This window comes from Schistocerca piceifrons, chromosome 9 (genome assembly GCF_021461385.2).
Source record: "Schistocerca piceifrons isolate TAMUIC-IGC-003096 chromosome 9, iqSchPice1.1, whole genome shotgun sequence".
Classification (NCBI taxonomy): Eukaryota; Metazoa; Arthropoda; class Insecta; order Orthoptera; family Acrididae; genus Schistocerca; species Schistocerca piceifrons.
Genome location: NC_060146.1, coordinates 42,594,122 through 42,666,210, shown reverse-complemented (window position 1 = coordinate 42,666,210; position 72,089 = coordinate 42,594,122). Strand labels below are relative to the sequence as shown.

The 72,089-nt window shown below is 41.2% G+C and overlaps 1 protein-coding gene across 1 annotated transcript; it reads left to right on the top strand.

Moving 5' to 3' along the window:
* The first annotated feature begins 21,076 nt into the window (after nt 1-21,076).
* Nucleotides 21,077-21,907, top strand: LOC124716679 (speckle-type POZ protein-like). The gene has a single exon (XM_047243217.1). It carries the CDS (start codon nt 21,077-21,079, stop codon nt 21,905-21,907), a length of 831 nt encoding a protein of 276 aa, XP_047099173.1.
* Nucleotides 21,908-72,089: the final 50,182 nt, after the last annotated feature.

Sequence of the window (72,089 nt, the reverse complement as noted above, 5' to 3'; positions counted from 1 at the left end):
CTGGTCCTACCACGTTTCCTATCTTTCGGCTCGCTGTCTGCGATCCCTTAACACCCTCCGTGTCCTGAATGGTACCTCCTGGGGAGCGGACCGAGTGGTCCTTCTCCGCCTCTATCGCGCCTTAGTGCGCTCGAAATTGGACTATGGAAGCATAGTCTACTCCTCTGCTCGGCCGTCTATTCTTCGGCGTCTCGACTCTATCCACCACCGTGGATTACGTTTAGTGTCTGGAGCTTTTTACACCAGCGCTGTGGAAAGCCTTTATGCTGAGACTGCTGAACCTCCGCTGTCCAATCGGCGAGCAGTCCTTCTGAGTCGTTATGCTAGCCATCTGTCTTCCATGCCTGCTAATCCAGCCCATGATCTTTTTTTCGACGCCTCCTTTGATGTAGGGTATGCAGGCCGCTCCTCCTCCCTACTACCCCCGGGAGTCCGCTTCCGTCAGCTGCTCCATTCTCTTTCCTTCCTCTTTCCTAAAACCTTCTTGACAACTTGGGGTACAGCACCGCCTTGGCTCCGTCCCCGGATCTGCTTGCTCCGTGACCTTTGTCAATTTCTTAAGGATGGTACCCCTACACTTGTTTATCGTCGGGCATTTGCTGCTCTATGTGCACAAATGACGGACGCCACATTTATTTACACAGCCGGCTCGAAAACATCGTTAGGTGTAGGGAGTGCCTATATTGTTGGCGACACCCCAAATCACTTTCGGCTTCCCGACCAGTGTTCGGTTTATACTGCGGAGCTTTACGCTGTTCTCCAGGCTGTCCACTACATCCGCCGCCATCAGCGGATACAGTACGTAATCTGCTCAGATTCTCTCAGCTCTCTCCTCAGTCTCCAAGCTCTTTACCCTGTGCACCCTCTGGTCCACCGGATTCAGGACTGTCTGGGCTTGCTCCACCTGGGGGGCGTCTCGGTGGCGTTCCTCTGGCTCCCGGGACACGCTGGTATCTGTGGGAATGAGGCGGCCGATATAGCGGCCAAGGCTGCAGTCTCTCTTCCTCGGCCAGCTATTCAGTCGCTTCCCTTCACCGATCTACGGAGCGGTTTATGTCGCAAAGTTGCTCATTTATGGCATGCGCATTGGTCAACACTTCCCCATAATAAATTGCGGGAAGTGAAAGCCCTTCCTTGCGCTTGGACCTCTTCCTCCCGAACGCGTCGTCGGGAGGAGGTAATTTTAGCTAGACTCCGGATAGGGCACTGTCTTTTTAGCCATCGACATCTTTTAAGCGGCGATCCTCCCCCACTCTGTCCCCACTGCTCTCAGCTGTGGACGGTGAGACACCTTTTAATTGAATGCCCCTATTTTAATCCGTTACGCTCCCGTCTACAGCTATCGCCTGATCTATCGTTGATTTTAGCAGATAACACGCGCTCAGCCGACCGCGTTCTCCAGTTTATTCGTGACAGTGAAATGACGTCAGTCATTTGAAGCTTTTTTGGGGACAACCAACCCCTTTCTGTAGTAGATTTTTAAGCATTCCTTCTGTTTTTAGTTTCTCCCATTTTATGACTTTGTTCCCATTGCTGCTGGTTTTCAATTTCGGTTTTTTACTGTTTCCTAAGTCACGGGCTGGGCGCTAATGACCATAGAAGTTTTGCGCCCTAAAACCACAAAAAAAAAAACAAAAAAAAAGTTGTGAAATAATAAGTTTACAACCATCACGAAATAAAATGTTACATATGAAGCACCAAATGTAGTCATATTACAATAGCTGAACATATAGTAAATGACATAACACTCATTTTGGTAAGCCTAGATTTGAAATAAAATGAAAGCTAATAGTACAATTTGTATTTGTTTCTTTCTCTTTATTTTTCTTCGTTTATGTTAAAAAGTGTTACGGTATAGTACTGAACTGTATAGCAGCTCAGCTAGAAGTAGATGCCTGAGGACGTCCAAGAAACATCATATTGTGGTTGAGAATGTTATGCTTTAACATTTAGTTTGCGATGACTGTAAACTGATAACTGCTGGACTGTTATTACTGTCTAATACAATACCATTAAGTTTTTTAAATTAAAAATATCCTCTTAATTAGCTTCCCTCTTTTGCGAAGATGTTAACGCTAAACTAGGCTTAACTAATGACTCTGTTGTATGCCATTTATTACATATTCGACTGTTTTTCTGACTACATTTGGTAATACTTAAGCAGCCAAAGAAACTGGTACACCTGCCTAATATCGTAAAGGGCCCCTGCGAACACGCAGAAGTGCTGCAACACGACATGGCATGGTCAAGAGTAATGTCTGAAGTAATTCTGGAGGGAATTGACACCATGAATCCTGCAGGGCTGTCCATAAATCCGTAAGAGTGCGGGTTCTCTCCTGAACAGCACTTTGCAAGCCATCCCAGATATGCTCACTAATGTTCATGTCTGCAGAGTATGGTGGCCAGAGGAAATGTTCCTCGAGACACTCTGTAGCAGTTCTGGACATGTGGGGTGCCGCATTGCCCTGCTGGAGTTGTCCAAGTCCGTTGGAATGCACAATGGACATGAATGGATGCAGGTAATCAGATAGGATGCTTATGTACGTGTCACCTGTCAATCGTATCTAGACGTATCAGGGGTCCCATATCACTCCAACTGCACACTCCCCACACCACTACACAGCCTCCACAATCTCGAACAGTCACCTGCTGACATGCGGGGTCCATGGAGCCATGAGGTTGTCTCATTACCTGTTCAGGTCCCCCACTCGACAAAATTTGAAACGCGACTCCTCCAACCATGCAACATGCTTCCGGTCATGAACAACCAGTTGTCGGTATTGACGGGCCCAGACAAGGTGTAAAGCTTTGTGTCGTGCAGTCATCAAGGGTACATGAGTGGGTCTTCGGCTCCGATAGCCCATATGGATGATGTTTCTTTGAATGGTTCGCATGCTGACACTTGTTGATGGCCCAGCAATTTGCGGAAGGGTTGCACTTCTGTCACATTCAATGATCCTCTTCAGTCGTCGTTGGACCCTTTCTTGCAGGATCTTTTTCCGGCAGCAGCGATGTCGGAGATTTGATGTTTTACCGGATTACGGATATTCACGGTACAGTCGTGAAGTGGTCGCACGGGAAAATCCCCACTTCATCGCTACCTCGGAGATGCTGTGTCCCATCGCTCGTGCGCCCACTATAACACCACATTCAAACTCGCTTAAATCTTGATAACCTACCATTGTAGCAGCAGTAACCGATCAAATAACTGCGCCAGACACTTGTTGTCTTAAGGCGTTGTCGACCTTAGCGCAGTATTCTACGTGTTTACATATCTCTTTATTTGAATACGCGTGCCTATACCAGTTTCTTTGACACTTGAGTGTATTTTATTTGTGATTTGTATGTTTTTCATTTTTACATCGAACTTCATCAGTTAATGGCTGAAAACATGCCTTCTGCTTAGATTATTGACTAATTACTAAATCAGTTACGTCGTTCACGATAGTACCTTATGACGCCCATTTCATGATATCTAAATTTTACCTATTGTCAATATATGAATTTATCTTCTATATAAGTAGTGTAAATGTACCTTTGCCTGTTTGTTCAGGATCATCTGTCGGGGACTGATGACCATAGATGTTAAGTCCCATAGTGCTCAGAGCCATTTGATGATCTGTCAAGTAGTTCATCGCAGTGTATAGTTGTTTGTAAAGTTTCTCTTTGACTTCATTTCTATGATCAATATTAGAGCCACCTACCGATCTTCGTTTCGTTCCTAGGTAGTGTAACGCGGAGTGCTTGGTAAAGAACTGTGCGGTCGAGACCCTTCTGTTAGGCTGATGCATAAATTAATAATTGCATCAACTGAAAACACTTGCTTATCGGCGGCTGAACTCCTGTAAGTGGGAACTCCTAGCCACCATGCTACACGATCATCTTTTTTTTTTTTTTTTTTTTAGCGCAGTTACTAAATCGAATGGTTTACTACTGTACTAATATAATGAAAGTTGGTGAGAATATGTGAGAAAAGAAGTCAGTTGTTTACACATGTATTAATTCTATAGTCTCAGAATGTGAACGCAGCTGCTAGTGTGGAACTTCACTTTACAGGTAATTATTTAAAAAACAGTCGTTGGTTGCAGGATGTTCTTTATTAACTTAAGAATGACGCATTTTGTTCTAATAGGGCATCATCAGGTCATCTGAAAGTATAAGGGACGACGAGATTGCAATATATCCAGAGTTGTTCTGTCCTGGACGAGTATAAAAGCAAAACAAGTTTGAAAAACGGACCGAATAAAACTACATAGAGAAACGCAATGAAGCTCGCTTTAAAAAATCAGAAATTTTCTGCCAAAAAGCATTCCTAAATAAAGCATGATATGGCATAAAACGTACTAAAAGGCAACCTATATGGAAAAAAAATACCAAAAATCAGTGAAATTAAATCACTAGGATCAGGCATGGATAGCGAGTGAAGGAGAAACCGAACAGAACCTCGCGTACAGACTGTACATCCACACACTACAACGGCCCCAGAGGTCCATCCGTATTCGCACATTGCATACGTATGAATGGTAGATCGTGCATAATATTGGGTTAGTAGTAATAACAGTTGCCATGCGGAGCTGCCGTCGGGTGTACAGTGTGACAACAGCGCAAAATTCGTACAGTAATTGTCAAATTAAGAAATAAATAAAACATAATAGAGCCTATGGGAATATACACAATGCAGGATACGCCAGCTCGAAAGCTATGCCTTCATACAAAATCCTCATGCTCAAAACCAGTGTAAAATCGAAATAATGAAATAAAATGCATAGTGCAACAGAATAAAGATTAGACTACAAATATAATGCTTAAAGGTAATAACGCCGAAGAGGTAAAATACCACTGCATACACACAAGTGAACAAGGCCCTGGCAATAAAAAGCTAAAAGCTAATAAACTGTTTAAAATTAGGAAACATGCACTCGTAGAAAACCTCGTTCTTGCTTGATAACTTATCATTGAGTAACATATTCTTCTTAGCATGTGAATGTTAACAATTTCGATCTCTTCACGCAGATTTGGTCTCTTACCGTTGGGAGATCATGTAAAAGTTTTCGAGCGTAGGTGGCTGGAGGTCACTGGATTTAAGGTGCTCAGCGAAGGCGGAATTATGCTTAGCCTGCACATTCTTAGTGACTAAATGTTCCGGAAACGTAATTTTGGCAGAAATATTTCTGATTTAACGTGAATTACAATAAGTTTCTCTACATAATTTTATTCGGTCGGTTTTTAAGCTTATTTTGCTTTCACAACAGTCCAGAATAGGACCACGCCGGATTTATTGTATTATCGTCATCCCCTTATATTTTCAGATAATGTTATGATGCCCTGTCAGGGCGGGACACGTCGTTCTTAAGTTAATAAAGAACATTCTGCAACAGGATTTTTCATATAATAGCAATAGAAGGTTCCTGTATTACCACGCCAAGATGGAATGGAACAACTTTTAGAGCCGGTTTGCATTTCAGATGAATTTTCATCATTACTTCACAGTGGCAATTATGAAGATGTGACTGAAAACTGGAATCACACAATGTCTTTTCACCTTCCTGCACGTCAGCCAAATCTTCATAATTACCATAATTCAAACAGTAATTCTGTCAGCAAAGAAGATGTAATTAACAAGGAAAATTAATATAATCATTAATAGTGTCTATAAAGGAGTGGTCAATGATGGAGAAAATTAATTGCAATTGACGTTAAATAACTTTTTAATTAAAGCACTGAACACAAATTATTAACATGAACACAACCATGCTGCTACAATTCATATATATCTTTCACTTTATGCTTTAAACCAGTCATATTTCTCTGAGCCCTGGACAGAAGAAAGAAACTCTCTCCGATGCTGAAACAATCTATAAAAATCTGTGTAATTTGTGTTTTTCATGTGATATTGGATTTGGAGCATTGCACTGACTGATGTTAAAGCTAGCCTGTTTCTTTCTTCTGTCCATTGTGCATTCACCAGGGAAAAGACACTCTCCACATTCGCATTATGCCCTGGAATGGAGAAATAGTACTGCACAATAGCAAGCAGTTCTGAAAACTGCTCTTTAGAAACACAATCCACAAAAAATTTAACCCACTCTTTATGAGGCATCATATCCAAATTCTGGTTATCTTCTTCGCCGGCCGGGGTGGCCGAGCGGTTCTAGGCGCTACAGTCTGGAACCGCGCGACCGCTACGGTCGCAGGTTCGAATCCTGCCTCGGGCATGGATGTGTGTGATTTCCTTAGGTTAGTTAGGTTTAATTAGTTCTAAGTTCTTGGGGACTGATGGCCTCAGATGTTAAGTCCCATAGTGCTCAGAGCCAGCCATCTGGTTATCTTCCTGTGTATCGTCAAGTTTGCAGGAGTTATGAAATACTTGATCGGTGACCAGTGGAAAAACTTGCGTAAAAAGTTTTTTTACTTACTAGCCACTTTTTTGGCCGAAATTTCCTCTTCGTCCAGGACACCTGTCTTCGAGCATAAAATCGCGGACTGTCCGCGAAATCCGCGACGTATGGCAACCCTACGTTGGAGGAAGGCCATAGAAGTGTAGATGAAACACCATTCTTTCATGTGTGTAATTCTCATTGTATTCAATAACCAACTGTTGAAGAAAAAAATGTGGTGCATTACTTTCTGGGCAACCCTCGTACTTTTCAGTATAATTTAGCTTTTGAAATAACTGATTACACAAATATGCCAAAAGAGAAATAGACGCACCACGAAGGAACTGACGGAATGGAACGAAGATCCGTAGATGTGGTGCACAGGTACAGACAGATATGTGATAAGTTTCAGAGAAATTGTGATTTATTCAAGAGAGAGAGTTTCACAATTTGAGCAAGTCGATAATTGTCGGTCCACTTCTGGGTCTTATGCAAGTAGTTATTTGGGTTAGCATTGATAGAGTTGTTGGCTGCAGTACCTGTGTTATTCTGAATTACAGAGCAAAATTCATATGAAGGTGAATGCATCTCCAAAGGAACTCTGCATCGTAACTCAGAATAACAAAGGCACTGCAATATCGTATGTGTCCACCATTACCAGGCAAGCGACTTTCAAGTAAAATGTCTCACCTGTACAGGAATATACATAATGGATGTACAAGTACAGACTGTAGATGCATGGTTGACGACGTATGGAATTTTTGGTCTGGCCATGGATAGTGCATGGATAGCCAAATGGTAAGGCGGTTGCTTGCGATACACTAATCCGGGTTCAAGTCCAAGTCCGGTATGGATTTTCAGTGCCGTCATTCCATTCTACAACCGATGGTTGTCCATGTTTGTAATTGAAATTACATTGAATGTAATTTTGGATGTCCTCCTTAGGGATACTGAGTCTAATTCTGTCCAACTGGCGCTGACTGTGGTGCCTTGCCCATAATGCTCTATTTGGGAGAGATCCGCCGACCTTCTACATCCACATCTACGTGCTATTCACAATAAAGTGCCTGGCAGAGGGTTCAAGGCCCAGGTAGGATTTTGCAAGCACGAAGAGAAGCAGTAGAAACTCTCACTGTGCGCAGGCGTTCATTATCTTGCTGAATTCTTCTACCAGGATGGCTAGCCATGAAGGGCAATAAAACGGGTTACAGAATATCGTCGACGTACCGCTGTGCTGCGAGGGTACTGCAGATGACAAGCAATGGCGTCCTGCTGTGAAATGAAGTGGTACCCCGGTATCCCACCGCTGTCCAGGGAATGTCCAGACAAGTCTTTGTTCGTCATCAGGGCCCTGTCATTGTTGTGTTTCTGTTAACACTCACTCCCCTTTCGACCAGCTGTTCCAGCCCCTGGCGGCTGGAAATAGTGTGTGGTGGTTCGTTACTTGGCATGAAGCAGAATTCCAAAACAAATAATAAAATGATTGGATTCCCCCACCCCACCTCACACATACGCGCACGCACTCTTGCTGCCCTATTGCCATCAATTACCAAATTTCTTTACTGATCGATCTACCATTACAACTTTAAAAGGGAAAGCACACACACACACACACACACACACACACACACACACACACACACACACAATGTGCGGCCAATACAGTCCAACTCCGTTTGAATCACTGCTTACTACTCTTTGATACAATATCATTTTTACTGTGTTATGAACCCAACTGGTCAGCGTAAATCACTGTTTAAATTTGACCATCATAATCAAGGGAACCCTAGAGTACCACTTTTACGTATATCTCACAGAAGGTAGTGGGGCCCTTGAAACAATTGTCAGCAGCTCTTGCACTATGGTCTTCAATTCCTGTAGACACTTTTACTGTGGAGATAATCCAGAGCTAGGCGTCAATAATTGTAGGTGCTTTTTATTGATCTTAGAACCTGGGACAAAACTCCATGTTTTGAAATTAGAAGGAAGGTCAGCATTGGCCGGAATTTTAATGATACATTAACAGCAAAATCGATTTTCGATCACATAATGATCATCTTCATCAAAATTACGGCCAATGCTGACCTTCCTTCTCATTTTACTTATCATATGGTCGTTGTGCACACAGCACTCAGTGGAGTTGCCAATCAACTCCATGTTTTGTCATCCCCATAATCATCCTTTCAGGGATTAGGCGTCCATTTTACTGTGTACTGCAAATAATCGTAACTGATTCCGTATATCCCGAATTTTTATTTCATTAAGGCGTGTTTTTCCCTTTAGTGCCATAAGGAATTTCATTTCTGTGGCTTGTATTTGTCTTCTGCCTTAATTTCCACTTTTCACTGAAATACAGAATGACCGACTCCGTCATCGTCTTGTACAACTTCAGCTGTGTTTCAGACCACACACTTTTTGGGATTCTTCGAATGGTTCCTCAAATTGCCAGGTATCTTCTTAATTTGTCATTTATATTTCTGTCATAATCATACGAAATATCATAGCCTAAATTATTAAAGTGTTGAACCTAAAATTCTGTCAACCAAAACAATCTTTAGCCATATTGGTCGTTTACCCTGAAATGCCACAGTTGCTATTTTTGAGGTAGAAATTTTAAAATTATAATCTGAATAAATCTTATGCAGCAGATAAGTAGCTCTTTGAAGATTGTCTTCAGTGTAATTGCTTAGGCTTCCACGGCCAGAGGCAGGTGACATAAGTTTTCAGAATATCTTACATCGCCATAACGTAAAAAACTATACTAGGGAAACCAACGTTTCAGTCACGGTTACAGTGGCCTACGTCTGACTCTGCTCATGTGGGGAAGCCAAAATTTCAGCTACTGTAACAATGGCCAAAACGTTTGTTTCCCCAGTATAGTTTTTTACATGATGTGGTATGATTCTCAAAAAAGTTTTATCTCAATTGTGTTCAAGTCATCAGCATAGACAACACATTTAAAGTAGTCCTCCGTAACTTAATTCCGTGTAGTGCCTATTCCTTCCATCTGTGTAGGATATCGCCCGTATATATTTTAAGATTGGATTGGATTGTTTGGGGGAAGATGCCAAACAGCGAGGTCATCGGTCTCATCGGATTAGCAAATGACGGGAAAGGAAGTCGGCCGTGCCCTTTCAAAGGAAACATCTTGGCATTTTCCTGAAGTGATTTAAGGAAAACCTAAATTAGGATGTCCGGACGCTACATTTTAAGAAGCGAGGATGATGATACGCACCCTTATTTTACTCCGATTGTATTTCCCCCACTATAATTACGATTAGATTAATTGAATCCGAGAAATGTGCGATTACATAAGCTTTTTATACACATTATTACGTATTCACCAGGGAGCGAATGGCTATTTAGAATTTGTACAGGAACCAGAAGCCAATTATAAGAGTCGAGGGGCGCGAAAGGGAAGCAGTGGTTGGGAAGGGAGTGAGACACGGTTGTAGCCTCTTCCCGATGTTATAGAATCTGTATATTCAGCAACCAGTACAGGAAACAAAACAAAAATTCGGAGTAGGTATTAAAATCCATGGAGAAGAAATAAAAACTTTGAGGTTCGCCGATAACATTGTAATTCTGTCAGAGATAGCAAAGGACTTGAAAGAGCATATACATAGTCATTACTATTATTGTTATTACTACTATTATTATTATTATTGATTGTTATAATTATTTCTTTGATTGTTATAATTATCATTGTACTGCTGTTGTAATCTCTATTTCTTTTTTCTTTAACATTAATACTGTATAACACGTTATATGTCCTTAATGTTCCGTAGAAACTGTAACTCATTCAATCTGAATATGCCTGGTTAGGTGTAAGAGAGGGCCTGAAGGCCCTAATCTTGCCAGGTAAAATAAATGCATAAATAAAATAAATAAAGCAGTTGAACAGAATGGACAGTGTCTTGAAAGGAGGATATAAGATGAACATCAACAAAAGCAAAACGAGGATAATGGAATGTAGTCGGATGAAGTCTGTGATGCTGAGGGAATTAGATTAGAAAATGAGACGCTTAAAGTAGTAAAGGAGTTTTGCTATTTGGGGAGCAAAATAACTGATGATGGTCGAAGTAGAGAGGATATAAAATGTAGACTGGCAATGGCAAGGAAAGCGTTTCTGAAGAAGAGAAATTTGTTAACATCGAGTGTAGATTAAAGTGTCAGGAAGTCGTTTCTGAAAGTATTTGTATGGAGCGTGGCCATGTATGGAAGTGAAACATGGACAATAAATAGTTTGGACAAGAAGAGAATAGAAACTTTCGAAATGTGGTGCTACAGACGAATGCTGAAGTTTATATGGGCAGATCACATATCTAATGAGGAGGTAGTGAATAGGATTGGGGAGAGGAGAAGTTTGCGGCACACTTGACTAGAAGAAGAGATCGGTTGGTAGGACATGTTCTGAGGCACCAAGGGATCACCAGCTTAGTATTGGAGGGCAGCGTGGAGGATAAAAATCGTAGAGGGAGACCAGTCAGTAGCGAGCCAGTGGGTGTGTTGGACCTTCCATTGAGCTACGGACCCCCTTGAAGATGTCTCCCGCAGTCGGAGACGAAACGTTGGGAATCGACACAGAATTCATCAACCGACCACGGCATAACAGCCCGGATAATTATAATGGACATATTTCCGGCCGTGAAAGTCTACATTTTAGTAACAAAAGATGAAGACACTAAGCAGATTCAGAAGGATGTAGGTTGCAGTAAGTACTGGGAGATGAAAAAGCTTGCACAGGATAGGGTAGCATGGAGAGCTGCATCAAACCAGTCTCAGAAGTGAAGACCACAACAACAACAATAATACGTATTGACGGTAGTCCCTTTTAACCATTAGATTCCATTGCTCATTCTTTCAAAGGTTTATCTACAATGGTGTCAAAATTAAGGCAACAATCCGCTATTTCTCCATCCTGTGACTAATTCACATTATATTTGTACAAATTATCAACAGATGTGCGTACGACAGTGTTCTGCACGGAAGGCGGCTTCCAGTCACTGAACAACCACGCCGACGATGACGTCAGGCACCTGTCAAACGGGGTAGTGTTTGCCGGATGGTCCCACATCCACACTCGCCATGTACACTGTCACCGACAGCGTAGTATGGGACAGAGAAGACGCCTGACAGTCTATCTGCGGTGGAGGACCGCAGGAAGAATGGAAGCAAGACAGTCGCAAACTGACTTGGCCCAATGGCCTAATGTAACTCATTCTCTTCTTTCCGGATGTGGCGACATTTTATATAGACCGAAACTATACCCCAGAGACCAGGCCAGAGCCGCCCATATGTGGAATCATAAAGGGAGGACCATTATTTGGCTGTAAGGGCACGACGGTATCGCGTTAGTACTGCATGGAAACCCGACCGCTCAGCATCCACTGGACGTGTTGCATCGAGGCAAAAGGTGCACAGAAGACTTCAGCAGAGTAGCCTTTATTGTCGGAAACCTGTTGTGTGTTTACCTCTGACGTGTCTTCACAGAAGGGAATGTCTAGAGGAGTCGTTATCATGCCACCTGGACGGTCGAACAGTGGGCCAATGTCGTTTTCACAGATAAGTCCATATTTGGTCTGGAGAGTGACTTTCGACGGACTCGCATCTGGAGGAAATGCGGGGCACGTTTTCGGACCCAAACATTGTGCAGAGTGACCGATATCGAGGAGGATTCCTAATGGTGTGGGCAGGGATTAAGTTGACCACTCGGACACCTCTTTATGAAGTTGTATGGATGAATCGGCAAGGTTTAAGTGCTGTCAGTTAACGTGATGAGATGTTGGATCCTCATATGCGGTTGTTGGGTCGAGCTGTGGGCGCAGACTTTGTATTGATGGATGATAATTCTCGACCTCATAGGTCAAAGGTGGTTGATGTTTTCTTGAAAATGGAAGATATTGCACGCATAACATAGCCTGCTCGCTCTACCGATTTGAATCCAATGGAGCACATCTGGGATGCGCTAAGAAGACGGGTTGCATCACATCAGCATCCACCAACCACTTTCCAAGACTTGGGAGCAGCTCTGCAGTGCGTTAGTGCCTCAACAAGAGACTGATGGCTTCATTTACAGCATACTCGCTCGTTTTCAGGCCTGTGTTGCTGCCAGGGGTGGTCACACCCCATATTGACCACATTAACCAGTTGTTGGAATGCATGTGCAAATCCGTTAACTCTGAAGAACATTTTTGTCTACAGTTATGCATGTTGCAATCGTTTACATTCTGAATTCTTTACATCGTTTCTACTTTTCTATTGCCTGTTTGTACAGTTTTGTGGCAAAGTAAATCCTACCTTGCAAGATTTCAGTTTGTTTCTTTAATTTTGGACACCAGTGTAAATCTACAAATAACATATAAGTGCGAAAATTGTATTCCTTTCTTTCCTCCATTAAATATTTCATGGTAAATACATTGTCAGTACAAGCTGCCCCGTTTCGAAAATCATTCTGTTATTCCTTCAAGGGTGACTCTACTATTGGCATTAATTTGTCATTTAATACATCAGCGTTCAATTTCTATGTTGCCTTAAAAGCACATATACCTCTGTAGTTTGTCGGTTTATTTTTACTATGATGTGAGTAGGTAATCGTTATATTCCGAGAAGCCGAATGTTATGTCCTCACTGCTGATGATATGTGGGTGGAAGGTGGTCAAAGCCAACTGTCGCGGTAGGAATTTGTACTGGCAACCAAGAGATTGGTTGACACAAGTGCACTTTAAATAAATATATTTTACTCAACTTGTGGATGAAGAAATACAGGGTGTTTCAAAAAAGACTTTGCAACTTTGAAAATTCATATGAATCAATTCATTGTATCTACAGAGGTGATTTTAGTGTCAATTTGTAGGGATATACATCAAGTTTTGTCTCGCGTAGTTCGCTATTGCCGAATTGCACCGTAAGGAGCGCTAGCAGCAGTTGCCTTAAATATGGCTGCTTTCACTGGACCTGAGCGTGCTAACTGTGTGTTTTGGTTTGAAGAATCGAAGACAGTGAAAACAGTTCAGCGTAATTTCCGTAACAAATAAGCTAAAGATCCTCTTAGCAGTCATACAATTTGAGTGGCATAAATGTTTTGTAGAAACAGGGTGCTTGGTAAGGCATGGGAAATCAAGTAGTCCAAGCACATCTGACGACGTCGTTGAGCGAATGGTACAACATTTTGTCAACAGCCCAAGAACAACCAAGAACAAAATGTTTACTTCATGCGAGATGGTGCAGCACCCCACTATCTGGCTGATGTCTAAGATATTCTCAGTGACTGCTTTCCAGATCAATGGATTGGCCGTGATGCGCCAATTGCATTCCCTGACATTCCCCAGAACTGACATCTATCGAATTTTTTTTTTTATGGGGATTCATCAAGGATATTGAGTTTCTACGTGCTATGCCGGCTTCTCTACCTGAACTCAGAGCAAGAATTTGCGCCGACACTGAGCAAGTTACACCTGCAATGCTACAGAGAGTTCGGGAAGAAACTGACTTCTCATGGGATGTGTGCAGGATGACCAAGGGAAGCCACATACAATATATTTAGTTTAACATAAAAACCTGACGTGTTTTCCTACAAAAGAAAACTAAACCCAGCTCTATATCTTCCTTCAATAAATTTATAAATTTGTATAGTCCTATTTGAAACACCCTGTACTACAATGTTGAGAACTTGTGGCAGACATGGTTAGCTGTAAACAGAGTAGCGATAGGGGCGTGCACCTAAGTTCCCTGAATGTTAGCTGGTAGAGCTAACTCTCTACAACTTGCTGTGAACTGTCCATCAGGCCCGCCCGGTTGGCCGTGCGGGAAGGAGCGCCTGGTCCCCAGCACGAATCCGCCCAGCGGATTAGTGTCGAGGTCCGGCGTGCCGGCCAGCCTGTGGATGGTTTTTAAGGCGGTTTTCCACCTGCCTCACCGAATGTGGGCTGGTCCCCCTTATTCCGCCTCAATTACACTATGTCGGTGACTGCTGTGCAAACAAGTTCTCCACGCACGCGTACATCACCATTACTCCACCACGCAAACATAGGGGTTAAATTCGTCTGGTGTGAGGCGTTCCCTGGGGGGGTCCATCGGGGGCGAACCGCACAGTAACCCTGGGTCTAGTGTGGGGCGGCGAAGGGGTGAAGTGGACTGCGGTAGTCGTTGTGGGTTTGTGGACCACTGTGGCTGCGGCGGGGACAGAGCCTCTCCGTCGTTTCTAGGTCCCCGGTTAACATACAATACAATAAATGCAATACAATACAATATGTAGTGGGACGAAATTAAGCGTCACCCATCCACCAAAGTCAGCCCAGTTTGCAGGTGACTATAAGTTTAATTTAGTTTTTGTTTATGTGTTTTCTTATTATTTGTAATAAATGTGAATTATCTAAAAGTTTGTATTTTTTTATGTGTTTCATGTACGGAGAGGTCGGCGCAACGAACGGGGACAGCATCTTCGTTGCCGCGACCAGAGAGGAAATTGCTGGCCGCTATACGTCGCGGGTCGACAGCCAAGGAGCAACAGAAGATCCTGGAACCGAGTTGTTGCGTCGTGCTTCTAAAAATTAAAAATGAAGTTTTATACTCTTTTTGTACAACAATGACATCATGTAGATCTTAATCTTATTGAAATGTTAGTCACTGTCTGTCAACGCTCAAGTTCACATCTGTATGTGTAGGAAGCTAATAAAATAGTGTATGCTATTAAAGTTGAAACACGTGTCTTGAAGATTTATTTATGAAGAGTTATGTGAACGGATTAATAATATATTTGACAAGATTATTGATTCAGACAGCGTTGGCCGAAACTTTGAATCTAAAAAGTTTATTTAATGTGTGATTCTGATATCGATTAGATCAAGATAACGTGTGTCGATATAATTTTCTGAGGAGAAACAAACGAAATTTAAATTCGAAAAAGTTACGAAAACCAATTGGCCCAAGTGATGTAATTCTCTGCACACGACTCAACTGATGTTTTACAGTTTCGTTCAAGAACCATTCTATGACAATTTAAAAGAATATAAATAATTTTTTGGAAGTGAGTGTAACTGACGTGGGTGACGAAGTCTGCACATGGTCATATATCAAACGAAAACTAAATACGTCGTTACACTACACCGTGGCGACCTTAGAAACAGGACTTGTGTGCAACTAAGGCACACAGGTACGAAACAAAACATCAAGAGTCCTTCGGGAGTCAACGCGAGTTTTCGTGGAGCCTTCACCAGCCAGCGGCGACTTCGTGGGTGTGGGCATCTGACGGAGCCGCAGCCAAGCAGTACGGTCACGCAGTTGTTCCACGAGAAGGCGCATCTGTTGGGCAGCAGCTGAACGCTGCAAACCCCGACAACCTTTTTTCTCCCTAAACTAATAGGCCCAGTACGTCAGCTGCGGGGCGTTCCTCCGGCTGGTATTAGAGGTGTTGCTGAGGGCTTCGCCTGTCTACGGCGGTGCCGGGCGTGGTTGCAGCTAGCGAAGTTTCCGGTGTTCGACTCAGCGTCCTGCCGGTTGCGGAAGCGGGGTCGCAGCATCTCAGCGGCTGCATCGACGGCTGTTACATCTGCAGCCCATAGCAGCACACTAATCATCGAGAACTACAAATTACAATATTAGTGTCCGGTGAGTTTGTTTCAAGTTGGAAGTGGAGTGTTGTACATAGGAAGTGTGCTTTTACAGGATTGTTGATTACAAGTCTGCGTGTGTAAATAGTTAATCTTACAATAATGTCGGGAAGTGAAATGTCAGACGAAGAGCAATCTATGTCCGATAGGAGCATGAGATCCCTTTTTAGGGCGATCGCTAAATTGAAACAATCTAACGAAGAATCTACTGCTAGATTAAAAGAGGAATTAAAACAGGCTAACGAGGAATCTACTGCTAGATTGAAACAGGAACTAAAACAGGAATTAAGACAATCTAACGAGGAATCTACTGCTAGATTAAAAGAGGAATTAAAACAGTCTAACGAAGAATCTATGGCTAGATTAAAACAGTCTAACGAGGAATCTACTGCTAGACTTAAAGGGGAGCTAACAAAATCAACAGACAGGTTGCAGGAATATCTTAATGAAACCAGTCGAGAATTAAGTGATAAAATAGAGTCTTCTAAAGTTGAAATGCAGGAAAAATTAGTAGGACTTAGTAATAAGATTGCTGATAATTGTAAAAGGTTAGAAGAATATATCCAGGAATCGCGCGAGGAAAAAGCTCGCATGCGACACGATATTACTGACTTAACCGACAGACTAGATAGTGTCAATATCTTAGTTGTAAGTGAAATACAGAAAAATAACGATATGTTACGAGATGAATTTTCTATGCAAACAGAAACTGTTCGCAGAGATTTATTGGAATCTATTAAAGAGGTCTCTACCAAACCTGTAGAGATTTCTTCAATAGATAATGTAGAATTAGAGACATTAACTCATCAAGTAGAAAAGGACCATACTGAAATCGAAAACATGAAATCTTTAATTACTGAAATATGCAGTAACCTTGAGACTGCCAAAGTTAATAATATTGACGAAGGTACAGAGCGTTCACATCGTGAACACAGTGAAGAATCGATATTAGCTAATCGCGTATCCAATACAGAAATGCGGATACAGGAAATTACTAAACGGTTATCGGAATTAGATAATAACGAGAACATTTCAGGTAGCAGAGGTAATAACATAATCAGAGACAACAGTCGCATCGAATTTGCTAGCACGGAAGACAACAATATGAATAAAGCAATCACGGCAAGCCAATCCGATGCAACTCCGTCTCTGCAATCTAAACAAAATCCGACTATTTCTCTCGCAGAATGTCTGGATGACATAACGACAAATTCAAATGTAGCAAGTCGATTTCCTGTATTCAAACCAGGAGGCGAACTTCATCCTATAATCTTTATAAAAGCTTTTGAAACATCATTATCTTCTAAATGGAGTAATGAAAAACGCATTCAATTTGTAATAGGACATTTAGAAGCAGAAGCTGCGGAATGGGCAGTACTGCATAGAAATGAATTCAGGGATTGGGATGATTTTGTTAAGCAGTTTAAACAAAATTATTGGTCAAGACGAAAACAACAACACTTAACTTTAAAGTTGTTAGCCCCTCCTCCATATTCTAAACGGTGGGGAGGTTATAGGAATTATTTTGAATGGAATTTAAATCGTGCTAAATTAATTGAAAGTCATCTAATATGAGTCCTAAGTAGTAGGTTACCGTATTACATAAAGGAAAGAAAAATGTTATTCTACGAATTATACAAAACCTTAATAATGGGGACGAAACAGTTAACACCCGGGGTGTGTGGTTATATTTTAACGACTTGTTGTATTGGAAAGCACAGAGGGAACACCAGAGATGGAAAATCTGCATTCCGAAAACTGTTGTGGACGAGTTAATTACTTATATTCATGAAGGTTACGGGCATTTTGGAATTCATAAATGTATTAAACATCTAATGAAGTATTATTATTTCAAAAATATGTCCCGTATTGTGAGAAGTATTATTAGGGCTTGTGAAACCTGTCAAAAGGTTAAAGTTAATAACAAATCCAAGCGTTATAAATTATATGCTGTAATTCCTCGAGGTTTGTGGGATCTACTATCATTAGATTTTTTCGGCCCTCTGCCTCGGAGTTCAGGAGGATTAACATATGTGTTTGTTGTAATGGAATGTTGGTCCAAACATGTGAAACTGTATACTTTGAAACGAGCGAATACAGCAAGCGTTATACGCTGCCTCACCCGAAATTACTTTGTTAACTGGGGCATTCCTAAACGACTTATGTCTGACAACGGTAGTGCCTTTATTAGTCAAAGATTTCAAGATATGATAAGACAATATGGAATCAAACATATCTTAATTTCGAAATATCACCCTCAAAGTAATTTAGTAGAAAGAGTCATGAAAGAATTAGGACGATTATGTAGAACTTATTGTGCACATAAACATACTCGGTGGGCCAAACTAATGCCTGAATTCGAAAAGATATTAAATGAATTGCCTCACCTAACGACGGGATTATCACCTATAGAAATTTTAGGCAAACGAATTATAGGTGAGCCTTTACTAGCTGCTTTACCTTGGCCACCAGTAAATGAGATACAACAAGATATTCCAGACGAAAAAGTTTGCGAACAGATTGTAAAAAAATGCCGAACGGAGAATTAAAAGTTATAATCAACAGGCTGTAGAACCCTCATTTCAGGTAGGAGATCTTGTGCTAGTACGATCTCATCCTAAAAGTTCTAAGATCGATAAGGAATGTAGAAAATTCTTCTTTATCTTTGAAGGTCCATATGTTGTACATAAGATTGTACATCCCAAAGCATTACTTCTTATGGAACCTTCATCAGGTGTAATTAAAGGATTATATAGTGTTGATCAAATGAAACCCTTCATTCCTAAATAAGTTAATATTTAGTATATGTTACACACGGAAGAGCGTTCATAGTTTATTCATGTGAAGTTTTTCGTGATAGTTACGTGTTATTTTAAATAAATGACAGAAAGCTTAAACATGTGTTCTACAATAATCTACTGGTACTTCAAAAAGAGAAAGATAACCAAAAGGGGGATTTATATGGAGGAAATTTTGCTCTTAGGTCTAAAGGAATTTTGCTTATTTTAAATTTACTCGGATAGTAGGAGCCAAAGGGGATGGTTAATAGTTTTAGGGACCATGGGCGTCCAGAGCTATATGGCTCACGAGAACATAGCAGAGTGCCTTTAATAGAGGTTTGCAATAGTGTTAATATAGAACACACCAAACGGGGCTCTCTTGCTTGTTTCTCCTAAATAAATGGCCATTACCCAACAAGGTGTCCGAAGGTAAAGAAAGCCGTGCCGAGATTCTAAAGAAAGTTTGCTTGATTTCTTCTTGACCTCAGGCATAAATAAGGCATTAGGGAAGAGAATGACGTAAAGTAAATAGTACTATTAGTTATTGTGAGAAACTTATTAGTAATGTACATTCTTGGAAAGAATAACTAGTAAATAAATGAAACTGAAACTAATCTATCACCGTTTGAACGCTCTGTCCTAATGTACAACGTTAAAGAACGTACTAAATTAGTATTTATTAGCAACTATTAACTGAAGAGGAGCAATCTCCCTATATTCGGTTACGAATTACCATAAGAGCACAATTAAGAGTAAATGACAAATAGTCACAACGATATCGTATTAAAAGGATTAAATCTATCTAATAGCAAGGACTCTAGGTTACGTAAAATGTGAGGAAAATGTATTAACAGTTAAATATTGTATATTGAACAGTTTTAATTCCGGTTAAAACCTGACAAACTGAGCTTGTGGGTGGGGTATGTAGTGGGACGAAATTAAGCGTCACCCATCCACCAAAGTCAGCCCAGTTTGCAGGTGACTATAAGTTTAATTTAGTTTTTGTTTATGTGTTTTCTTATTATTTGTAATAAATGTGAATTATCTAAAAGTTTGTATTTTTTTATGTGTTTCATGTACGGAGAGGTCGGCGCAACGAACGGGGACAGCATCTTCGTTGCCGCGACCAGAGAGGAAATTGCTGGCCGCTATACGTCGCGGGTCGACAGCCAAGGAGCAACAGAAGATCCTGGAACCGAGTTGTTGCGTCGTGCTTCTAAAAATTAAAAATGAAGTTTTATACTCTTTTTGTACAACAATGACATCATGTAGATCTTAATCTTATTGAAATGTTAGTCACTGTCTGTCAACGCTCAAGTTCACATCTGTATGTGTAGGAAGCTAATAAAATAGTGTATGCTATTAAAGTTGAAACACGTGTCTTGAAGATTTATTTATGAAGAGTTATGTGAACGGATTAATAATATATTTGACAAGATTATTGATTCAGACAGCGTTGGCCGAAACTTTGAATCTAAAAAGTTTATTTAATGTGTGATTCTGATATCGATTAGATCAAGATAACGTGTGTCGATATAATTTTCTGAGGAGAAACAAACGAAATTTAAATTCGAAAAAGTTACGAAAACCAATTGGCCCAAGTGATGTAATTCTCTGCACACGACTCAACTGATGTTTTACAGTTTCGTTCAAGAACCATTCTATGACAATTTAAAAGAATATAAATAATTTTTTGGAAGTGAGTGTAACTGACGTGGGTGACGAAGTCTGCACATGGTCATACATATATCAAACGAAAACTTAATACGTCGTTACACCGCAAATACCGTCCATCAGGTATGCTCATTGTAAGCTAGCAGGTGTTTAATAGATGAAGTCAGAATTTGAGTAAAACTCCTCCATTCTTTATGAGGTCTACGTTCACGTCCTCTGCTCCCGATGACTTTATTCTTTGCTTTTTATTTCTGCTTGTATGATATAATGAGTAAGTCAATATTTTTACCGATTCTCCTATCGTCTCTTCAAGGTTATTTGAAATATCTGGAAACCAAATACTTTTGTAGCGAACAATCCATGTTTTGTATATGTAATACCTCCCCCTTTGATAATAGGTACTCAGCATAATTTGCTGGATTTTTTGTTTGTTGCAGAACAAACCACGTGGTCAACTGCTATTGCGGGAGTAGGAGCAGGTACACCAACCGTTACGAAGCACTCACGTGGTACGAGGTTCGAGAACTACTCGACTTTCAGCACATGGACTGTGAAAGGACTGAAAGCATTGGGTAAAGGAACAACCAGTGTTGAATCCACTCCGTTCCCACACCAGAATTCCAGCGAGTGGTGCATGGTCCTTCAAAACAACTCGGATGGACTTCACCTGACTTTCTTGCTGACAAAGAGCGGCTCGGAAAAGCCTCTGAGAGCGCAGCTGAAAGCCGACGAGATTCTCCCATCAGGCGAGATACGAGAAGTATTCCCACGCTCATGGTACAATTTGAAGCAAGGAGAAAAAACAAAAATGCTCCTCATCAGGAAACCAGACGCAACCAAAGACGACAACAGCGCGGACGAGATAACACTGCAGTGCAAAATCGGCATGCAGTGCATTGTCCAGGACGAGTTGGCTGTAGTAGACGCTGCAGAACCACACGCCAGTATAGTGAGGGGCCTGGGCGAGATGCTGCAAAAAGAAGTCCTCACGGACTTCGAGCTACACGCAGGAGGCACGGTTCTGAAGGCACACAGGGCCTTACTGTCTGTGCGGAGTCCTTACTTTGCTGCCATGTTGCAGCCGCACACGAAGGAGGCACAGGAAGGCTTCGTGAAATTCTCGGACGTGAAGTCGGAAGCGCTGAAGCAGGTTCTGCTGTACGTGTACACCGGTGTGGCGCCGGCCCTCAGGGAGATGCCGTGGGACCTGCTGATAGCCGCCGACAAGTACCAGCTGCGACACCTGAAGCGCCAGTGCGAGGCCCACATCGCCAGCTGTCTCAGTGTGGACAACGCCGCAGAAACTGCAGCCAACGCCTCGCTTTTCTCCTGCGACATTCTGTGGGACCGTGCGGTCCTTTTCATCAAGCGCAACCTCTACCAGGTGATGCGCACCCGTGGATGGACTGAGACCATATCCACGCACCCGGAAGCCATACAGCGTATCAGCGAGCAAATGGCATGAGGGAGAGACAGCTGAATCTGAACCTGAGCTCTGACAAGGGAATATCAGACATGTTAATCACGGATTTTGATGAGTCTTAGGTGTTTGTAGAGGGACCGGCGCTGAGTTGCAGGCTAGCGGTTTTTAGAGCGACGGCCCCTAATTTAAAGTTATACAAACTAATTTAAAGTTATACAATTTAAAATTACAATTACACAATTATACCATTTAAAGTTATGCAGTTCAAAGTTAAGTTATGCAGTTCAAAGTTAAGTTATGCAGTTCAAAGTTAAGTTATGCAGTTCAAAGTTAAGTTATGCAGTTGAAAGTTAAGTTATGCAGTTCAAAGTTAAGTTATGCAGTTCAAAGTTAAGTTATGCAGTTCAAAGTTATGCAAATGTTTCACAATTCATGTTACACACTTCTAGAGGTTGTGGAGGGGACTTAGGTCAAGTTTTACTCAGGAACCCATGTCCAGAATCGTCATCCAGCGACGCTACACAGCATCAAAGTTATAGACTCCGGTGCTTGTAATTGTATCTTTGTACAGGGTGATCCCGTGATGATGTTACAAACTTTGAGGAACGATGAAGGCGGACAAATGTATCAGTTTGAGGTAAAGTTCCCTGAAACGGAACGAACGAGTCGGAGAGCATAAGCGAAAACCGTTTTGATACCTCTGATAGTGGAATACATGCAGCAATAGTGTTGTTGCTAAGATTGTACGGTAGGAAACTTTCTGAGGCGGTAGTGTGGCCCAAAACGAGAGAGAAAGTCTAGTAAACATGAGCTCTAAAAGGCATACCTTAAGAGCTATTAGCATTTGTTCAATGGAGGAGATGTGTTTCACAGTAGCGAAGATGAACAAGTGCTCATAGTTCCTCAGGTATGCATTAGAGAACCCGTGGTTACTAGACATTTTTTCGTGTCTTGTCCATACTACCACCCTGACAGATGCCTACCCTACAATCTTAGCAACAACAATACTGAGGTGTCAGGTCAGAGGTGTTCTGAACACAATTTCGACACAAAGCAGCTCAATAGGCTGTGGAGTGGAAGGGTTGGGCTAGCAATAGAACAGTGCATCACCATTGACTAGACATTCATTTATTGAACACGTAAGTCAGGTATTACCCAAAAGGAATAATCAGTACAAATTACAAAATACTATTTTTTTTCCTTTAAATCACTCAAACCTTTAAACAGGTAAATAGCAATCATTTAACTGAAAGCCTTTTAAGAAAGCAATACTAGAACATTTGAATGAAGAGTTAAAATCATATTTAAATAGGCTCTGACCGAGCACATATTTTAAAACGAAATACTTCCTTTAACGAACCAGTGATCAAAATAATTACATAATCCTCAACAACCATATTACATCCAAGACATTTAAGATTAAACAGTAACATATAACATCAGATAGCTGCAGTCCCAAGTTTTAAGCAGCACGTTTCAGATGGACTGCACTGCAACGGTACAAAACAAATCCCTCAGAGGATCTCCCCACACAGGAAGTTATTGCCGCAATCGACAAAATATCGACATCATTCCATGTACAGACCTAAAACAAACTAAAAGCTCTCTTAAGTTTGGTACAGTTAATTGCCTTTCAAGGTAACATACATCACAAGTCTAACCCTAGAACGGCACCGACACCCCGCAATGTAGCACGCGAAAAACTACAGCGATGCACTCATCACGCATCCTTACAAAATCCAGGAACAGGGAGCCGGCTCCCCAATAGCGGAACATTTAACCACGCGCAGCGTGCGGGTTTGCGGGATGCTGATCTCGCCCTTAACCTCAACACCAGTTCGAATACTAGTCAGCCTACAATCTTGAACCACCATACACATTCCTTCAGTTACTGCGTAGAAAGCCAACGTGATAGGCAAACAGACCAGCATAGGATAAAAGCTTAAGCAATTTCCTTACTAGACAACCCTTATGAATAGTAGCCGTAATTATTATTTTTTTAAATGTGAGCACACCCACAATCAAAAGACAAATAACGCCAATCATAAGGACAGTAGCACGTAAGCAAGTAGCAATGGTAACTTCTGCTTAGATTGGCTACAAATCAGCGCGTGATTTAACACAGCAGAGAAGTCTTTACAACATAACCAACAATACAATAGCAAATTACTCACACGTGTACTCCCCACGATTTAGATTCGCAAAGCCATAGACAAAACGTGGAGAACATATCACTTAGACCAACATAATGGTGCTCCCTCAGTTACCCGAAATAACTGACTCCCTTAGTTGCACAGCAAAGAACCAGACCTAATGAAACCACCAGTTCTCACCTCTAAATGGTCACAGTACAAGTGAGACTCAATCACAAATGTAATTTTACATCACCAGTTCACGTATAGTCAATACAAGCTCCTGATTTTCGCCCGTTTATAACGGCAGGCAGCAACACCGTACGGAAAAGAGCGTAGACACAAGCTCTTACCAATTCTCTTCTCCGAAAGCAGCCACCGCAACTCTCGGGAACCACTGGGACATCCAGTGCAAAAATCGTTACTCCTTTACACAAATTACAGGACGCCCGCTTCCCGCTGCTTGCTACGGCGCCTTCCGTTCACAGCCAACTTGTATATCTCCGTGTGATAGGTCCGGTCCCACATTCGCTGCATCTCCCACCACGTCCCGGAGCACACCCCCACCCCACAGGACCACGCCTCGTTACTCCTCGCGTAGGCCCCAAGGGCGCTGCTTACCGCCCTGACCGTGGCAGGAAAGATAAACCACCAGAGTGGCACTATCGATATGAGCCGCCATGGCTCAAATACCAGCGCATGTATTGCCCTATGAGTGGTATCAGAATGATCTTCGCTTACAACTTAAGACTTGTTCATTTCCGAACCAGAAGCCTTCACTCAAACTGGTAGATAGGACAGCTTGGCTGTGGAAGGGTACCCACAACATAAACAGTATTTACAATTACAAGCACCCAAGCTTTAATGATCTTCCAGCAATAAAGGCTCTTAACAAATCTCAATTAAGCAAGGACATAAACTTGGTTACAAACATGCGTTAAGCTTCAACCAATGAATAACACCAATAAAGAATTACCAATCAATAAAACATAAAGGACTGCTTTACAAGAATGTTTAAATTAAATAAAATCATGAAAGCTAAGTTACAAATTTTATGGTAAGCTTCAACAGGTGAATAACCCCAATAAAGAATTCTCATTTAAATAAAACAGATAGGAAAATGCCTTACCAAAATGCTTACATTGTGTAAAAACATGAATAGCTCAGCTACAACTTTTCTCACAAACTACTTAGGAATTTACTGCAAATAAACAAATTTGATCTGTTTAATCAGAAGGTAACTGCCAAGTCTAAGCGACCGAAGCCGCCCAGAGCGGACGACCGCGCCAACGCTGGTCATCAACTCACATCGTCACGGCCCAGTGGCCACCGTGCTAAAACAGACAAACGTTTCGGTAAGCGACCGACAGCAACACAGGAGTAACAGTGACTGAAAGTCGGCGTACGCCTTACGAAACACGGCACACCCTGAAGCGGGAGCAGGCACAGCTGACTAGCGGCCATACAACCGCGAGCAAACAAATCTCACGCTGCCCGTACTAACGCGGGAAATGATAGCGAGCGACAAGACACCACGCGAAAAGCAGCAACCGTGCCTACCCCTCGACCACAGAACGTGCCCTGTCTCCTTGTCTATGGTAATACAACTTACAGCACACAAGAAACGATTTAATAATGGCATTAGTTCAACGCAAGATCAGTTAACAGTTAGGTCCAGTAAAGATTTACCGACGGATTTACCTTCAAACCAACTTCCGGACCACAGGCGGAAATTAGTAAACCTGGCATAAGTTTTCACCAGACCGATAAACAACAAATCAAATTAACAGTAGCCAAAATACGGTCACGATACGCAGGCCATTCAAGACCTTGCTATCCTATAGCTATCATTAACGGCGAAACATACACAAATGAATGACAACAAATTCACCATTGAAAGCAAAAAACACACCACAAAGGTTAAATTAATTAATTTGCAGACGAGCCAGTCACTGAAAGCTTAGTTCCACAAGATTAGGACTAACCTCACTCGACAGCAATACATTTGTGTGCGTGATAACTGGGTTGCCCAAACGGGACTCCAAAACCCAAAACAACAGGTCACACGTTAGCTGTCTTGTTCTCGGATACTAGGCACCACCGGGCTAAGACAATCGCGACAAAATTTCTGAAATTACAGCTGCCTGCAGCACAACAAATGAGTCAGGGTGCATGAACGTAAAGCACAAGCCACTGTTCCAGCCGGAGCGTAACCTTTTCAAGGCACATACGGACAGAACACACGTGGGCATAAAGGGAGCAGCAGATGCGTACCAAGCAAACTATACTGCGCCAAAATACGACCCACGTCACGTCCACAAAGCGGAGCACTGCTCCCGGAGCTGGTGTCTGCTCGCTGGACTGCCGCAACTCTGTCCCCCGGAAAGCGATGCTGACTGCCGCCTTGCTCAACGCTCCCTTCTTGACCGTGCACAAGAACTCTTCTCTTGTCGCCTCAGAGTGCGGCCGCAATGTGCGTTCTCCCCTGCTGTCCGCCCCAGACTCCCGTACTCTCGCCCTCACTCCCCCGTTAGGACCCGCTCCGACAGGAGGCGCTCGCGATCGCACATAATGCCAACCTCAACCAGAGAAGTAATAGATAGCGTTTTGCGCCCGAGAGCCGCGCCTCGGCTCAGGCACACCATTTAAATAAATAAGAAATGGGAGTGGCCCCAACACTGATCCCTGGGGCACCCCCCACTAGACGCTATGACGCTACCCCACTCAGCCGTCACATCACAGCCATTCTCAACACTGTGAAGAACGACCTTTTGCTGTTTGTTGCTTAAGTAAGAGGTGAACCAATTGTGAGCTACTCCCCATATTCCGTAATGGTCCAACTTCTGGAGTACATACATACATTTACAGGCGCTGGTGCTCTGTAGCATCGCTGGATGACGTTTCCGGACATGGGTTCCTACGTAAATCTTGATCTACTAAGTCTGTAGCATTAATTGTGAAACACCTTCTATGCACCTCCCATACACGTATCGTTTAAACTGCTTCGATCAGAAAGGAGTAATGCAGCGCCTAAAAATTAAAAAAAAAAGGTGTACATAGCTATCGTATTGGCAGTACGAGTTCAAATCCTGCCTGTTTACAGTCTTCTTTTTTTTTTTTTTTCTTTCAGTACAGAATATCATTAAATAGTAGGCCTATATCTTATTCTAGATACAGGCGAACGTATTCATCTCTAAATCTGATCTCGATTCTGTAATCAATACCGATCGAACAGGCCGCCAGTATCAATCCACGTACAATAGATCTCTTGCTGGGCACGGAGCGAAAACAGATTTGAAAAAGATGAGTCGTTCCTTCAGAGTACAGTGCACTTGAAATGAGACGGGAAAAAATATTCGTGTACGTTTTCTTATGAAAGCGAGAACCGTCCGGAAAATTTGATCTTCTTATCAATAAAAGAGTTGACTCATAAGTCAGTAAAGGCAGATGTAGCCTGCACGAAGTCACTGACGTTCACTAAAGAGCTGTACGAACAGTTTTTAACATGTCATTTCGTCTGTAGGTGTGACAAGAAAAATCTCTTCACCTTATTGGTTCGTGGGGAGGGTAGACCGATCAGATACATTAGTATCGAATCTTTGTAGACGAAAGAGAAGCATGCAGCTGCACTGTAATAATTGTCCCCGAAAAATTTACTCTACTTTACCATGCCTGTGATGGTTATTTTCAGAGGCAGGTTAAAATTTTCACGAAAAAATTCAAAATGCTCCTGACTTGCTAAAGCCTAATAGAGAAATCGCTTCGAGGGTAGATTTCATAAAAATACATTCTTATATTTAATTCTGCATCAATCTAGCATTTTCACAGAAATGATCATATGCCCGTGGTTCGCATCGAAGTTGACCGAAGAGAGAACAGTCTTTCTGTACTGAAACAAACTTTGTCTTGTGGTATTGCTTTTGAGAAATTCGTGGTGCCTGGAAGGTGGTAGCTTTCATTAACCATCCGTGATGGTTTACGAATTTGTGTTTCTGTTGCTTCTACATCAAATATCATCAGGAATTCAGTTATAGCAAGTCCTGCAGGCGATAGCGAGTAAAACTATTCTGTAGTCTATTCTGTAACAAAAGGTATACACATTTGAACAACGTTTGCTGTAGTGACTGATTTATTAATGAAACTAGCAAACCAGGCAATGCTTCTCAATTGCTATATATGTATGGGAACTGGATATACGTTCTAATCTCCTTTCCGCCCCCCCCCCCCATCCTTTTCTCTATACTTCTTCTCTTCGCCCCCCCCCCCTTGTCCATTTCCTCCACCCCCCTATCTCTATCCATCACCCACTGCTGCCTGTAGATCTCTTATCCCACACTCTTTCTGTTCATCTCCTCGTGCCTCATTTCTCTGTCCGCATCTTCCTTCCCGTCCTATATTCCATTTCCTCCCTACTTCTCTGTCCATCTCGGAACCTTGATTGGGAATGGAAGTCGGAATGAATTTGCGCGTAAGCTCCAACTGCGTGAGTCGAACTCTACTGTATCCGTTGTCCCGGACTCTTAATGGATCGCTCATAAGAATTTCTTATTCGATTTGCCTCCAAATTCTGTCTACGCTCATCGTCAGTCTCATGGCCTTGACTATCTAGTTGGCCTGCGTTGCGCGTTCGCCGACCTATATTTCGACGTCTCGCTGCAGGCGTGTTTTCCGAAGACATAAACCACAAACTGAAATCAAGTGAATGTTTGCAGCACACTAAATTACCACGGAATGACATCAGTTCAATCTTTGCAACTCACCGAAGGTGTGATCGCCACCGATAACAGACTGAAATATCGCTTTCAATTGTATTCTTTTCGGTAAAATATCAACATTGAATGCGGACTATGTTGTAATGAAAACTATGGCTAGCAGAACTGTCAAACTGAACGTCAGTTTTTCCTTTTTTTTTATTAAAACATGTCAGCTGAACAGTCAAACCGACCGCCACATCTCTTTCATTGAGATTTTCATAAGGAAATAGCATCCAAACTTCCGATTTTTCCGATGAATTTTCCAAAAATTTTCTTTCATATAAACCTTGTCCTGACAATTACGAATACAATTTATCCAAATTGATCGAGCCATTCCCCAGTGATGATCTTCCATACACTGGCAATTTATTTCTATTTACATAGTTTACTACGGCAAAAATAACTACTTTCGAATAACTTTGCATTATGTATACTATTTAATGGCATTCTGTATAATGAAAGTAAAAAAAAGATCGTAGGATATGGCCAGGATTTGTGCCCATACCGCCAGCGTGGTAGCTGTGAACCGTCTCGTTACCGCAGTCGGAAGTAACATTCCGGCTGCAGCAAGTACGCGTAGAACTTCAGCACCGATTTCCTCGGGAAGTGGGGGCCGTTGCACGAAAAGCCGCTAGCCAGTTACTCTCTAAAACGTATCTAACACTCAAGATCTGTGATTAATAGTCCCCTCGTCCGGCAACTATAACACCGTCTACCAATAATACGTTCTCTACCCTCGTAGATTCAATACTTTTCAGTACAATGACAGTTAAGTCCTAGACGGAATACACATCATCATTCACTCTGGAAATGAAATAATGTTTCCACAACGCATGAGAAAATAAGTCTTTACTCCTGAGCTAGCAGACCATTGCTTGGCCTCAGATAAGTCGGCCATTGTGCCAGAAACGTCAATGAACCCGATGCTTATTAATTCCTTTCCTCTTATCCCAGTTCCTGCTAGATCTTGAGAAAGACGTCTAATACATTCGTCAGGTTGGCCGTGAAGCCAAGTTTTAAATGTATTATCGCTCCAGTTCTTTCACATTCTCTAAGAGTAGCTCCGTTACTCGGTGGGTGGGCGTCAGACAACGAGTGTTGGGTCCCAGGTTCAAGCCGCAGTACGTCCTGCGATTAATTCTGTTAGTTAGCGCTTCACGTACCTCTGGCACTGGTTCATACTGTGTGAAGAATACTAAGTTGGCACGTGGTCCGAACTATGCGTTAAGCTGTAGACTGCCCTTCCACGGACTTGCTATGTCAACTGGAAAGACTGTGGCAGGAAAGAGCGTTCTACCGACAAGGAAAATGCACAGTGCTGTTCAAACCATACCACTGGTTGATGACAACTGTAGTTTTATAGGAATGGTCGTTACTCTTTATCTCGATCATTTTGAAGTGTTGTGCAATTTGTTATCTTTCAAATATCAGTGTGCGGTGGTTAATAGCCACAGTGCAAACATCAGCAATAATATTTTAAAAGTGGACAAACTCATTTTTAATATCCTTTATGACAGTTCAAGACCTCTCTGCTGTTACTTCCACCAATAGTGAAAGTATTTAAGTAAAATCGTGGTAAAAATTATCTTTCAGTTTAAAGCAGTCTTGCAAAGAAATGTTTTAAAATTAAGAGAACAACTGACAAACTGGTGTTGGTAACGACACAGGATCGCTTGTATTGTAATCGTACAATAAATAATAATTACAAAATAACCTTTCCCAGAATTCATGGACTATCACATTCCTTGCGCTGGAACTACTGGTATGATTGTCATTCATCAAAAGGCTAAGCAAGTTCCCACATTGGCTATGGAATGCTTCTGTATCGTAAACTTTACGGGCAAAAACGTACTTGTCAAATTAAGAGTTCTCTTCTGGTTCATACACTTCACCAATGAACATCCAATTATTACTCTTTACCGAATGGTCTAAACCAGCTAACTTAATGGCGGATCAATTATGATACGTGTGTTCCACCAATAATTCGCACAAAATTCTACAAACACATACACTAACTTTCAATATACGCAAAGATAAGGGAGTAATACAAATACTGTAAACATGCATTTGCTTACATACAGCAAAAAGCAAAGAACACCTGAAATGTAATTACGAATCTCTGCAGGAAGTTCAGAGAAAGCGTAACACATATAACTAAGACAAGAATGAAACTAACGCTAGGAGTAAACTATCCAGAGAGACCTTAAGCGAAACGATCACATAAACAGTGTGAAAAGCGGATGCCAGACTCAAGATTCCTAGGAAGAATCTTAATGAAATGTAACTCATCCACGAAAGAAGTATCTTATAAGGCGTTTGTTCAACCTATTCTTCAATACTGCTCATTTATCTGGAATCCCGTTACAGAGATGCTGAACAAACTCCTCTGGCAGACGCTACAAGTGTGGCGTCGTGTATCACAGAAAGATTTACTACGGAAATTTCGAGAGAGCACTTTTCAGGAAGAGTCGGACATCCCCACACATCCATGTCGCGTAAAGACCACGAGGAGAAAATTCGAGATATTAGAGCCAGTACAGAGGTCTTACCGATAATCATTCGCTGGTGGAACGGGGTTGGATTGCTCAGTTTGTGGTACAAAAAGTACCCTCCGCCACACAGCATTAGGTGACTTGCGGTGTGTGATGTACATGTAGAAAGAAGGCATTCACACCTTCATTTTATTTTACATTGACAGCAATACATCTTTGATCTATATTTTCGTAATTTTACAAAACTTATCAGAAGAGGAATGATGGATGCACTTGTAAATTTTACAGAACATTTGGAATATATTATGAAAAGTCATTTGACGTCAAAAATTAGTTTATTTGGCTGCTAAAATTACGAAAAATGACTTAAGTTATGAGAACATATATTGAAATGACACGGGTAGTAAGAATCAGAACTCATACACACAAGTTTAGTGAACGTATTAGACAATTCCTTTTTAAAGGTTTTTCAAAACGATTAAAAGACGTGATTTACTTAACCATCAAAATGTCCGTTGTAAAAACTTGTCTATCAGAAATGGCGGGTTGTCATCCCAAGCTAGTATCCCTCAAAGTACTTCAGTAACGTAGTTCATATTACAAAGTGCTACCCGAGTTTCCTATGACACAGTCCCTTGTATGAAGATACTTTAAACTCTTATATCGCCTCTTGTAGCCGATGCTGTACAACAAATGGACGTTACACAGAGAATGTACCGTACGCTTCGTTAACATCATTGCATTTAGTGAATAGTTTCTACTCTCCAAACGTTGTAGCTTTTTTATTATTTTCTGAGATACTATTTACGATGACAATCACTTTAAAAGGCCTGTTGTAGTTTACAGCATATCTTATCCGTCACAATCAGTTCACAGGCACATTGCTGACGTTACTCTCTCTCGCTTACCAGCCAACAAAGACGTCTTTGTACTTCTGAATTCACACTGTTCTTGGTTCCCACTGACCTTATCTACACGATACTAAGCTCTCTTGCAAATTATTAACAGAATTACAGCTTTTTAAATTTTTTCCATCTGGTACCCAGTTAAGACACATATAAATAGTTTTCAAGGAAGAATAAAATACTGCCAAATCAATGAACACACAGTAAAAGTGTTTTCTCATATCGGATGTCAGGGCCTTCAATTTATTAAAATACAATTCCATTGTCCACCTTAGCTGTATTACGGTCACAGTGATATATTTCATGCGATCAATTGATTTCGGCGATATGTTATTTCCAGGTACTTACTCATGCCATGTGCGTCTGACATTCAAATATTTTAACTGCATCCGTAGCAGATACGAAAGAGAACAACAATTCATACTCGACAACAATTAAAGAATACTTCTACCGTAGTGTCATACGTACGTCAACGTAAAACCTCATTATATATCGCAGAGAACATTGTTCTCTGAGGATTAATTCGGCATTGTCGAGGCTACAGTAGACAGTTGTTCACAGATAACCAATAGCAGTCTCGACTGCCTAGCTAATGGCACTATTTACATGTCCCTGTGACATGGTGTAATCCAGACCTTTTGTTAGCGAGTTTAAAGTTATCATCATATATTGCTTTTACCTTACATACGTATGTTCAGACTTACGTCATTTCATACAGTAAATCAAATGTTTGTGAAATCTTATGGGACTTAACTGCTAAGGTCATCAGTCCCTAAGCTTACACACTACTTAACGTAAATTCTCCTAAGGACAAACCACACTCACCCATGCCCGAGGGAGGACTCGAACCTCCGCTGGGACCAGCCGCACAGTCCATGACTGTAGCGCCTTAATTTCATACAGTAAATCAGTCTATAAAGTAGAAGTCCTAACTGTAGGAATATTTTCAAACACTGAGATTTAGAAAGTTTCACTAGACTATCTGAGTTATAATAATACATACGCAATTACAGAATACGTGGGCCCCACTTTATAAGATCCTGCTTCACTTTAATAACGTTAAATTGGGATCTGTGTGCTTTAATTAGGGAGAGCGTCCTTATTAACATTATATAGACATAGTAATAAACAGTTACAGTTTAGCCTCATCAGTCCTGAGCTTTCAAAGCAAATAGTACTTAGGTTGAAAATAACCGAAATATGTGAAGTACTCGGAAAATTCAATTTTAAACACCTAAAAATTATGAAAATTGCTTCACTGGAATGTGAAAATACAAGTGGCCAAATGTAGTTCCAGTGCTGCATCGAAAACAATATATCGGTATACAGTTATGATTAAATAAACGATGACTTATTCGAAAGTATAGGGTATAATAGCATAGTACAGCAAGATCTAAACACATTAAAGTCCAAAATTACCAAAAGCAAACAGAAATTACCTTTATTTTTCGGTAATATGCTGACACTTCAATAAACAGCTTCTTTAACCAGATGATGAAACCGCCTGGTAACATGCAGAGAAAACAAGTCATGCAATGGAAAAACGTAGTGTAAAGTTTGTGACAGTCAGGCACGGTGAGTTTGGTTTATTCCTTGAGGTAGGAAAAAATAAACTTTGGATGTAACATGTATGCTACGTAGTCACTGAAGAGGTTAGCTTTACATTTGTTCACTTTTTCATTGTCTCGTACTAAGTGTATTTATATATAGTGACGGAAAATCGTGATACAAGGAAACAGTGGTGCGACATAAATGTTTCACGCTAGTCACATAAGAGAGAGGCGCTTGTAGCCCCACAATGAAGATGCACATGAGGTTCTCTTTAAATACACGCAGTAACGCTCTTGAGTGTTGCTTACCTTTGAGATGGGACGTCAGTTGACGTTAGTCAATAATGTGTTTAAAGTGAGAAAGACATCCTTCTTAACATTTCGCCGAGTTTGAACCACGCCGTGTTATAGGGTTGTGGAAAGCTGTATGTTCGTGCTGCGATGCTGTAGAAAGATTGGCAGAAATGTAGCCACTGTACGAGGCGCATCCAGAAACTAGGTTTACCGATTTTGTTTCTTTAAGTAGACGTATTTAGACGGGAAAACTGCACATGTCCATCAGGACAGTATAGCGTCTCCAGCGAAATAATAAGAAAAGACTTAAAAAACAGTATTTATAAAGAAGAGACATTTAAAAATTAAATAACATACATTTTTCTCATGTATCCGTATTATAATACTTTCTCTGTGTAAGTCCCGAGGGCAAAGAAATATAGCAAAATGATCTAAAGAGACGACTAGATACGCTCTTTTGTTAACTTTTTAGTCGTCTTCACTTCTTCTCGGTTGCGTGTAGACGGACATCTTGCGAGTGCTGGCAAATGTAAGCATATTTGCACTAATTAAGCAGATAACATATTGATTTAATATCATCGTTCACTTTTAATTTGTAAGAGGTGATCCTGATTTCATGTCCGCCTTCCTTTGAATTAACTTGCATTCGAGTAATTTACAGTGCAACAACCGCAGCCGCCGATGCAGCCAACGACGCCATTACGTGGCGATATTAACTTATAAAATTTAGCGGAAGCGACAAAGTCGCCCGCCATTAACACAATATACATTTTTCTCCACAGCCGCCCGACGCTGCAGAAAATACGTAGCTTTAAGATTCTTATTTTCGGTACAAGAGACGAGAGCCAGAGCCAGGACTCCGATTACAATGCAATGGTTAACGGAGGTAAGAAGAAATACTTTCGCGCGTGTGTGGGCTGCAATTGTAATTAATAACTAAAGACTTTTTTTTGCTTTAAAGTGAACTGACTAGCCGAGGAAATTAATACGAAAAGTGTATTCCATTGTTCAACTTATATGCCCATGTTTTAAGATTCAGCGAGTCTAACATTCATTAACGTAACAAATAACTTAAGATTAATATTGTTAAAAAGAAGAACTTCACAAAAGCATTTAATTGTAAATCAAAATTAAATGAAATATCAGTGTCATTAAGGCCCACCACGTAAGTCGGCAACATTCACCGTACAAACAAATAATAAATTAAATTACGACGGCCGACGGACGCGACATAAGGTCCCGCCTGGAGCCAGTACCGCGGCAGCACTGCCCTGGTATTGCGTCTTTTATTCGTTCCCCCGCCACCTGCGAGGTTTGGACGGTGACAAAGTTCCTCAATGGACAAAACATAGCGCCATTCGAAATTGGTTCAAATGGCTCTGAGCACTATGAGACTTAACATCTATTGTCGTTAGTCCCCTAGAACTTTGAACTACTTAAACCTAACTAACCTAAGGACATCACACAATACCCAGTCATCACGAGGTAGAGAAAATCCCTGACCCCGCCGGGAATCGAACCCGGGAACCCGGGCGTGGGAAGCGAGAACGATACCGCACGACCACGAGCTGCGGACCATTGGAAATTCATTGTCAGGTCTACGGGCAGAACATCACCAGCAAACAGATGGTGGGTCGCTGGTGTAGGAGTTTTTCCGAAGGTCGATAAAGTGTTCGTGACGAAAAACGCTGTGGGCGACCGTCTCTGATCAGTGATCACCTGGTCGAGGTGGTGGCGCAATGGACCCTGGAGAAACATCACTTCACGATTACGGAGTTCAGCAGCCATTTTCCGCAGATATTTGGATCCTGGTTGCATGAAATTGTCACTAAGCAACACCCGAGCGCTAAACGAAACTCTAAGGGACAGTACTGCCATTTCAGCAGCCTATCATTATCATGGGGACGAGATCCTCGACAGGATCATCACGGGCGATGAGATGTTGATTTCTCACTTGATACCGGAAACAGAGCAGCAGTCAATGTATTGGCGGCACAGAGGATCTCTTGTCAAGACGAAATTAGAACGGACTGTCTCGGTGTAGAAAGTGATGTGTAAGGTGTTCTGGGGCAGGGAGGGTACTCTATTCATTGACTTCCTGCCCAGAGGTGAAACAATGCGGAAACTTCGACGTGCCATTCAGAAAACGTGGCGTGGAGTGCCTGCTGCAGTTATTGTGCTGCTACATTACAACGCTCGCTCCTAAGTTGCAATGTGCACAGCAACTGTTCTGCAAAAGTTTGGCCGGCGAAATATTACTGTGTCTCAATGCTACCTATCAGAACCCCTCGGAGAGCATTAAAGATAAACACCAGTCCTAATTGTCCAATAGTAAAGTGACCTGTTTCCAAATTACATACAAAAATAACCACTATTTCAGTATACATATAATTCGGAAACGATGCTTTGCTGATTAACATTGTTCTTATGTGAGAAACACAATATAAATGTGAGATTAATACTGTAACTAATCGAAAGAAATGTAGCACATGGTCAGGATGTACCAGCAAACCTATCAGTATAAAATTACTACAGCAAATTAAATAGCACATATAAATAAAGCATGTTAATTGAATCTCCGATACAGGTTAGTACTAAAATTCAGGCACTAGTTGATTTGTTATAAACAAATTTAGAAATGTAATTGTTACCTGTAACATAATTAGTCAGAAAATGTTATATTAACTCGTAACTAAGTTGATAATAGGTTCACCTTGTTCAGCACTGAGATTGTAAATTTTTAGCAATGAGTAGCTCATATGCGGTTTAACTTTTAATTGTGATTTTACATGAAATTGTAATTTTCATTGTCTGTAATTGTTAACAAAAGTATAAATAGAGGTCACGCTGGCGCCTTGGGTCACTCGTTTCTTGGCTAGGGTTGCGAGCAAATGTATTGTAGGCTCACTCGTTTGTTGATTGTTGTGAACTCGGTGTCGTTTGATGTCAACTTTGGGTACATGTGATGTAACCGGTACAGTTCACCAGGCTCGGACACCAGTCCTGGAAATATATTGGTATTAAAACTGCACTGTATTTTGGAATTTATTTGGGAGTCTTCCGCAATCCTTTTCATAGGCTGCACAGCGACGAGACATGAATCCAGGAATTTTACAAAACCCCGAGAACCAAACGACTCTCAATGTTGGTAGAATTGACGTGAAAACAACAGCGCATCGACTGGGCATTTCACTTAAAACATTTGCAACGCGGAGGTGGGAAAATATAAACATCCCACCGGGAACTGTCTGATCATCCAACATACAGTCGTGATATTGCTCCCAGCGATTTCCGTTAGAGATGGGTCGTTCGCGAACTAACGGGTCCAAAGGAACGGTTGACCAAGATGAAAGGAACGAGCGAGGAACGAATTCTAAGGAACGGTCTTCCGTAGTTCACTTCGGTCGCGGGTTTCTACTGATTGTTGCCGGAAACGAGATACAGTCGGTCTCGTTCCCGAACGGCGCGTCGGCCGGTCTCGTTCCAGCCTCGGTCCCGTTCCCGCCTGTCTCGGTCTCGCTCGGCCGGACTCGTCCTTCATCGAGTTGCCACTCGTCGCACTTCCACTGCCGACTGCTCATAGTTCAGTATCGAGTTGTGGTCGTTTCGTTCGCATCACACGCCCATTCTAGATCTGTTTCAAACCTTTTTTGAACTCTGAACTTCTGGTTCTTCTCGTATTCTATTGAGCGTCCACGACCGGTAATTAAAACGTATTTTATAATTACGTAAAATACATAAAAATTACGTGGTATGTAATACATGCATCTTTTCAGGTAACAAAACGGCGTATCAGCTTACTTCACTATTTCGATAAACAGCAGAAGAAATACTTGCAAAAAGGCAAAATTTTTGTTATTACACATGCAAAGGACGTTGGCATGGCACATACGAGTGGCCATTTTCCATCTTTTTTTGATCCAGGGTAAAAGAGCATGTTCATTGTTAGGGAAGGCTGACCGACTTCACAACCGAATTAAGTCCGCGTTCCATAATCGGCTGTCTGGTGCCACATTTTATAAAGGGAATATGATAACTCCTACAATATTATTTCAGTGGTAGAGAGAGGGTGGCGCACGAAAAGTCGGCCCTGAGCACTAGACTGCTCGTTGTCGCTTTCCAAACGTCATCTATTATTTCTAAGTTGTTTGCATTACCTTATTTGTTATTTCTTCACTGCCTAATTATTACATGTTTATGTATTCTGCTCGTAGCGGTCAAAAAATCGTGCGTCATTGGCGAGCAGTCTGTACTCGGGGCCGGTTTTTCGTGCGCCACCTTAGTTTATTTCACTGCGATCAGCCACATAACGCTACAGTTGGCTAAGCGGGATGTTTTACAGAATCAGGAAAATTACAAGTGTGTGAGAATTCTGTTATGAATAAAAACGCTGTACTCCAGGGGGGAGGCAAGTACCCCCTCTTTGCGCCTTCCATCTTCAGTCACCTATGCTACTAATTTTCAATTTTTCGTAAGAACAGTGAACGAGTAAAAATGAACGGTTCCCAAAAAAAAAAAAAAAGAGCGATCACCAGTGAACTAGTTCACAAGGATGAACGAGTTTCCTCCGGCCAGCATTCTGACAACGATGAAGAGCTGAAGAGGACTGTCACACGCTGGTTCCATTCGCAGGCGGCAGAGTCTTACGACACAAGAATGCAAAACTTCATCCCAGGATATGAAAAGTGTCTCAGTTCTTTCGGTGACTATGTCGAAAAATATCTGAAACATTACTGTAGCAGTTGCCAATAAAGTTTTTCATGTAAGTACGTTGTTTCGGTTGTAAGAAAACAGGGTACTTACTGGTTTCGCCTCGTACAAGACTGCTAGCAATGGTCACGTGGCACTATCAGGAGAGAACACCGTCGTGTTCAGCATATGGTTCTGGTTCATCATAATGCAACTGCAGCAGCAGTTGGCACCACACTTACGCAACGAACTGTTACAAATCGGGTACTTCAAAGACAGCTCCGAGCCAGATGCCCCGTAGTGTGCATTCCATTGGCCACAAACCACCGCCACCTGCGACTTCAGTGGCGTCAAGTGAGACCCCACTGAAGGACAGGGTGAACTTTAATAGTGGCAACTATTTATTTACAGCTCGTACAAAATAGATATGTGCTTCAAAGTTTTACTGATCTTCAAAGTGGTCACCAGTATTGTGTATAACCCGTTGCCAGCGATGTGGAAGTCGTAGGATACTCTTAGGAGTGCCAGTTGTGTTGACCGTTCAAGCGGCGCGGTCTATTGCCCGATAAATTTGTAGCAGTTCTGAAGCGAATGCGGTGAAGTGTTTCCTTCAGTTTAGAAAGCGGTCTATTGCCCGATAAATTTGTAGCAGTTCTGAAGCGAATGCGGTGAAGTGTTTCCTTCAGTTTAGAAAGCGGTCTATTGCCCGATAAATTTGTAGCAGTTCTGAAGCGAATGTCGTGAAGTGTTTCCTTCAGTTTAGAAATCGAGTTGAGCTCACGAGGGCTTAAGTCAGGGGAGTGCAGTAGGTGGTATAGCTCTTAGCAGCCCCATCAGTTAAACAAATCAGTGACAGCTTGCACTGTACGTGCTTGAGCTTGTCCTGCAAAATGATGGACAGGTCCTGCAGAAAGTGTCATCACTTCTGTCTCTCTCTCTCTGTATACTGTTCATTTTTGGAACACAACCTACGACGAGCTTAGAGACAGAAGTGATGACACTTTCTGCAGGACCTGACCATCATTTTGCTGCCGGCCGAAGTGGCCGTGCGGTTAAAGGCGCTGCAGTCTGGAACCGCAAGACCGCTACGGTCGCAGGTTCGAATCCTGCCTCGGGCATGGATGTGTGTGATGTCCTTAAGTTAGTTAGGTTTAACTAGTTCTAAGTTCTAGGGGACTAATGACCTCAGCAGTTGAGACCCATAGTGCTCAGAGCCATTTGAACCATCATTTTGCTGGACAATGCTCAAGCACGCACAGTGCAAGCTGTTACTGGTTTGTTTGACTGGTGGGGCCACTAAGTGCTATACCACCTACTGCTCTCCCCTGACTTTAGCCATCGTGAGCTCAACTCGATTTCTAAACTGAAGGGAACACTTCACGGCATTCGCTTCAGAACTGCTACAAATTCGTGGGGCAAGAGACCGCGCTTCTCGAAGTATCAACACAACTGGCACTGCTGAGAGTATCCTACGACTTCCACATTGCTGGCAATGCGTTGTACTCAATGCTGGTGACTACTTCGAAGGTCAGTAAAACTTTGAAACACTTATCTATTGTATACGAACTGTAAATAAATAGTTGCCACTATTAAGGTTCCAACCCTGGTATATATGTACTGTCTATGTATGTATGTATGTATGTGTGTGTGTAATTGTAACATGCTGATGAAATTGTCTTTTCAACAGATAATGGTTAAGTATTTTTATCACAGATCTTCTTACAATCTTTTGAACTTTAGATATGTTAACACAGATTTATTACGCCCAACGCTTCGGTGCGCCAAATAATTGATTATAATTTTTTCGTTACCATGCAGATACGTTATTGCACACCAAAGCAAAAACAAAATAAGAACGTGATGTCTTGTGGTCTTAGGGATTGAAATTTTAGTAGGAGCACACTGGTTTGTTAATTGTAATTGCATGAAGCATATTTAGTTACAGCTTTCTCTGTAACGGCGTCTACGTGAAAAATAACGTACTCGACATTTGTGGCCCAGTATGCAAAACAGTGACTGACATAATTTAATATTTTCATAAATGCATAAACTGAATATGTTACCTCACTAATATTTGGCGCTATAGTCTGGAACCGCGCGACCGCTACGGTCGCAGGTTCGAATCCTGCCTCGGGCATGGATGTGTGTGCTGTCCTTAGATTAGTTAGGTTTAAGTAGTTCTAAGTTCTAGTGGACTGATGACCTCAGAAGTTAAGTCCCATAGTGCTCAGAGTCATTTTTGAACTAATATTTCGACTAGAAGAGCCGTTAGGATAAGTAGTTGTACCGACCGAAATGGCGAACAACGATAGGGTAAGATCATAACTAATAAAACTTTTAATGGTAACAAATACCATTTTGTATTCTGAAAACATTTAGATAAATGAACAATTATCACACTTATTACAGTCATCTTAGTATGGAACGTAGGAAGAGTGCGTCTTGCTAGGTCAGCGGAACTACTCGAAAAGGTACATGTCTTCCCTTTTATCAGACAAATGAAAGTTGACGGAGTATATATTGTCTTTTTTAAATCATTGCCTACGCAGATAATAAATCGTTGTTATTGTCTGCCCGTTTCAGTCGATGCACTTCACATGAAAAAATGTTAATGTTTTTCACATATTACAGAAAAATATTAAGTCTTTTCTTCAAGTACATTCGCATGAGAAAATACGCCAGGAGAAAGAACATCGTCTGTTGTGTTTTCTGACGAAAGTTGGTTCTCGGTGCCAGTGATGGCTGTGTATTGGCTAGGAGGCCAGTTGAGGGCAAGCAATCAACCTCTCTCTGTGCTAGACACACTGGACCTATACCTGGAGCTATAATCTGGAGTGCGAGTTTGTATCACCGCAGGAGCTCTCTCGTAATTATCCCACGCTCTCTGACTGGAAAACTGTACGTCAATCTGGTGATGAGACCTGTCGTGTTGCCATTCATGAATAGCATTCCGGGGGATGTTTTCCAACATGACAACGCTCTCCTACACGCCGCTGTTGTAACCGAGCGTGTTCTACAGTGTCGACATGTTACCTTGACCTCCTAGTCACCAGATCTGTTTCCAGTCGAGCACATATCGGACATCATCGGACGAGGACTTCAGCGCCATCCACAAACAGCATTGGCGTCCCTATATTGAACGACTAAGTGCTAAACAGATATGGAACACCATCCCACAAATTGACATCCGGGACCTGTGCAACACTATGCACGCGTGTCTGCACGCTTGCACTCAACGATCCGGCGGTTATTATGTACGAGCATTTCACATTTGCAATGGCTTATCTCGCGCTTACATTAACCTGTGAACTTGCAATGTCAGTCACTTAAATATGTTATCTGGAATACCACAAATTTCATTATTCTACATTAGTTACTTTTTGGTGTTGCGATTTTTTTTTTTCTCCGTTGTATCTCCGAGTATGTGGTACGTAAACACTTCTTATCTTCTTGTATCCATTAGAACCGTTCATTACAGTAGTATAAAGTTCATTTACCTTTGCTAATAACGCTAACGTTGACACTCTCCATATTGTTAATAAAGACAGACAATGTTAAAACTGAAAACACTGACACTTTTCCATCACAGAAAGGAGAGAAACGTAAGAAAGTAGGAGTCGATACACACACTATCTTATCTGTAGTTAACATTATCTCAAGCCGCGTATAATCGTTGAATTGTTACTTGACATGTTATTAAGAACTGTGCGAAATAATTCCTGCCCGTGATAGAAAGGAGAAAACATATGAATACTGTTACATCGCCACCAAGGTAGGGAGGAGTTATTCAGTCTTGACGCATTTCTGCCTACGAGCTTACTTCTCTTGTTTAATTAGGTATGGAGGCAGAGAAAACTAAGCTCGTAAATGAGGTGCAACAAAACTGCAAGTATGATCTTTGGGTTTTTTAAACTCGCAACATTGACTAAACTTTAACTACACTGTCTACCTCTGATAAGTTTTTACATTATTATATATTTTCTCTCGAATAAAGGCTGGAAGTACTATTCAAACTAACAAGAACAAACAAAATAGAAAATAATATGATATGTAAGTAGGAAAATAGGAAAACATAGGTACAGGATATAAATTCGTATCTATTACAATTCTCTTTTCATGTGACAATGATGTGAACAGCATTAAATGCAACGACTTGCACTAACAGTGAAACAGAAATTTCAGGGGAAAGAAATATCCTACGCCAAAACCGTAAGGTTTGTATGTGTAATGAAATATAGACTACTCTCACAAGTAGTGATACTTGATACTTTAATGATTTGCAGAATGCAAATAACTAATTCCCAAGAGCACAATGCAATATAACTCGAAAATGTACATCGATATACATCGACCAAATGAAAAATACTCCTGTCGAAGTACAGAATGCGAATATACTCCCCTTTTAAAGGCTCTGACAGAAAAGAGAGGACCAGCTGCCTCGGTTTTCATTCTGCGTCGCTCACCAAAAATTTTGCTATGCGAATATATTAAAAGTTCTTTTAACACAGAACATTCTAAACCCTTTTAACGTGTGTCCTTTTTCTCACACTAATTTACAGTAAATCCCACTGCAGCTATCTGCTCTCTCCTTTTGTCTTTCTCTCTGACAGCCACTTACTCCACCACAACCAAGCACCTCAAAAATTATAGGAGGGACGGGGGTAGCTTGGTCTCAGCCGCCTTGCCACGGTTCGCGCGGCTCTCCCCGTCGGAAGTTCGAGTTCCCCCTCCGGAATGGCTGTGCATGTTGTCCTTAGCGTATATTAAATAAAAAGTGTGCAGTGACAGCCTAGCATTCACTACTTCAAGCAGGAGAGCACAATAATGAATTCTCTCTTACCTTAAATATTTTCATTCTGCTTCGTCTTGTTAATTTTTCCTTTATGTATTTATTTGCTCATTTTATATGGTATTCATTCTTTCCACTCAGTTTTAGTTTCCAAATGCTTTGTATATTCATACAATAATGTTTTGATCGTTTGCTCAGCCATGAAAGAAAAACATAGACTTAGAACAAACAAAAAAATTACAATTTTATATAACGGGCATTAGCAACCACACGGGTGCGGTCCCAGTTTGACTTGCTTTCCACCTCCGCTCATGAAATGAGTGCAGTTTAAGAATGCACGTTTTAATTGCCCCATATTGGTTTTGGGATCAGCGAAACTAAAGATTTGGGCCGATGGAACTTTTTATGACCGCTCTATGCTTTGTGATTAGTTAAAATTCCCGGACTTCTTCTTCAAGTGACTACTGTTTCAGACTGTGTGACAAGAGAGAACTATACTAATGAAAATTAGTAAGAAAGTCACGGTAATGGCGGATCGGTGCCATGTCGAATTGTCGCTTCTCTCCCACAAAAAGAGCTGAAGAGTGACGTAGATATGTGGACTGGTATTGCAATAAAGTATTCAAACACATTTTGAATGGAAATTAATATATTAATAATTCAGAGGTACAGACGATTTTCACATGACTAGAACGGTGAAATACAAAAGCGAACAGCCAGGCATCTCCTACCGACCCTAGAAGGAAAAAAATTGAAGGTCGCGCACTCGTTTATCTGTGGAGATAACATAAATATTCGCATAATGGCTGTTCGATCCTTAATAGATATATCAGCTTTGCCTTCCTTCGCACAGGCATACAAAAAAATTTTCACACAAGGAGATAATTTACAAAACAGGGCCTTACAATAAGCATATGCATATGACATTTAGCTAACATATTCAGGTTTTCTCTTAATTTGGGTAGAGATCGATATCCAATTCCAATCTCAAGAAAGTGAACCGTATACAGTGAGTTCACTTCCGTTCGAGCACCGGTAAGAATGGAATATTCACAATGTGCCCAAAATTTTATTCTAGATAGCGAAACCAGATTTTGGGAAATGATAGCATGCAAGGAGGAGAGGATTTTGCCACATAGTAAACATGCAGAACTTTCTTACCTATCGCGATTTTTAAGACACATCGATAGATGCTGAAAGAATTAATTTGGCTTTGCAAAAAGGTAAGTGAAGAAATTAGAGGTTTATTTTCGCAGCGGGACTGTGCTTTTTCATAAGATTTTGACCTGATCTGCCATCAGTTGCTAGTTTGATAAACCACAGTTTCAGGATTCTTTCGCAACTGCTATTGCATTAAGACGTCAGCGAGGTGACATTGTGTAAACTCCGCGCTGTTTTGACAAAAGATGCAAATTTTAACATGACAATCAGAAAAATGTAGGTGATATTCGAAATTCGCATCTGATGAGTGAGTGGTTTTCAGGAGTCAGCAAGTTTTAGTTGCTACAAGTACACCTCACATGGCATGGACTCAATAAGTCGTTGGAAATTCCATGCAGCATTATTGAGCCATCCTGCCTCTATAGCCTTAAATAATTTCGAAACCGTTTTTCGGTGCAGGATTTTGTACACGAACAGATCTCTCCATTATGTCACATAAATGTTCGAGGGGATCCATGTCAGGTGATCTGAGCGGCCAAATTATTCGCTCGAATTGTGCAGAATGTTCTTCAAACCAATCGCAATAGTTGTGGCCCACTGACAGGTCGCATTGTCATCCAGAAAAACTCCATCGTTGACTGGGAACGTGAAGTTCATGATCGGCTGCAAATGATCTCCAATTAGCCAAACATAACCATTTCTGGCCAATGATCCATGCAAACACAGCCTGCACCATTATTGAGCCACGACCAGCTTGCACATTGCCTTGTTGGCAGCTTTGGTCCATGGCTTCGTGGTGTCTCCGCCACACTCGAAACCTACAGTCGGCTCTCACCCATTGAAATCGGGACTCATCTGACCAGGTGACGGTTTTCCAGTTGCCTGGGGTCCAACTGCTGTGCTCACGAGCCCAGAGAGGCACTTCAGACGATGTTCCTGGTCATGTCGGTCTGCCAGGAAACGAGGCTGCTGACACGGCTGCCAAGGCTGCAGTCCTCGTGCCTATATTCCCTCCGATGATCTCTTTGTTGCCGTCTGTCAGGAGGTGGTGTCACTTTGGCATCGCCAATGGGCCACGGCAATAAGCTCCGCGGCTTATAAAGCCGCTCCCAGCGGCTCGGACGACATCCTCTCGCCCCCCCCCCCCCGCCCCCCACCCCACGCCGGGAGGAGGTCATTTTAACTGGGCTGCGTATTGGGTACTGCCTTTTTAGCCATAGTAATTTGCTAAGTGGCGCTGCCCAACCACTTTGTACACATTTCACTCAAGTTTTAACTGTCAGCCACATCCTGATGGAATTTCCATTTTTTAATCTTTTATGCTCGCGTTGGAGTTTTCCGTCTGAGTAATCGACGAGCGGTCTGTCGACCCCGTCTCACTTTTCATCCGCCAAAGCAATAGGGCGTCGGCCATTTAATTTTCAGCTTTGGACCTCCGTTCCTGTGTAGTGTCTTCTTTATCGCTTTTCCCATATGCCTGTTTTTAGCTGTTTCCTATTATGTCAATTGGGACTGGCGTATAGTCGTTTTTTTACTCCTCTTTGTATCCGTGTTCTATAGTTTTGACTTGGGCGCGTATGACCCCAGTTGTTTTTGCGCCCTAAAACAAAACAAAACAAAACCTTTCAGCCGAGGCACTCGCGTCGGTGGTCTGCTGCCACAGCCAATTAACGCCACATTTCGCCACACGGATACGTTAGTCATACGTGCCACAGTGAATTCTGCTGCTATTTCACGTAGTGTTGCTTGTCTGTTAGCACTGACTATGCAGACGTCGCTGATCTCGGTGGTTAAGTGAAGGCCGTCGGCCACTGCATTGTCCATGGTGAGAGGTGATGCCTGAAATCTGGCATTCTCGGCACATTCTTGACACAATAGAACTCGGAATACTGGATTCCCTAACGATTTCCGAAGTGGCATATCCCATACATCTCGCTTCAAATATGATTCTGCGTTCAAAGTCTGTTAAGGTTCGTAGTGCGGCCATAATCAACTTGGAAACTTTTTCACATTAATCACCAGAATACAAATGAGCTGCACCATTGCACTGCCCTTTCACACCATGTTTATTCGATACTACCGTCGTCTGTATATGTGTCTATCGCTATTCCATCTGTTTTGTCATCTCAGCGTATAATGGAGATGCAGACCACCGACCACATTGAAAAACTTAACACAACTGAACCGTAAAGCAGTAGCAGAGCGAAGGGACGGGGAGCGACGGAGAGGGGGAGGGGGGAGGCGAGCGGTGTATCATACCCCGGGCACAACTTATAGAGAGACACCAAATGGTCTCCAAGACAAAGAAGATTTTCCAGAAAATATATTATCATTAATTTGCGTATTATATTACTACAGTATATACCGGGTGTTCAAAGAGTCAGTATAAATTTGAAAACTTAATAAACAACGGAATAATGTACATAGTGAGGTAAAAATTGACACACATGCTTGGAATAATATGGGGTTTTGTTAGAACCACCCCATATTGCTAGACGCTTGAAAGATCTCTTACGCGCGTCGTTTGGTGATGATCGTGTGCTCAGCCGCCACTTTCGTCATGCTTGGCCTCCCAGGTCCCCAGACCTGGCTTTGGGGTTAACTGAAGTCGCAAGTGTATCGTGATCCACCGACATCTCTAGGGATGCTGAAAGACAACATCCGACGCCAATGCCTCACCATAACTCCGGACATGCTTTACAGCGCTGTTCACAACATTATTCCTCGACTACAGCTATTGTTGAGGAATAATGGTGGACATATTGAGCATTTCCTGTACAGAACGTCATCTTGGCTTTGTCTTACTTTGTTATGCTAATTATTGCTGTTCTGATCAGATGAAGCGCCATCTGTCGGACATTTTTTGAACTTTTGTATTTTTTTGGTTCTAATAAAACAGCCGATACAGTTACTACCCCATCAGTAAATGAAATACAGCAAGCAATAAAGAAATTAAAGAATAACAAGGCTTGTGGAGAGGACAAGATATACGCTGAGTTATTAAAGAATGGAGGCCCACAACTGGAATTAGAAATACAGGCGTTAATAGAAACAATTTAGGAGACAGAAACCATTCCTGCAGATTGGAAAACTGCTATTGTGTGCCCCATATTTAAGAAGAATGATCCACTTGTTTGTGATAACTACAGAGGAATTGCCTCACTAGATGTCACCTACAAAATCTTATCGAGCTGCTTATTAAACAGGCTGATACCAAAACAGAAGAACTGATTGGGGACTATCAATGCGGTTTCTGCAGAAACAGATCCTCATTAGATCACTTATTCACCCTAAGACAAGTAACTGAGAATGTGTGGGAATTCAATGTAGATGTCCACATATTATTCGTAGATTCTAAAAAGGTCTATGATAGCAGACACTGACAGGCACTTCTAAATATAATAAAGGAATTTAAAATACCATCAAAATTAATCAAAGTAATTAAAATGTGTATAGATGAAACTTTATGTCGCATTAAGACACCGGTAGGAGAAACTGAAGATTTTAAGGTGTACACTGGACTGAGATAAGGGGATACCATTTCACCTATTTTATTTAACCGTGTCATAGAGAAGATCGATACAGAATTTTCTAAAACCAGTCCACAAGGGATCCATCCTATGCAGATGATTTAGCGCTAATACGTAGTTCCAAAAGAGAATTAATCAGAATGGTGCAAAATTACTACAAAATTGTTGAGAAAACAGGATTACACGTTAATGAAGAAAAGACAGAATACCTGCCCATAAGTAAGAAAACCAGAAAAGATGCACCTCTGACTGTAGATGGATTCCATTTCAAGACTGTTGACCACTTCAAGTACCTAGGAAGTCTTTTTAGTAATAACAACAGAACAGATATAGAAATAGATGCCCGTTTATCAAAAGCAAACAAGACACTTTTTAGTGTCATCAAAATTCTAAGAAAAAGATCACTTAGCAGTAACTTCAAAATCCACTTATATCAATCGACCATTTTGCCTGTGATGTTATATGGATGTGAAACATTAATATTTAGAAAGAAAGATGAAGAAAAACTGTTAATATTCGAAAGGAAAGTACTAAGGAAAATTTTTGGACCTGTATACGACGAAAATAGCATGGAATGGAAAATAAGAGGAAATGAAGAATTAAGAGGGCTATACAAACACCCTAACATCGTCGAAGTGCTCAAGAGGAGAAGGTTGAATTGGGCGGACCATATAGCAAAAATTACAGAGAATAGACTACCTAAGACGGCATTCAGCAGAACAATAGATGGAACGGGAGGAATAGGGAGACCCAGAATCAGATTGCGGAATAACATTCGGGAGGACACAACTAGGATGAACAGCAACAGCAAGTGGACAAACAGCGCATTGGACAGGCTGAAGTGGAAGAGGCTCATTGAGCACGCATATGGTCGATAAGGCCCTTGCCACATGTAAAGTAAAAACAGTGCCAAACGAGGGAATATTTCAAAAACGTGCAGGCAGACGGCGTTTCCTGAAGTGAGCGAAAATCTGGTATAATTCATTGTAAGCAATATCAACATGGTTTGTAACGAACTGCTGTAGATACAGAAAGCAAGCCAGATTGTAAATATGTTTCATTACAGACCACTGACGCCGCTTTATTTCAATAAAACGAAACGCATTTGGTGACCAAATCACGCATTTTGTTCTAGTTGCAAAGAAAGGTCCGAAATTCCTTCAGCAAATTTCAGAAATAATTGCCGAAAGGTGTAGGCTTCTTGAAAGAAATGGGGGGGGGGGGGGGCGAGAGTTGTATATACCAACATTACACTGAACGTGAATAAAAACCGAGCGAGGTGGCGCAGTGGTTAGCACACTGGACTCGCATTCGGGAGGACGACGGTTCAATCCCGTCTCCAGCCATCCTGATTTAGACTTTCCGTGATTTCCCTAAATCGTTTCAGGCAAATGCTGGGATGGTTCCTTTCAAAGGGCACGGCGGATTTCCTTCCCCATCCTTCCCTAACCCGAACTAGCGCTCCGTCTCTAATGACCTCGTTGTCGACGGGACGTTACACAACACTAACCTAACCGTGAATAAAATGTTGCTTGCACTATGTTCATTCTTGTATGATATTACCCACAACTGTGTTATCTCTATTATTTTATATTTACTAAGAATTACTCTACTTTAAAAAGGCTCAAGGGCGTCATGTTCCTACCATACTGAATGTTCATGATTCTCAGAGGAACGGCCGTACTCTGGAGCAATGATTCAAATGGCTCTGAGCACTATGGGACTTACCTTCTGAAGTCATCAGTCCCCTAGAACTTAGAACTACTTAAACCTAACTAACCTAAGGACATCACACACATCCATGCCCGAGGCAGGATTCGAACCTGCGACCGTAGCGGTCGACGGTTCCAGACTGAAGCGCCCACAACTGTTCTGCCACTCCGGCCGGCTACTCTCGATCAAATATATATATCTTGAATGTGATCTTTTTGAGATCCACTTCTTGATTTATTTTGTGGGATGCTTCTTTCGAGAAACATGAGAACAAAGTGTACAAACAGCTGACACTTGTCACAGTCAGTGGCTAGGTGCCGTTGATGCAGTTGGAGGTAGCGGCCGGTTATCACGTGCTCATGTGCTACAGCACACTGCAAAGATCGCACTAAAATTATGCCATTTCGCTTCGAATGCGAGCCAGAAATTGCAAAAGATTATGCCATTTTTCTTTGAATGCGAGCTGTAAATCGCACCTAACTTAAGCCCTCTTCAGATATGTGCTGGTATGCAAATAATACGAACGAAAAACCAGCGTCAAGTTCTGAAATGACTGTCAGCCGCACTGTGATCAACTCAGAGAAGGGACGCAGCTGTCTATTTTCGACTGCACATGCTCTCTTGTGACGTCATCCCCTCTGGCAGTAAGTGCGCCACATTGCTCATAGCTCTAGGTCTGTGTTTCTCTTTGAAACTGCGGGTAGCGTATTGTGGAAGCATAGACTATGACAACCCTTTTTAATAAACTGCTTTCGTGACGACACTGTGGGCGAATGGCGTAGAGCACAGACTGGTTATTTGTGGACACGGTTTGGATTCTCAACGATACCAATATTTTTTAAAATTTTATTCCTCCGGATGTTAAAAACGAGTAACTACAAAATTTAAATACATTCTAAATGCTCAATTTATGTACACGGTGTCTCCGTAAGGGCGTGCAGAAATAGAAGGCGATAGAGAATGCACCACTGAGTAATTTGAGGTAGGGAACCTGGGTCGGAGAAGTCAGTTAAAGGAGATAATGGAAGTAAACTTGTCTACCGCTTTGCCTAGCTTTACTGTTTCCCAGCTTCTTTATAACTGACATGTGTACAAGTTTAAACTTACCTTGTTGTTTATTTACATGTGCAATCTTTATTTCCTGCAGGGAAAGAGTTGTAACTGAGCTGCTGGAGGACTTACTCTTGACTGTTCGTGAGAGGATGTGGTTACAACATAACGGTGCACCTCTTCGCTTGAATGTGGATGTCTGTAACCATATCAGTTATGTATTACCTGGTCGCTGGATTGGGAGGTCGTATTCCATGTCCTGCGAGGTCATCTGATCCGAATCCCCTTGATTATTTTCCGTGGGGAATCTATAGTCACTTGCGTGTCAGACTCCAGTGGATAAGGAGGTGGAATTAGTTGCCAGAATTGTAGCTGCCTGTTATGTGATTCTAAACACACCAGCGATCTTTGTCACGGTCCATCACAATTTTGTTCGCCGATGTCATGCTTGTATTGAGGATGATCGCCGTTAGTTTCAGCACATTTTCTAAGATACAGTAGAAATTTGAAACGTTCCCTCACAAAAATTATAAATGACTGTGCTTAAACTAACACACAATATTTTTAGCGCAACGCAATCTGACTTTCAAAAATCCCTACAAAAGAATGGCCCTGACTAACATTAACCTATACCTTTCACGAATCACTTACCTCACAAAAATCTTCGTTACTCGAACTACTGCAATACAGCGAGCACCACTAATGCCAGCTAAATAAAAGATTCTAACTACTGAAGGCACTAACTACTGATAGGCATAGTTAGCAAATGAAAGATTTTGATAAAGAACAAACAATGTATTTACCTTAATAGTGTTCAAAAGTCATAATATATCTATCAGTTCATGACATCCAGTCTTACAAATTTACTGTCCCTGATGGACACACGTCCAGATCATCCGCTCTCAAAACTCCGCCATCTCTCTCCCCACATCCACCACTGCTAGCGGCTCACCTCCAACTGCGCAACGCTACGCGCTGTTAACAGCCAACTGCCCAACATTACAATAGCAAATATTCCAACAATGCCACCCAGCCACAGACTGCACACAGCTCAGCCAGTGATTTTCGTACAGAGCGCTACGTGGCGTTACCAATATAAAAACCCTACAGCCCTACTTACATAGCCCCCATGCTCCCCACAAAAAATTTTACAGATTGTTTTGGGCACTGGCCAATACATATTTGTTAAATTTTTTTTATATTAACGCTAACAAATATATCAAATGCACACACTTATCGATACAATGTTGGTCAAAAGCTAAAATTTTCTCACAGTCCATAAAGACAGTCCTGATCATTCATCACAGTAAAATTGCAGCGTTTTTTTTCTCAAAGTCTGAGCAGTAAAAGAAAATGCACACGGAAGTAGTGGATTTCCATGCAGTCTTGAAGAAGTAGTGTTGTCCTTCCAACGGAAGACAGTGCTGACTCTTGACATGCAGACAGGTAATAGGCCACAACAGAGCAAACCCACAACAGAGTCAGTCAAAGTCTTGAAGACCATTGGTAGGCAGGTGATCACAGAGTAGACCCACTGTAGTCCTTGTAGAAATAATGGTATTGATGGGCCATCAAAGATGCAGACCCACTGTAGTCCTTGTAGAGATGGCCAGCAGCCATCTGTTGCGACTGTGCAGGTGCACAATCACCATCGAAGAGTCTTGTGGACAATATAGCAAGTCCATGAACCACCACTTGTGCACTCACAAACAATTTTTTTTGAAATGTCCTTAGAACCAGCAATGCTGTTATCCAGTCCCTCGCTGAATTATTAACACATGTGCAAACACTAACAGTCCCAACTTCTCATATATTGTGATTATTATTATGACCAACAGAAATGTGTGCAGCGAAATGTAACTTAATTTGAAGAACTGGTGTCGATACAATTATAAATTTAGAACATAAGAATACAATTACAAAGGTACAAAATACATCATAGTACAGATGACATTTGTAGGAATACCGGCTTTACAAAAGAATAGAAATAAACATATACATCAGTGTTACAGGACTTATGTCATAAGTAAATTAAATAATGAGAATAGTTTTCGAAACATTAATTTCACACATGAGCATTGAAACAGAACAGAATTAGTAATGTCTAAACATCTTTACAAAGTAGCACACATGTCCAGATCGTCGGCTCTTAAAATTCTGCCATCTCTCTCCCCACATCCACCACTGCTGGCGGCTCACCTCCAACTGCGCAATGCCACGCGCTGTTCACAGCCGACTGCCCAACACTACAATAGCAAATTCCAACAATGCAAACCAGCCACGGACTGCCCACAGCTCAGCCAGTGATTTTCATACAGAGCGCTACGTGGCGTTACCAATATAAAAACCTAAATAGCCTACTTACAAATTGTACGTTCATTCTGTCAGTCATGGTATTTGCAGTAAACTGTAACTAATGTAAATAAAAAAGTACACGGCAATGTGATTTTATTCCTATAATCTCCTTCAGCTGGCTCAACCGACCTCAGGTTCCCTACTTCAAATAGTTCAGTGGAGCATTCTCTATGTCCTGTTAAATCTTTGCACGCCTGTATGTAAAATTAATCTATTATTTTACTTGTGATGAAGTCTTGTAAGTTAAAAGGCTATGGATGGTCGCAAAAAAGCTAGTATATGAGGAACTTCTGTATGAAAGTGTTTTCTGTACACAATCTGTAGATAAATCTGCTGAAGAGGACCTTTTACAGTAGTTGGAGAAAGTGAGATTTAAAGAGTCAGGCAGATATACTTCAGATATAAATCTGACAACGGCAGGGCATCAGACAAGGCTCGCCAATCTGGCTTACGTAACACTGAAAATTTCGAAATACTTGGAATATGTTTTGATCGGCTTCTTAATTGTCCTGAAATAACCCACAAGCTCAAATATTCAAAGATTCATGAAAATCTGGCTGGAGATTTAGTCCAAGCTATCTAAGAAATTGAAGAAGTTATTAAAATTTTATGAAGCAACTTGAAAGATTCTTTTGCAGCAGAACTTTTGAAATGCTCTTCACCAAAAATTAAAAGAAATGTTGTAGGAATTCTCTTTGAGGAATCTTGGGAAACTGAAAAACTCCCAGTATGGTGGAAGGTGGCCTTGGTACATCCACTATATAAAAAAGGCAATAAACAATATGTTAGTAGCTACAGTGAAATTTCTTTGTAATCACTTGCATGTAACATATTTCCCGAGATATTACTAAACAGTCCAGAAACAACACTGTAGATTACTTTAGATATCAAGGTGGTTTTAGGAAGGGCAGATCATGTTCTGAACAAATATTTAATCTGACGTCAGTCATTTGCCACGGATTACTGAATTCAAAGGGTCAGTATTTTTCTTTGAAACTTCGTGTTGTGTATTGTGCAAGCCTAGAGTATGAGCAGTTTTTGGTGTGCTCTATTGTGAATGAGTGTTCTGAAGCGTATACTGATAAATCACAGACTCGTGTTCGATTCCTGCAGGTACCAATATTTTTTTATTCCTCACAGTGTTAAATTATTGATTATAAAATTGAAGTATGTTGAAACAGTTAGTAAATGTGTATATGTAAAATTAATGTACTCAGTTTTCTTAGAATTTCTACCAGTGTAAGCCAAAAAGCTTTAGGCCACCACATCGTAGCACATTGGTATAATTTTGCAGCAGGTACAACAGACGTAGGTGTATGGAAGGTGGTCAGCATCTTGTGCTGACGGATTCCTGGCAAGTGAGTAACTAAGCTTGGTGTGGTCGGAGGCGAACCTAGGACCCGAGACGATGAAGAGCTAGGCACTGGCTCACGCTGAGCGGTCCACCTCAGTGGGCCTAGTTCGATGTCCGAGAGGATCAGGCTAACCAACAGGCCCACAGCAGCATCTAATAAGAGATGGTATAGACTTTGGAGGCCATCGAAGCTGCAGTGATTCAGTAGCTGGAATTGAAGTAAGGACGGAAGCTGAAAGACACCAAGGCGCCGGCCGTAGCTTCGTCAGAAGGCCAACATGACATCAGGAGAGGACATTTCTTACGTCGGCTGATGTGGCACAAGTCCATAGCCTATGGGATTTCCTCTGGGCTTGACGACCATATATGGTCATCTGGTAGGCGTTGCGAAAAAAAAGGAAAAAAAAAAAGAATTCCACTCGCTGTCAAATACGCCTGAAAAGTACCGTCTCCAGGCGATGGTGTGTAGTAACCCAGCCCATTGTAGGTAATCTCTTATCCCACATACCAATCATCCCAACCTATTTACCTATTCACTCTAAGCGACCTTAATTTCCAGTCAAGGTGTCGTTTGCAAGAGCAATTGAAGCAGATCTACTGGAAGTTTGTTATTTGCATTCCTGGAATTTGTACATACTCTGGATGTCTCAAATCCTAAGCGGCAATTTCGAATCGCTTATTATTCGGCGGCAGTCTTTGGTCAGAGTAGCTGGGTCACTGGGAGATGTTTGTTATGTCGCCGCTGGTTGGCAGCGACGGGCGTTAGAGGAGTAGTGAGACAGACACCGAGCAGAGGACTCGTGGAAATGGAGACGTGAAGTTAAGTGCATCTGTGTTTAAGTAAAATGATTATGTTTGAATATTTATGAATTGTGTTTGAATATTGTGAAACAAAGGAGGAGGATTTGATTAGTAATTTAGAATGAAAAGAGTATGAAGAGGAATGAAGGTAGTATGTTAATTTACTGGCACTGCAGTGAGGGGTAGTTAGAATCGTTGCTGAATGAGACATCCATATCAGGGAAGTTTATATTTTTCATTAAAGACTGAGTAATTTTGACTGCAAGGTAGGTTTCATGTTTATTAATGATTTGTCTGACTTTTGTGAGAATAAGAGTTTGGTATCAATGTTGACCTTTGTCAATGTTAATGAGTGTTGTAACATGAATTTCATACAATTAATAATATATCTGATAGATGAAAAACAGTTTGTTACAGAAATATTTCACCTTAGAGCGTTGTCCACACTCAAGTCATTTTAGTTTAAAGAGTGTCTCACTCAATGAGGTGTATAAAATAGTTTACTTGTTGTCTGGAGCATTGTACTAAGCTCGCGGCAACTGTGGTTAGAAGTTCGCAGCTGGCGCTCAGAGGGAAGCAAGCACCGTGTTTCCGAGCAATTGCATTACGAGATAAGATATTTTCATTTCAGAATCACTTTGCCACGAAAATTATCAATGCACAGGGACCATTTCGTGAACAGCACTATTAGGCAGATCATTAACGCACAGGGACCACTTCGTTTAACCGGAGAGATTAATAGCAAAATTAATGATTTAATCAGTTTGCACAGTTGTGTTAGAAAGATTATAAAACAGGACCAAAATCACATTGTATTCTCACAAGCGGATATATTTGGTTTCTCTCCAAGTTGGAAATGCACAAAATCGCCCAAAGCTAAACAATGGCAAAGTTACGACCAGCCAGGCTAGCCACTACGAGTTCAAAAAAATCAGACGAAAAGAATTAATGAGCCAAGGCAGTACAAGTTCAAAAAAATTAACGAAAAGAATTAATAAAGAGAAGTTTCACAATTAATAAGGCTCATTGACAGACACTCAAATACGTTGAACTTTATTTATGATGAGAGTGTTTCATATATGGTCAGCTGTATGTTGTCCTTTCACGTACTGGTAGTTCTGAAAATCAATGCATACACTCACCACACAGTATTCACAAAATGCGAAATGTTGTATATTGTGAAGTTTTGCAATTGTATCACGTACAATTTTTTTTAAAAACTTAAGAACAATAAAAACCAAAAACTAATATAGATGAGTCTTTTTCAATCATGTTGTGCATGATTTATTATAATTTCGAGCTCTATATCTTCAAAATGCTCGAAGTCGAGACGAGGAACCGAAATATGTACCCTGGTAATTCCCAACGATATCCCAGATTAGGATGTATATCCAGTTCCCACACATTCTTAGCAATTGCGAAGTATTGTTGAATTTGCTAATTTGTAATATTTGTAGACTAGCTGCTAAACCTGGCGTTCTACATTTTGCCAATTTTCTATTGGAAACAAAACCTTATACACCCTCGGAGTACACTCCGTGTGAGATGAGCCTACGTACTCTAGCAGCAGCTGCTTTGGGTGTCTACAACTCTGGCAACTTCTCCTCATAGCCTTATAGACGGCTGTTGGTTTCGCCTACAGCTGTTTGCGCTTAGCAGCCGGAAGCTGTCAAAGGACTGCCAGGTGTCAGGAATTTCCTTAAGCTGACTCGACTGTAGGAGTGTCTTAACTAGTTAAGAACAAATGTTTTAAAACTTTAGGCATGATGCGGCAATTTTTCACGCATCTCACTGTTTATGACAGCATATCTCTTGAACGATGTGTCGTACAATGCTATCTTTGTGTAGGTACATACAGCGGCGTGCTTGGTCATCGTCTGCAAAATTAGCTGCAACTACAGTTAGTAGTAAAGAAATAATAAAGTTAAACGTCATGTACAATGTGGAAGTTCTTCGCACATCTATATGTTCATGACGTCATGTCTGCTGAACATGTGCGGTACTGCCATGATGCAATTTTGTAAGTACATTTATCGGCATATGTGGATACAGCCTGCGAAATTTATTGCGAATAGAGTTACCAGCACAGAAGTAATAAATTTAAACGCTTCGCATTATGCGGTAGCTTTTCATGCATCTCACTGTTTAGAAAGTCGTATTTCCTGAACTACTATAATTAGGTGTTACCCCCGCAGCGATTGGTGCTTAACAGTACTGATATGTGTTTCGAATTTAGCCGAAGTCAGACCAGTGATTTAGGAGGAGACCTGGAAAACACACGGACACATTTTTACGAAGGTTGTCCAGAAAGAAATGCACCATTTTTTTTTTCTCAGCCGAAATCAATGCTACTTATGCGAAACGTTACGTATGTATTATTTGAAGTCTCTTGAAAGAACGCGCCACGTTTCCGTCACTTCCGACAGATGGCGCAGCTGCAGGACAGTTTCAAAATGGCGTCTGTATGTGATGTACGTCACAATCATGTAGAGAAAGAAACTGTGGGGAATGTTCACAAACGCTTGTGCAAAGTATGTGGAGCATCTGGTGTCGACGGAAGTACAGTTAGTCGGTGAACATCGAGATGAGGTAATCAGACGGCGGTTCGGCGGAGCTCCACGATTTGCAGCGGTCGGCAAGACCATCCACGGCTGTCATACCTGACACACCTGACCTCTCGGTCTTCCACCTGTTTGGGCCATTAGAGGATGCCATTCGTGGAACACATTTTGAGGACGATGAGGAGGTGATTCACATAGTGAAGCACTGGCTCAACCACCAGGCCAGGGACTGGTAACAACGGGGCATACACACCCTTGTTTCATGCTGGAGGAAGGCCATAGAACGGGATGGAGATTACGTGCAAAAATAGGGTGTGTAGATAAAGAACCATTCTTTCCTGTGTGTAGTTCTCGTAATGTTCAATATAGAATTGTTGAATTAAAAAATGCGGTTTATTACTTTCTGGGCAACCCTCGTATCGTATGTATAGATTCTGGAAAAGATCGCTACTCTCTGTAATTGTGGCGGCTGTTTACTCCTTTTCCCAACAGATACCGCCTCCTATCTGACCAGCTCACACCTCCACAAGATGTCACTCCAAACGCCAATTAAACATGGAACTGATAGTAATTCATTTATTACAGCCTTGTGATTACTATAAGCAACATATTATATACAGAAACCTTTCTCGTAAATAAGTCTGTTATTGAAAATGTTATCAAAGTCCTCGCAAAGTACCTGGTTTCAGCATATCGACCAAAATAGATTACCTCGACATAGACTATCAGATAAAATGCGTCGCGCCAGAGGCCTACCACCCATAAGATGCAAGTGGCTACCGGTAAGCGCACAGAGCAGGAATGGCCGAAACTTCACGTCTGTGACGTATAACAAATAACAGTAGTCGCTAGTCGCGATATAGGCTGAATATTAGGATAAATGTGCTAGAAACGATTAATGTTAGTTTTGTCAGAAATGATGTCTTCATTTGATCAGTTGTATATATCAATGCGGCAATGAAAATTGATGTGATGTGCATTGTCATTACCTTCAGTTGGTACGCTTGATAATGTTTTTGAATCGAGGCACACTCGAAGTTATAAGAAAAACAGATGTTTCTGGAAATCGTATTTGTAGGCAAACCACCAGTTTCATAAGTTCGAATTTTTTTTAGCAAAGTCTCAGTATCCTATAGGTCCATAAAAATTGTGGACCCACTTTATGTTACGGAATTTATATTAATATCTAGGATTATTATGATTAATGTTAATTCACTAAGATATCATATTTCCTCTAGTGACAATAACGTCTTTTTGACAATTGAGAGGTTTGTGATTAATGTGAAACTATAATCAAAACATAAATAACAGATACTAAATCTACCATGCTCACAGTTATGACCCTTCCCAACACTTCATGGCACTTGTGATCATCATCTACATTAAGCACATTCTCCAACTTGGGGTCCAGGCATGAAATCTGGTCGCTATGTTAAATTTACGTGATTCAAGTCCGATCAAGTAGTTTTGTTAAGTCTTTGTCAAGGTTGATATTTGCATTCCATGTACTTATTTGGGCGCTATATCTTTTGCAAGGCATCTACAGGTTGTGGGGAAATGACAGACTGTGGTCTGTCTCGACGTGACTTGCAGAAAATGACGGCCTCCCACGACCTCAATGGAGACTATGTTCCTTTAAATGACAGTTTAAGGCAACTTGCTGAAAACTTCATCGTTTTAATATTTCTGAGATTATTACCATGAATATCAACTTACAGTTTCGTAGTTAGTCCTCAGCGTCCACTGTACAGACTGGAATGCTGGAACCATGGAACGTGAGGTTCTGGTGGGGCATTCCTCCGAAAACTTCCAGCTTTCGTGAAGAAATGGCCGTCAGTATGGCCAGCGAGCATTCCTGCGGCAATGAAAATGTGTGCTTTGGGTCCATATAGAATTGAATATCAGAGAAATCTGTGAGACAGCTTTTTACAAAGGAATATGTAGGGCACAGGGGTACTGTATGGATAAAGCTGGTTCGCAGTAACATCAACATATGTCAGCAACGTGCACACATACTATAATCTCAAAATCGATAACGAGGTTCTTCCAGCCCTTGTATTCCTCAGTGCTTCAATTTTGTTGCTGTTGCCACACTGGAGTGACTGTTTCAGTATGATCCCTATGTTAAAATCGACAGTCAGTGTCACTGCGAAAATTTACAGCGCACACTGAAGTTGTGAGAAAACAGTCTGCCACTTATTTGTGATATATACAAGGAAAATAAATAAAGTTTGTTGACACGCAACAGTAATCTAAGTGGCAACTAAAAAGTAAACGGCGCGTGGACTGAAAACGGAGCTGTAGTCAGAGATCAAGTGTACCACTGGCATAGTGGGAGGTACGCATAAAACATCATCCGTAATTGTGCTAAACGCATTCTCTGAGAATTATTTCGAGCAGCTAGTTCGTGTGCCCACGCGAATGGTAAATGGCTGTGAAAACACACTTGACGTCTTAGCAACAAATAATCCTGAGTTAATAACGAGCATCAGAACGGATACAGTATTAGTGAACACAGGGTTTTCATAGCGAGATTGAATATTGTAATCCTCAAATCCCCCAAAAATAAACGGAAAATATGCCTATTCAAAAAAGCAGATAACATTCACTTGACGCCTTCCTGAGAGACAATCTCCACTACACCCGAATTAATGATATAAATGTAGACCAGATGTGGCTTGAATTCAGAGAAATAGTATCGGCAACAACTGAGAGATTTATACCAAATAAATTAACAAGCGACGGAGCTGTCCTCATTGGTACACACAACGGCTGAGAACACTGTTGCAGGAACAATGTAACACACTAGCTAAATTTAAACGGACGCAAAATCCCCAAGATTTACAGAAGCTCGGAATGCCAGATGCTTATAACAGTTTTCACAACGAAAGTTTGTCTCGAAACTTGCCAAAAATCCAAAGAGATTCTGGTCGTATGTGAAGTATGTTAGCGGCCAAGAAACAATCAATGCCTTCTCTGCGCGATAGCAATGGAGATACTATATAAGACAATGCTGCCAAAGTAGAGTTACTAAACACAGCCTTCCGAATTACCTTCACAAAAGAAGACGAATTAAATATTCCAGAATTCGAATCAGGAACAGCTGACAACATAAGAAACGTAGAAGTAAATATCCTCGGAGTAGTGAAGCGCCGCGCGGGATTAGCCGAGCGGTCTCAGGCGTTGCAGTCACGGACTGCGAGGCTGGTCCCGGCGGAGGTTCGAGTCCTCCCTCGGGCATGGGTGTGTGTTTGCCGTTAGGATAATTTCGGTTAAGTAGTGTGTAAGTTTAGGGACTGATGACCTTAGCAGTTAAGTCCCATAAGATTTCACACACATTTGAATATATCCAGTAGTGAAGCAACTTAAATCACTTAATAAAAGCAAGTCTTCTGGTCCAGACTGCATACCAATTAGGTTCCTTTCAGAGTATGCTGATACATTAGCTCCATACTTAACAATCATATACAACCGTTCCCTCGACGAAAGATCCGTACCCAAAGACTGGAAAGTTGCAGAGGTCACACTAATTTTCAAGAAAGGTGCCGGTAGTAGGAAAGATCCACTTAATTACAGGCCCATTACAGTCGATATCCAGCAGGATTCTGGAACAAATTTTGTGTTCTAACATTATGGAATACCTCGAAGAAAACGGTCTACTGGCACACTGTCAACATGGGTTTAGAAAACATCGTTCTTGTGAAACACAATTAGCTCTTTATTCGCATGAAGTGTTGAGTGCTATTGACAAGGGATTTCAGATCGATTTTGTATCTCTGGATTTCCAGAAGGCTTTTGACACTGTACCACCCTAGCGGCTTATAGTGAAATTGCGGGCTTATGGAATATCGTCTCAGTTATGTGGCTGGATTTGTGACTTCCTGTCGTAGAGGTCACAGTTCACAGTAACTGACAGAAAGTCATCGAGTAAAACAGAAGTGATTTCTGGCGTTCCCCAAGGTAGTGTTATAGGCGTTTTGCTTTTCCTTATCTATGTAAACGATTTGGGAGACAATCTGAGCAGTCGACGTAGATTGTTTGCAGATCATGCTGTCGTTTATCGACTAACAAAGCCATCAGAAGATCAAAACAAACTGCAAAACGATTTAGAAAGGATATCTGAATGGTGCGAAAACTGGCAGTTGACCCTAAACAACGAGAAGTGTGAGCTCATCCACATGAGTGCTAAAAGGAATCCGTTAAACTTCGGTTACACGATAAATCAGTCAAATCTGAAGGCCGTAAATTCAACTAAATACCTAGGAATTACGAACAACTTCAATTGGAAGGAACACATAGAAAATGTTTTGGGGATGGCTAACCAACGACTGCGTTTTATTGGCAGGACACTGAGAAAATGTAAGGAGACTGCCTACACTACGTTTGTCCGCCCTCTTTCAGAATACTTTTGCGCGGTGTGGGATCTTTATCAGGTGGGACTGACGCAGTACATCTAGAAAGTTCAAAGAAGGGCAGCACGTTTTGTATTATCGCGAAATATGGGCGAGAGTGCCACTGAAATGATACAGTATTTGGGCTGACATTCGTTAAAAGAAAGGCGTTTTTCGTTGCGATGCAATCTTCTCACGAAATTCCAATCACAAACTTTCTCCCCCCAATGCGAAAATATTTTGTCGACACCGACCTGTATAGGCAGGAACGACAACCGCGATAAAATAAGGGGAATCAGAGCTCGTGTGGAAAGATATAGGGGTTCGTTCTTTCCGCTCGCTATACGAGATTGGGATATTAAGAGAATTGTGAAAGTGGATCGATGAACCCTCTACCAGGCATTTAAATGTGATTTGCAGAGTATCCATGTAGATGTAGATGCAGAATTTATCCGTCTTGCGTATCGCCTGGCAATGAAGTGTCACGTCGTGCGGACTGATACACGCGTATAAATGCCTCGTAGGCGAGTATACAAGAGAGAACAGGAACGCGATGTGCGATATGACAAGATGTGAAGAGGTGACGAAACTGCGTAAGCATCCAGATAAGCTAGCGAGCCTGATACTGCATGTGGAAACATATACTGTACTTTAAAATGCAACAGTAAGCAGCAGTTGGCGTAAGCGCTTGGAAGACGGTCCGCTGAAGAACGTGGTAAGATGAACGTGCCTAGGATTTTGTAGTGCTTGTTTCAGAAAGGGCACACTGTTTACATCGCATGTTTGAACGGCTGCAAGTACGTGTCATGATCTAACATTCTAAACGTGCGAAGTAGCGGTTTTTCTCGAAAGTTATATTATTCGCTGTATAGGTGCTACATCCATGCGAGTATATTACACTAAAGGGCTTCATCCTATGGCGAAGGTAACAAATCTTAAGAGTGACGAATAGAAGACGGTGGTGCTAGCTCCACTGTTGTATTTATTTTTAATTTGCTTGGCAACCAGCGCTAAATTCCGTCAGTTTAACGCTAGAGCGTAATATTTGCCGTATTGTTCGTCGTTTTCTGGAAGTAACACTTGCATATATACATGTATGCCTGTTTGAGTGCATACACCATAAGCATCTGGTTTCAGACCACAGTTTCCTGTCTTGTGCAAGAAGGTAGTTAAGTTGGTTCAAATGGCTCTGAGCACTATGGGACTCAACTGCTGAGGTCATTAGTCCCCTAGAACTTAGAACTAGTTAAACCTAACTAACCTAAGGACATCACAAACATCCATGCCCGAGGCAGGATTCGAACCTGCGACCGTAGCGGTCTTGCGGTTCCAGACTGCAGCGCCTTTAACCGCACGGCCACTTCGGCCGGCAGGTAGTTAAGTGTTACGTACCTGATGATTTATAAGAAGTAATTACTTCATCACGCCCTTCTTTACCATTCAACGCACTCAGAGTGGAGGAATAGGACTTTAGAGACTTCCAGACTACTGCTGATACAGTTATCAACACAATTAATCTACACATCAGTTCTGCTGCATAAATTAAAATAATTTGGAATAGCGCATATCAAAAGGACTTTATGGAGAACGTTCATTTTTGTTTTGTTTGCGTGTCTTAAGATATTTATAATTAGGTATGTTTTGTCAAACAGTGTACCATGAAATCTCTGTTGGACTTAGCATATTTTGTCTGAATAATGTAATGGCTAAGACACCGTCTGCTCTGAAGATTTTAATTTTCTTTTTCTGGACAATTCAATGCAATTTTCTACCCTCTTGCATTATAGTACAGGGTGATTCAAAAAGAATACCACAACTTTAAAAATGTGTATTTAATGAAAGAAACATAATATAACCTTCTGTTATACATCATTACAAAGAGTATTTAAAAAGGTTTTTTTTCACTCAAAAACAAGTTCAGAGATGTTCAATATGCCCCCTCCAGACACACGAGCAATATCAACCCGATACTCCAACTCGTTCCACACTCTCTGTAGCATATCAGGCGTAACAGTTTGGATAGCTGCTGTTATTTCTCGTTTCAAATCATCAATGGTGGCTGGGAGAGGTGGCCGAAACACCATCTCCTTAACATACCCCCATAAGAAAAAATCGCAGGGGTTAAGATCAGGGCTTCTTGGAGGCCAGTGATGAAGTGCTCTGTCACGGGCTGCCTGGCGGCCGATCCATCGCCTCGGGTAGTTGACGTTCAGGTAGTTACGGACAGATAAGTGCCAATATGGTGGCGCTCCATCCTGCTGAAATATGAATTGTTGTGCTTCTTGTTCGAGCTGAGGGAACAGCCAATTCTCTAACATCTCCAGATACTGTAGTCCAGTTACAGTAGCACCTTCGAAGAAAAAGGGACCAAAAACTTTATTGGCTGAAATGGCGAACAAATGTACAACTAAATGAAACTTTATAGCTCCCTTAATTCGCCGACAGATAGTGCTTGGCTCTGCCTTTTGTCGTTGCAGAGTTTTAAATTCCTAAAGGTGTGGTATTCTTTTTGAATCACCCTGTATATATTTCCTGGATAGTAATAAACGTTTAATATTAATAACTTGAATACACATTATTAATGTTCCACAACAATATTTATTTATCAGTTCATTGTGAACCCGCTTTCGGCTCCTTCGGCCATCGTCTGATACCTTAATACTAAATAAATAGTCTACACAACTTCAGCGAGAATTCATAGCTATTCAAAGATTCCTACACAATGATATATGACATGTTATGACGATATCGAAACGAAACACAAACATAACGTAATACATAAAGAGGCTCAAAACAAATAAATCTTGTATTATAGTATATTCAAATATTAAAACTATATGACTGTGCAAGCCAAAAATGTTCTACAAGTGAATAGTGGCATAAGATATTGTATCATATGGACGAATTTGTGAATATAACTAACCGACCAAAGAAAGGGGAGGGGTGGGAGGGGAAGAAGTCGATGGAATGTGGGGACACAGTTACAGCAAGCTTATTATCTGCTGGTCAGAGAAATCGCAAGTGGTGGCTCTTACTTAAATAAGAGTGAATAATGCAACTGTGTTGGTCATTAAGGACCAGGTCAGGATTCTTTGGTTGCTATTGATAAATGGCTAGAATTTTAAGTAATGTTAGTTTCTGCTTTTAGTTCCTTTATGGAGAACATTACATTTCACATATGAATGACATTCATTTAGAGTTAGTTTAGCAAAGGGAGAACATTACATTTCACATATGAATGACATTCATTTAGAGTTAGTTTAGCAAAGGTGGAATCTTTCTTTTTCAGTCTCCAACCCATTTCATGTTCAGTCATTATAGTAGTTACAGCCCTATCTGACTGATCTAGATACAATTTGCTATACAGATTGCAGGAAATTCTATAAATTCCACTCTGTCCTACGGGTGGGATCTTATCTCTTCTGTTGAGCGCAGGTGGGGAAAAGTATTCCTAGTGCAAAAAGTTGGAGTATATTTCCTGAGTTTTAGTTTCCTGGCAAGAACCTGTGAAGTCCTAACCACATATAATGTGGTGGCCTATTTTTTATCAGTGTGATTTTGTGACGTCTGAGGTGGATAAAGGAGTGCTGTTATCCTCTGTCTCTTCTTTTTGTCGAGTATATTGTCAGTTGGTGTTGGACTACAACGATTGTTGTGTACCATTTCTATATTTTCAATTAATTTTTCAAATCTGATGTTGTTTGTTTTATCGATGGTAGATAGTGCACCATGGGATGAGAGGCTGCATGTTTGTGTGTTGTGGGATGCTGGAAACTTGCCGGTATTAGTGTGGAGGTTTCTTTCCTGATTTTGGCTTATACATTCGTATAGTTTTAGTATTTGAATATACTGTAATATAAGATTTATTTCTTCAGATCCTTCTTTAGATACTATTTATGCTTGTGTTTTGTATCTACATCGTCATAAAATATCGTATATCTTTGTATTACAAACTGTGTGAACTATCTGTGCAGTATACAGCATCATCTGCAAACAAGAAGGCTGCTCAGATTGTCTCCCAAATTGTTTGTATTGATAAGGGACAGCAAAGAGCCTATAACACTACCATGGGGAACGCCAGAAATCGCTTCTGTTTTACTCGATGACTTTCTGTCAATTTATACGAACTGTGCCCTCACTGACAAGAGAGATTCGATCAACTCTTCGTTCCATGGATCCATATTAAGGAGATTCTCGTGGATGTTGAAAACGTCACATTTTTAAAACATTATATGATATTAATAAAAGGATACAAAATAATAATAATAGTAGTAGTAGTAGTAGAAGTAGCACATTCAATACGTGGTTATGTTTAGAAATTCGTTTGGAGTAGATGGATTTTGTCACAACAAAGTTTTTCAGGTTGCTCGTATACTAAATCTTATTTGTAGCTTAACTGTTTCTGGTCGCTGGCAAGTTTTTGAAAATGTGTGTTGCTGAGCTGTGGACTCCTTTTCTTGACTACAGTAAGTGCCTTGTTCCTGGTATTGATTTTGTGAACTGGTTTATTTGCTTTTAATAGTTTATGTTATTTACAACAAATTTCATTAAGGTCTAAGTATACTGATAAGCAGTAGCTAATATACGCATTTTCTTGAGGAGGCTTCGTCAAGATGTTCGTGAATTCACAAAGTAGACAGTGCATATTACACGCTTTAGGATTCTGAAAACTTTTGTTTGACGTACAGAGTTATTCCATAATGTGATACCGCGTGATATTATGGGAAGAAAGTAAGCAATTTAAGCGAGTTCTTTTATTTTTATGTCACCTATGTCTGATAACATCCGCACTGCAGCTAAGGACTTGTTTACGCGTTTCTGCAGTTCTGTAGTATGCTCTTTTCAACCGAATTTATTAAGAAGTCTTAATTCTATGAATTTAGTTCTCAACCTCTTCTATCTACGCTTCCCCATATTTTCTTCGTTTGCTGGGTGGAAATGTCTTACGTGTTCTGAACCGCATGTAATGAGTCTTTTCAATATTTAACGTCTGTGACTTTGCTATAAGCCATTTATTAATGACAATGAAAATATCACTACCAGTTATTTCTAAAACCAGGCTCAAACAGCTTTTCATTGCAATTCTTCTATCGTCTGCAAACAAAACAAGCTCAGCGTCTGGTAATGTCACAGATGAGAGGTCATTAGTGTTCACATGTGAAAGCAATGGCTTCATGGTGGACTCTTGTGGGACACCACATGTAATTACTTTCCAATGTGATGACAGGTGACAGATCAATTCACTGGTCTCCGGTACCGACACCCTGTATATCCTGTTCGCGATATATGGCTAGAATCATTTTTCAGCATTTCTGCAGTGTTCTTAGCCCTTTCTTTCCTCACCACTGAGACTGGTAAAACAACATGTTTAACTGCCTTCTGTTAACAGTTCTATGACGAGTGTTACTATTAGTTCTGTTACTACTGCTGTTTTACATGTTTCTTTCATTTTGCAATTTCGTATATCATAATTTTATTGTTCTGTTTCGTTTCGTTTCAATTCTCTGCATGTTATGATGTGCTATATGATATTGTGTCACTGATACAGATGGTGGTTTTAATATAAATTAAACAAACGTAATAAATAAAGCAGCAGAGAGAAGCAGGTACGCAATTCAAGTGCAACAGGGAGGATAAGGCTCACAATCAAAACTTACAGGAAACCATACAATGTATTCAATTCGTTAGACAGATTTTTCTTTTATGTTCTCTGAAAGTCGTAGGAGAGCATTCTGCTGTTATTTCAAAGAACGAGCTACGAAACCTGACGGAACTTCCTGTATGCGAGTTAGCGCTAATCTGCGAATACTCGTTTATCTTACTTATCAATTGCTTATCGGCGAGTATAGTGGGTAGTCCCCAACAATAATCAGCCATTCCACTTCGACCGAGAAAAACACTTGAACGACAGCTTATACTGTCCTTGAGTGTGAACTCAGCCTCTGACATGAATAGTCCATTTGGGACTATGTGTATATACAACTGTTTTTATTGTTTTAACTTACATTTACTGCACTGAAGATGGCCACACAGTGACCGAATTCTAGATGTGGAATAAACATAATTGCGACTGATTGCTGTACTCTTTACTAATTGAAACGAATACACTTGCCGGACACAACTGTATACCTATGATGAATTTAACTGTTAAGAAGGTTGTTCTCGAGGTATTCGTCTGGAGTATAGCCCTGTACAAAAGTGAAACATAGATGCTAAGCAGTTCAGACAAAAAGAGAATAGAAGCTTTTGAAATGTCTAGATTGGGTAACTACTGAAGTTCTGGCAGAACTAAGGAAAAAATTAAATTACTTCACAACTGTACAAAGGAAGGGCTCTGCTGATATTCTACAACTTGAGGTACCAAGGAATGAATAGTGCGGTAATGGAAGGAAGTAAGGAGTAAAAGTTGTAGAGAGAGACCTGAACATGAATACGGTAAAAAGGGCCAAACGCATACAGGTTACAATAGTTACGCAGAGATAAAGAGGCTTGCACGCGATAGAGCAGTGTGGGGAGCTACATGAGACCAGCCCTTGGACTGAAGGCGACAACAACAATGTGACGTCTTCTATGACAATGTGTCACTAACATGCATGGTGTTAGGGGTATAAGTGAAGGTATTATTATTGGTGACTGAGAACAGTGTACTGAACAACACTACATCAGTATTTACTTCATTTACAGACTAATGATTTTAGCTATTAGGAATAGTATGTTTTTAGATTGCAAGTACATGTGGCAAGAGCCAATAATGCTTATTTTCCGTAGGGCAGCAGGTCAGTTGCTGAAGTGCGGACACAAGGACGCAAGGCGGTTATCTATACTGACAGGCGTAGCCCGCTTAATAGTGTAATTACAACTGTGCAGAAAACATTGGGTAGTAAATTACGTTACATGTTTCAGGGAGGACTGTGAGATGCAGATAAAAACAACCAACACACGGAAGTTGGTACCTGTTAAGACACCAATGGTCACAATATTTGCACTTACACCCCTAAGACCCTGTATGTGACTTCTTCTTCTTAATTGGCGCTTTGGCCTGGGAGACCACATATGTTCTATACCGTCTCTCCACCAATCGTTTCTGTTCCTGACTTTCGTGGTCCACTCTCCTTTCCTCAGACACATCGCCTCCATATCCCTGTTGAAATCATCTGTCAATCGTGTTTGCGGACTTCCTTGGCACCTTCTTCTCTCCAAGGATTCTGAGGATGCTCCTGTCCGACCATAACTCTACATCTACATCTACATCCGTACTCCGCAAGCCACCTGATGGTGTGTGGCGGAGGGTACCTTGAGTACCTCTATCGGTTCTCCCTTCTATTCCAGTCTCGTATTGTTCGTGGAAAGAAGGATTGTCGGTATGCTTCTGTGTGGGCTCTGATCTCTCTGATTTTATTCTCGTGGTCTCTTCGTGAGATATACGTAGGAGAGAGCAATATACTGCTTGACTCTTCGGCGAAGGTATGTTCTCGAAACTTCAATAAAAGCCCGTACCGAGCTACTGAGCGTCTCTCCTGCAGAGTCTTCTACTGGAGTTTATCTATCGTCTCCGTAACGCTTTCGCGATTACTAAATGATCCTGTAACGAAGCGCGCTGCTCTCCGTTGGATCTTCTCTATCTCTTCTATCAACCCTATCTGGTACAGATCCCACACTGCTGAGCAGTATTCAAGCAGTGGGCGAACAAGCGCACTGTTATCTAATTAGGTGTCCTGCCCACATAAATATTCTTTTCTTCATCCTACTGCCAAAATGAGTCTGCTTAATATACTGGTTGCTTAATATACTCTAACTAGCAGTCCCTATTGGGGGAAAATATTTTTCTTAATGCATTTCTCTGGAAGACTATGAGTGTTTTGTTCATCTGTCTTGCTTAATGTAGATGTTTCAGACTCACATAGGTTACCAGGAGAATTACACTCTGGTATAGTCTGAGTTTAAGACATTGCTCTGCTATAGTCTGATTTATTTAAGACTTCTCACAACTGCTATACTTCACAACACATCCCATAGCCAAAACTATTCTCTACTTACCACCGCGATCCTTGCTTTAATCTCAATTTCCATTCTATTCTGCTCGTTAAAAATGCTGCCAAATATTTAAATATCTCTATGTATATGACTAGAATAATAAAAATCAAATTAGTGTAATAAATAGATCACTAAGAAGGAGCAATTACACTTAGGTAACAAAAGTCATGGGATACCTCCTAAGATCGGGTCGCACCTCATTTTGCCCGGCACAATGCAGCAACTGGACGTGGCATTGACTCAAGAAGCTGTTGAAAGTCCACAACATCAAATACTGAGCCTGTTGCGTCTATATCCGTCCATAATTGCAAAAGTGTTATGGTGCAGGATTTTGTGCACGAACTGACCTCTTGATTATGTCCCATAAATGTTCGATGCGATTCATATTGGGCGATGTGGGTGGCCAAGTCATTCACTCAAATTGTCCAGAATGTTCTTCACACTAATCACAACAGTTATGGTCCATCACCATGAAGCACTGTCTTCCATAAAAATTCCATCGTTTTTTGGCATAAGATGGTCTCCAAGTAGAAGAACATAACTAACACACACAGTGGTTACGGTTACTATAAGCCACACCACAAGTTGGGAAAGGAGGCCAAATTTCTAGTAGTTGAGATTTTCACAAATGCTTTATTCGTATCTTACAGAAACTAGCAGTACGGCAATAAAAAGCCTTTTAAACACGCCGCTAACGGCAATCAAGTAATTTATAGCAATACAACAACTTAAAATTTTTTTTAAAAAAAACACAGAAGCTAGCGGTGCGGCAATAAACAACCTTTAAAAACACGCCGCTAACGGCAATCAAGTAATTTATAGCAATACAACAGTTTAAAAAAAAAATTTAAAACACAGAAGCTAGCAGCACGGAATAAACTGCCTTTTAAACCACGCCGCTAACGGCAATCAAAGTAATTTATAGCAATACAACAATTTAAAAAATTTAAAGAACGTTAGTAAACAGGCTACTTAAGTAAATAGAGAACTTTGTTAATAAGGCACGGTGAGGTAGTGAAGCTACCAACACCGCCACTAAAAAAGATTAAACAGGTCTCAGCAGACACACGATTAATGGCAATAAAAGGAATTTACAAACTTGGAGGAATTTAAAAATTTTTTAAACAAAAGTGTCCTGGAGTATCATCACAACATAACAGATATGACGGACCCGTGTAAGGCAGCCACAAATCACCCACTCAGGGATGCTCAGGCTAGACAGAATACTGAACAATTTAAATACGCCCGTAAACACACTTGTCACTCTCAGGCTGGTGACTGCACCGACTTTTAGCCAGCGAAAACTTGTTATAAGATGGCTTAACTTGCTGACAGAATTAGAGCTAACCTCGTGCAAGGAAACATTACACCACACAGTCCTGTATGAGCGACCGCATGATCAACCAACAAGAAGCGTGAATTTACTCATAACCCACGACAGAATGGCGAAACAATTAAACTGCCAAAACTACACCTCCCATTGGGCAGTAACGGGAGGAGGAGGAAAGACCACTGTCTTCAATGACACCGGTGGCGGGGACAGGAAACCCGGTCGCCGGAGGCCACAAGGCAGAAGAGACGCTGGTTACAGAAAATTATTACTTAATGATTAAACCTTCCACGAACTTAACTTGCAATTATGCTCGAACAGGCAGTACACGACCTCCGA

Bases quoted from the DNA above. Each gene is read 5' to 3' on its own strand.
- LOC124716679 (XM_047243217.1), top strand. From the start codon at position 21,077: ATGGTCCTTCAAAACAACTCGGATGGACTTCACCTGACTTTCTTGCTG.